This window comes from Corvus kubaryi, unplaced genomic scaffold (assembly GCF_017639235.1).
Source record: "Corvus kubaryi isolate FWS band 111438036 unplaced genomic scaffold, C.kubaryi_AGA036_p1.0 split1-65, whole genome shotgun sequence".
Taxonomy (NCBI): Eukaryota; Metazoa; Chordata; class Aves; order Passeriformes; family Corvidae; genus Corvus; species Corvus kubaryi.
Genome location: NW_024582080.1, coordinates 3,942,772 through 4,014,860, shown reverse-complemented (window position 1 = coordinate 4,014,860; position 72,089 = coordinate 3,942,772). Strand labels below are relative to the sequence as shown.

Sequence of the window (72,089 nt, the reverse complement as noted above, 5' to 3'; positions counted from 1 at the left end):
AGGACATATATTCCTAATTAGGAGTAGCCTAATGCTATTGCCTAGGCTGCAGGAGAAGCCTTTATCCAGTTAATCCTTGTCATGAATGGGAGGCTGCCTATGATATTATGCAATTTTCTCCAACAAACTTTCTGCAAACAAAATCATAAAAGGGTTTCCATGCCATGAGTGCAGAACTAGGCAAAAATTTACCATGCAGATTACTGTAAAAAAAAAGTAGCAATGACTGAGGGCTGTACTAGAGGATGGGAAGGAAGCATTGTTTCACAGTTGCAGCTAAGAAAAAGTGAGCCTCCGAAGCGTTTGAAGCTGCAGTAAATTTTAAACTAGAAGTTAATTTAAAAAGCCCTGCCATTATCATAGATAATCTTCTGTTTTCTCAGTGTTTACATTATCTAAATTATCCTCTCTTGGAAGCAATCAGGATTTGCTGAAAGTGCTTCACACCAAAACTGGGATTTTGGGACAGCAATTTTTATTATTTTATATAAAATTTTCACTGAAATAATTGTTCTGTGCAAATTTATGTTGTTGCATTGTTCATGAGCCAAACATTTTTCATTTTACTATGTGTTTTCCTGCTTCCTCATCTGTCTCCCAAAATGTTACAGCATCTCTATTATTCCCTTCAAGAAAGAGAAAAGGCAATATAGGTAACAAGCCCAAAAACAGCAAAAAGGAGGTCATAAACCTTCAAATATTTTAAAATTAAGCTAAATAGGATCACGCTAATATGTGAACATCTGCTACTTCTTCCAGAAGTACATTCATATACAGTGGTGTATGACAAGGTGAATATTTGGAGAAATTTTTACCCTATAAATCATAATAATTCCAGAAAATGATGCAGTTTAGTGGCTATGACTCCAAAGAAAATACAAATACAATGTCAGTTATCATTATGGAAAGTGACATCGTAAAGGAGCATGAAATGGAAAGTAGGTACAGAGCAAGTGTCCCAGGCTTTTAATTCTCTTCTCCTCCTGCATCCTTTACCTGAGAGCAGGGAGGCAACTCCCCAGGGGTGTGTGTTGAAGTGAAGAAGCTGCTTAACCATTTTCTGAAGGGCAAGCAAGCCAACCCTTCTGAATACACTCCAAAGACTCCAAAGATTGCTAGGATTTTTAGACACTCGAACTTGTAGCTATCATGTTGTGTCATTTTCCGGAGTGCTTTTCACCTGACCTCTGCCCACCAACAGCAGGGTATCTTGGCACACTCCAAATCCCTGTGCATGCTTGGCTGCATCTCTGGGTGCTTTGGACATACCTGCATGGTGTGCAAGGCTGTGTCTGGGCAAACATAACCTACCTCAGATCAGAGGGGTGCCTCAGCCTGAGAGGCCAGCTGGATTGCAGTGAGACACTGACACAGATCAGCTTAATCCACACCAAATCTGGCCTGTATCCAAATATCTAAAATTGTGGAACCAACAGGCCATTTTTTAATCCCACTAGACAGAGTTTGAAATACCTCTATAAATAGGATTTGGTAAGCAAACACACTGCTGTTACACGTAAGACTGATCAAATCATAACACTTGAACATGATTCAGTGTCCAAGGCCACGAGCTATTCCATGTTTCTGCTTAGTATAAGCTGTCTGTCCATGGGTTCCACACACTTTCTGTAGTCACAGACAAATCATTCTTCATTTGCTCTTAATAGTCTTGTTCAGAATATTCTGGAATGTAGTTCCTCAATCATGTACAGTGTAAGTCTTCAAAAATTCTATCTTTCATAAGTTGGTTTTTTTTTTAAATGTAAAAAATATTACTACTGTAAGACTACTAGGAACATATTTCAAGTGAAAATGAAGTTGAACTTTTCTTAGCCTTCCTTTATTAGGTATAAGTTTAAATTCCAGACTCCTTCTGATTTCCCACTGGTATGTTGTCCCCAAAGCAATGCAAGTCTTCCAACAAAAAATGAATAAATCACAACTTAACCCAAGTACAGCCTGCAATCTGGTTTTGCTTTGCACAGCAAATATTGTGTTTCATTTAATTTTTTGGTCTTTTATATATTCTGGTAGTTTATTTGCCTTTAACTGTAACCACATTTTAGACTTATGTTTCATATATATTTTTTTTTACAGAAAATAACTATCAACAAAGACACCATTAAATCTCCAGAGCTTCTTTGTTTCTTCCTGCAACTGTTTTTGAATTTGGAATCAACTTCTACAAGACCCATTAGAAATGTTCCATATTGTTTCTATACCCCACTTTTTCTTATATCTTACACAGTTACCAGGTCGCTGCTTGTTGTTGCTGTTGTTTTTACTAGATACTGTTTCAGATTCAGTCATCTTTCTGCTCTGTGAGGCCTATAATGTTGATCTTTCTGATTCTAAAACTATCTGTATCCAGAGATGGACCTTTTTTTGGATGCACATATACAAGTAATAATTTCAAACCTCTAAATGTCCAGGTACTGTCCAGAAGGGAATAGTCACTCTATAAATGTTCGACATAATTTGAATTTTGTATCAGGGTTCTGCTTATCTCCCATTCTGCTGTAGTGTTGCTGCAGTTAAGCAATGGTAGCTGTTTGTGATGTGTAATTATCTAATTTTATTATTTATTAAATACTGATAAAGTCAGAGATCACATTGTCCTGCAAATTGTGACATACATCTAAGGAAGTGGAATGTGTTTCCTGGAAATTTTATTTTCTGAAAATCATCAAAACTTCCATAAATTTATAAAACTAATAACATTCTTTGGTGTCATGAGGTCACCTGACACCTCCTAGAGGCTGGATAACGTAGTAAAAGAAGCAAGGTGACAAAATGTTGGCAGGGAAACAGAGGGTGCTTGGCCCTGGCATCTCTGCCTTACAGAATTCAATTACAACATTGGTCATAAAGCTCAGGAAACTTAGGTAAGTACAACAACTTATTTTGAGGGCATGGTATGGGGGGTGGAAGATACATCTGTGTTTTAATGTACACTGAAGAGGAACCGCTTGGCTTCTTGGTTATCTAAGCACTTCTGTTGCAGTGGAGTCAGGTAGGCTGCCAAAGAATGGGAAAGCAGCAAGGGCACATTCCTACCACTGAATTCAGCACCAGTAAAAGGGAAATCTCTGTGACTGGGTATGAGGAAACCATGTGGGATTAATGAAATAAGCATGATATCTGAATTTTGTATATGAAAGAAACTGGATCTAAGGCACTTAATTTTAGGAGTTTGTTATATGTGTAGCTTGTACATATGAATATTCTACTGCTAGCTTGGGATTTATGGAGCGGATTCCCAGATCCTTTTCAGTTTATAAATTAACAATCTGGGCTGAGTCCAAGTGCTCTGTCTGAGTTGAAGCCCAGTGCCTTAAGAGAATACTCATCAGCTTTCTGGCAGGCGCAACCCTGGCCTTGCACTGCACTGCTTCCAGGGGTCACCGCTGCAGGGCAGATCACACAAATACACAAACCCGTGCTTACTTTTCTGAACAGAGGTCTTAAGCACGAGGGTACAGAGTATTCTGTGTAATGACTCATGATTTATTCCCCTCTCCTCCTTTTTGTTGACAACTTAGTATTTTGCAACAAAGGCTTGAGGAGCTCCTGTGCTCGATGAGTATCAGGAGGAGCTGTGTAGATCAGCACCGCGTTCAACTGGGAAGGGAAGACTTTCTACAATCACTCCTTTATTTTGTCCAGGCTATGCTGAATATGTGTCATATATGTAGAAAGTGAATTTGACAGCACGGCCCTGTGTGCAGAGCCATGCACAGTGGGGTGTTACACCCATCGACTGGCTCAAAGTATTTTCTTTTGCCTGCTCTCTTTCCAGCATCCTGTGTACTTTAACATGGTAAAGCTTCAAAAGGACAGGTGCAGAGTACCTCACTCTAGTAGAGAAAGTCTCATAATAGTTGCTGATATAAACCTCTGCAGACTGAGGTGAAATCCATTGAGGTGAAATTGTTTTCCTCAATGAGGACAGTTGCTAGGTAAGAGATGGCTGCCACCATCATAGTCTTCCTTGACTCCTTCTACAGGTTTTAAAAAATAAATGTTACTATTCCGCCTTAACATGTTTTAGCCAAAACACATGCATAGTTATCAGACCTAACAGATCAGATCTATCAGTCATCTTAAGCATATGAACATGTGGATTTCAGATGAGTGATAGGATAGGTGTCAGTTACTGAGCTCTGAAGTGTTTCTGAGACTAGGAACCCAGATGTCTAGTGATCTTCAAAGCAAAAGAATAAATTACCCACAGAACCTGCATACTTCTAGCTTTAGGTGGTCTGAGCATTGAAATGGCATTTGCTCAATCACATCTTAGGTTTTATGAAGCTAAATTCCATTTAATTGTCATATTAAATTCGTAAGCGTCTTCCTGGATTTTAGCCAGCCTCCAGGCTAGGAAGCTATTTGGCCTAGTGGTTTAATGGGTATCTTACTGTGTGAAAGTTATCAGCATGCTGTAAAGCAGAATAAGTAAGCCAAGTTCTCTCAGTTTCACGGAAAAATTTCCTTAACCTCCTGAAGCCCTGTAACATTTACATTGGTGCAACTTGGAACTTTCCTCCGGGAGTTAATTTCCTTTTGCAGGCTAATTTACAGCATTGCTTTGATAAATGGTAAGATAAGAGCTAATTACTGTATGCTTAAGATGTATATTCATGCTTAACGAAAATGTTAATAGGTCATGGTTTGAGACTGTGAGAAAGTTATAATGGGGAGAGAAGAGGTAGCTTGTTAATATCCAAAGCCAGTCCTGCCATGCTCTGTTTGCATGGCTCTGGTGAACGTGTACGTCAGTGATGTGCTGGGTACAAACTGTTACCTCTCGGAGTTTGCTTTCAGTGATGCACTCCAAGGAGTAGCCCTGAGCACAGCTGTGTAAAAAAACGGCATGGAAGTTATTTGATTTCTGAGAAAGCACAGATCTCTCCTCTATGCAGTGGTCTGTGTAAAGGTTCTTCTGAGAGGAATGTCAGCAGTAAAAGCTTCTGACCTCATTCTTATATGGACTTACAATTTGAACATCTGAAGCTCACTATAATGTAGGTGAAAGAGACCAAAGCTGAAGAGGGAGATTCCCAATTGGTGAACTTGTTAAATATGACCGAGGGTGATAAAAGGAAGAAAAGTGTAAAAAAACTTGTTGTTTCACTAGTCTGCTACTTTGCTAGGCCTGCTGAAAATTAGCAGTGCCTTTGTCTGACAAAAATACTAAATGAATACTTTTAAAATCTATAAAGTTTTGCAGCAGTTTTCAGTGGACTGGCAATCCTGGTAAGCTCACACAGGTATGACACCTTGAGACACCTGAGCTCTCTCCAAATGTATGTTTTTATTTTCTGAAATTCCCAATGTAAGACACCCAGATTAAACAGGAGCAACTTTCCTTCACTGTGGGAAACTTTCTCTTCTCCAGGTTGAACAATCCCAGCTCTCTCAGCCTTTCTTCAGAGGAGAGATCTTTCAGTACCTTCATCATCTTCATAGCTCTTCACTGAACTGTCTCCAGTATATCCATGTCTCTTTTATACTGAAAAGCCCAGTTTTTCAGATTTGTCTCACTTGTTCCAGTGAGAAAAGGTTCACCTCCCTTGACCTGCTGGTGATGCCAATTGTTAAGTAAAAGCTGCAGTTGCCAGGGTATTTTGGAAGAAATTCAGTGTGATGTGTCACATTGACTCAGATGTATTGGGTCTTTTGGGTGTTTAGAACGAACATGTCATCCCTGTATCACAGCAGAGTCAGCTGTGGGACAATTATCTTGCCAGGACTGAGGCATCTTTTGATCAACTCAGAATTTCACATGCTGGGGGAATAGTCAATTTGTAAGGCAAAATATTACTGTGCAGTTTAGCAGCCTTCAATACTTAGCAGGAACTTAAGGTGGAGGTAGGAATGATAACTCTGGATAAAGGAGCCTAGTTTCTGTTCCAGCACCATTTTCCAAGAGTGAACACTTATGTAAAAGCTGGTTGTTGATCAGGAGTTCAGTGATACAGGTAAAGTGTGAGCCAGCATAGAGATTTCTGAGTTATATTGCTAATGTTTCAGAAAAGGCTGGCAGGCAATGCCAGAAATGCAAATGTTGTTAATTACCCTGTCATTAGTTCATTTTTTTTTTTTTTTTGCTGGTGTTTGGAAAAGGGTAAATGCTGTTTTTATCACTCTTTAAATGGGAAAGGAATGGATTTTCTTGCTACTAGTACATAGGAAATGTGATAATATTTGTAAAATTGTTTCCTTATGAAAGGTTAGAATATTTTTTAAGTTTTTACCTTTGATTTTTTCAATCTAGACGTAAATATCGTCTTTGCCAACTCTGTAAAGAATCTCTGAAACCTGTGATGCTGAGCTGAGGTCAATGCACTAAAAATGTATTTACACAGCTTTCTGTCCAGAAATTTGCTCGTTCTGTAGGTGAAGTGTCAATTAGACTATTGATGTCTCAGGTTTTAACTTTAATATTTTTCAAATGCTGTACTGCCTAGTGTGTAACTCTGAAGTTTCTTGTGGCCTGTTAGCTGCTGTTCTCTCATGAAGGTTAGACATAACAAAACCTCTCTAGGTTTCCACCTCAAGGACACCAGGCCCCAAAATGTGTAAACTAAAAGCCTCTGAGAGGGGGGTAAACTTGGGGAAATTACATCATTAAACTGAAGTTATAATTGGACAATTAACCCTGATATGCAAGTGGAGCAAACTTATAAAAGTGTGAAGAACTCGTGATCTGGGGTGTAGCCTTTGGCCTGCCCAGGGTGTACCTTTGAAGGCCCTTCAAATAAATCCCTACCTTTATTCCCTTATTCTTGTCTAGTCTCTGTTTTTAGGTGGCCATCTCAGGCATCACTATGGTGGGACCAGCAATGAATTCTTGAGTGAGTTACTGAGTGACTAAAGTACCTAAAACTGTACTTGCTGTCATAGGGTAACATAACTTGATTTTTTTCCCAATAACTATTGCATAAACAATCATTTTAATATAATTTCATAGCAGTCAGATCTTCTATCAGTTTGTGTAATTGGGTATCTTCTCACATGCTATTATGAAAATGCAGTTACAGCCCTCCTAATGACTAACTTCTGCCTAACAAGCTGTGTTGAAAATTTTTAAGGCATGAATCCATGTTAAACACATATCCTCTTGTTTTCTTTGTCAAATGAAAAATTAGAAAGAGAAAGTTAAGGTTTTTCAAAAAATATATGATAAGAAAACATTTCATTATTTTTGGATGTAATTTAATCACATTTCAGCCCATTTCATCAATTTTGTTCTGAAATTTCATTTTAAAATGCCAACTGAAACATCCAAAAATGCTGGGATAATTGTTTCTTCCATTTTTAGTCAAAATTATTCTGTGACCTTTATATGGATTAACATACATGATTAATCAAAATAAAATATCAAGTGTTGGTATAATATATTTGTTATTCTCCTGGATACATTTGTTATTCTCCTGGATTCCATTAAGCATAATTGTATCTTCATTAATTTTGGTTCTTTGAAGTCTTAAGATCAAATCATTAATGCACATATTAGCTGCTCTGACTACAAACACATGGAGATAAGAGATCACAAAGTTCATGAAGAATCCTAAACAACAGTAGGACAAATGACTCATGATGCTTTCTATATCTCAACACATCAACACATTCTTTTATGGAACTAATGAGATAGAACTGTTTGTCTGAGCATTACGATCCATCACCTGAGATTTCAGGTTCTTTTTTTAGTAGGCAACCAATTTTTGTCAAAATAGTTTTTGAATCCGTATTGCATTCTGTGTTTTATTTATAATCACTATAGTTTCCGTTAAGAAAATTAAGCTTGGTGAGGCTCACATGAACTAGAATCCAAATCAGTAGTGAAGAAATTCAGGTTACATATTGATCTCTTTTCCTTCTTTCATTTTCTTCTATAGGCTGAGCTTGGAGTGTATAGTTTAAATTTTATTTTATTAGGTAGACATTGGCTTTTAAAACATTTCCCTCCTCTTTAGCTGAAAAATTGTCAAGTGATTCGAAAAATACATAGGTACCCAAAACTGGAAAAATTTCTGTGGTACTCAATGCTGCAATGCCTAAAAGTCTGGCTCCTGGCTGTGGGATGAGACGTTATGACACTAGACCCTAGAGGGGGAGAAGGGACCTGTCTGGACCAGGAGCTCTCAGGCTGGTTTTTTGTTTACCCCATTGAGAGTCATAACATAGAACCTTTGTTTTAAACTGGACATGTGTGCTGGGTGAGCAAGCTCCCCACTCTGGAAGACATCGCTAATCCTGATGGTGGTACCTCCCCAGTGATATGGCCCCATGGGAGAAGGCAGCTGCCCACCAGAGGCAGGAGAGAGGGATCTGCTGAAGTTCACACCTGCTGTTTTACTCACCAGGTCCTCTGGCTCTGCAAGTGCTGCAGCTGAAACCTCTTCCTTGAATTTGAGAAACTCCAGGCTCTTTGTGTGATTTATGAGATTATGTGAAGCTATAAATCTGCTACAGCTAAATGCAGCAACGATACTGTTTGTGTAACAATTTGCGTCAGCTTTTCTTGACCACATCTGTGTTGATGCCGAATTGCTGAAGGACTGAGTAATGGCTGTACAGAGAGCATGACTGAAATAACAGCAGGCTCCCAAAGGGAAGTTCCAAAGGGAACTGCCCTAGCTTCGTCTGGTTCTCAGGGAATTATCAGAATCAGTATAAACAAATCCACGAGAGCTTCAGTTAACCTCAAATGAAGTGACATCCTTTGAAAAACTAAAATAAATCCCCTGAGGTTTAGCTGGCAGAAATATCCACCAGCAATGTCCAGCTGACCTTTCTCTATGGAAGAACAATGCTCTTCACAGGATGGAATATATCCGTCACCATTAGTGTCTGGACCAGAATGCCAGAGAAACATAAAGAGCTCATTCTCTTTCTCCAGTAGCAAAATTAAACTGAAAATTCTTCAGCACTTTTAAGAGTTGAGTTTTACTTCCTCACTTCTCAATTTTGGATTGGTGCCAAAAGAAGAAATATTTGGTGTAAGGTGCTCTATTTAGCTTTTTCACAGCTCAGAATAAAACTACCAGAAAATGTGTAAGAAATATTATACTTTGTGAAATTTACAACCTACTTCTGTAAACTAATAGACATATGGATAAATACAACATTTGGAAGAGCTTTAGTTTTAGGACAAAGTGTTTGGCCTGTACAATAGATGTGTAAGGTCTAATGGGTGCATGCTAAGACTAGCCTTTGACACAATCAGCCTATTTTCACATGGTTGACAAGCTGCCCATATAATACCTTGATTACAAAAGCCAAACACTAAGTCTGAGACTGATTCAGTGCAGATTATTTCAAATGTATGTCAATATAAATTTTCTTACATAACATACCATCCTAGGGTTTTTTGTACTCTATATATGTAACATAGGCCAATTGTTTTAGGAACATTTAGACAATTTAGAAGAGACTCGTGGCAATGGGGTTTTTTTAATGTTTCCCTTTCCTTGTATCTAGAAAGTCTATTACCTAGAAGAAAAACACATGTTTTTAACCTGAGTTCTAACTGACCATTCTCTCAGTTATGGTTTTCTTTGTTATTTACATGTGCTGAAAGATTGCTTCCTCCAGAACTTTTTCAGGATTGCAGTCCTTTTCTAGGATCATACTGAACTCTACCCAATCAATAGGACTGAAAATTCATGTTTTCTGTTTTCTCCCTTTTTTAGAAACACTTCTTTAAATGTTCCTGTACTTCCTTTCTCCAAAAACTTCTTCAAGGTAATATCTTTTTCTTCTGACATTAGGTCAGTTTCTGTTATCTCCTAGAACGGAATTCATCAGATCCAACCGATTAAAATCCATTGAATTCTCCAAGTATTTTTTTTTCATTCTACTCTAGAGAAAGACCTTTGTTCCTTGTCACTGGAGTTAATTTTGATAGCAACTCTTGTCTGACTGACCTGGGGAGCACTATTTCAAGGGGTTACAGAAAGCATCAAGTTGGTTGGCAGTTTTCCCTTTCAGTGTTCCTGCTAAACAACACTTCCAATGGTCTTTTTGCTACTTAAGAACTCATCAATTACACCCTGGTACTCTCATGGTGTTAGTCGTATTTAGGTTTTAGCCTTGACTTTTCTGATACCCACTCTGCATGGTTGGCTTGGTATTTATTTCTTGTTAGGACTTTTATCTCTGTGTCTTTGCTTTTTGTGCCGAAGGGGAATGAAGCGTTTATATGCAAGTCAAATTACTTTCTTACTGCATTTCCTATTTTTTCAAGATTAGGCATAATTTGTACTCTTGTTGATCTCTTTATTTCCCCCTATGGAAGTGCCAGCTCTTTTAGGTAATGTTTCACATTTTTATATTTCATTTAGCAATACTGCAACTTGTCGCTATTCAAATGATGGGAGCAAGGACATTGCTCTGCAGTTATTAAACTTAGACCTTCAGATCTTCAGACCTTCAGCTTCAGCCCATGTGTTCTATTGTGGTTTTTTGATCACAGTAAGTGGGTGTTGCCATTGCTTACTTTGAGGAAAGAATAGAAACCCAAGGGGTAAACAAAATTATTGATAAGCAACTTAAGAGTTAAAATGAAAATCCTTAACAGTGAAGGATTTATTGGCATGAAATAACACATGGCAACAAACAGGAAAAATGCTTTTAAATGCGAATATTGGACAAAACCCCAAAATAACATGGCTCAGTAAGCAATTTTTATGACTTAGGGAGCCATGAAACCCAAAACAGGCAGAACAAATCCAGCAAAGCATTAAATTGCACTGTTATTTTCTATCATAATATATGTGCGCTGTATCTTTAAGCCAGCAAATACACTCACACGAAGGAAACCAAAATCTGCTGAACACTGCCAGATTTGGCTTTTCAAGAAGCTGAAAGAGGATGATGAAAGTATGTGAAGTAATGAGGGCTTTTTAAAAGACCCAGATGGTGTTTCATGAACAGCTGAAGGTACCCATCACATTGCATAACAGAAGCAAGGACTTCTGACAAAGATGTGAGCAGAGGTTTTATGTCACTTATCCTAGGAATTAGAAATGGAGAGGCAAGGCAAATGTACTGTGAATGTATGACTATTGAGTCCTGGTTTCTGTGGCCTTCTCCCATATTTTTTTTCCTGAATAATCATAGAATCATAGGATCGCCTGGGTTTGAAGGGACCTTAAAAGTCATCTAGTTACAATCTCTCTGCCGTGGCCAGGGACAGAACTCAGAGTTTCATCCAGCTCCTGATACCTAATCTAAACCTACTCTCTTTGAGAAGGAAATGTTTGAATTCATAACAGAAGAATTACACTGGTTTAGGCCTGCCTAGAGAAGCAAACTGTGTGATTTTGTTCAAACACCTTTATTGTTAAAATAGTTAAGACATGTTCTCTCTCTTTGATCTCCAGTGATAGGAAGACTTAATGATTGATTTAAGCAAAAGTCCTAAATCAGAAATAATAAAGGAAAAGTTTGAAGCACTAAGAATCTTTAGGCCACTGACTTATTTTTGTCTATTTCCTGGAACTGCATAATTGAATTTCAGGCTCTGAAATGCACAGAAATTCATGCTAATAATTAAAAAAACAAAACAAAAAACCCCTCTGGAACAAATATACAGCTCATAATGGCTCCACAAATCCTAACTTTTAAGCAGATGTATACCTACCAGAAATCTTTTAGTCCTGTTATGTTCTCTGACAATGTATAAATAATTCCAGAGAACACTTCAACACAGTTCAAAGCAGTGTTTTATAAGGTATAAAAGGTGTCTAAAGATGGAAAAGGCTTCATTAAACAGAACAGTTCTATCAAAGTGTAAAATTGTGCCACATGTGGTGACAACTTAGTTGTCTAAAATGTAGGGCAAAAATAAAGCTGGACAAATGGATTTTCTCATAGAAAGTTTCAATTTCTTTGAGGGGGAAAAAAATTATTAATTCTGCACAAGCTCAAAATACGTTGACTGAAAAACTCCCATGGCAATCTCTCCTGGAAAGTGAGCACAGGTACCTCACATGACTGTCCTCCTGAGCCAAGGTCAGGAAAATAGACTCATACAACCCACAAAGCATTGGAACAAAATCCATTTCTGTAATCAGCTTTTGACTCCTTCTTGGTGGTTCCTTTATTGTACAGTTCACTGCTATGGAGACAATGTGTGTAGTCATTTATAATGAATGATTCTGCCTGCTGTAGAGTTTTCTGTCTTCTGCACCGACAAAGAAAAAGAACCCTGAAGGACACTATTTTCTGCACGTCTTAGGGACAAGGTAATGGACAGTTGTGGGAAAGTATGGAAATGAGACGCTTCAAGTTACTCAATGGCCACATGAAGCTCCAGGGATCCCAGCTACCAGTCCATGTTTTCTAACACTTTGGGGTTTTTTAATTAGTAGTAACAGTAGTATTAGTGATACTATTAATCTTGTGGTTTTTTTAAGAAATATTAATTTTGTTGATAAATATTTACAGTTTATGAAAGGGAAAAAACGTAATACAAAAGAATAGATTATCATCATAAAAAAACCCCACTTACTTAAAAGACATGGTCTGACAAAACAGAAAAAACAGCTTGGTTTTTTTATAAACATGATTAAAACTTTCTTGGGTGAGGGTAAACACAGGTCTTTTCCCCTTATATGTGGCATATGCTCTCTTAGAATGAAGACTTCACGTATTTTGAATGGTTCATAACTTCCTTTAAATAAGAAGGCAAGCAGTGTCTTTTACACTTTTTCTCTTTAATGAGATAGGAGAATGCATGAACCAGACAATGTCATAGTTTTTCCACATATAATATGTATTTAAAGTTGCACTTGTATCAGTGACCTCAAAGCATTTTTATAGGCTTAAAAAATTTATTGTTATTATTATTATTATTATTACATTCAAGATTATACTCATTACCAGAAACAACAGAAAAAATGCTTCTTTATTATTATTTAATTATGTGTGTAGGGTTTATATGTATTGGCTATATTTCTTCATATAATTTGAAATTATAAGGACTCCCACAATTTTTTTTATGCTTTTACAGCTAGTTAAAAGCTGCAACTGCCTAAATGTTTTGACAATGAAGTCTAAATACCGAAGATTAATTCTAACACTGAATACCTTAAAAGACTTTAGTGAAGATAGCCAAAGACTGTGCACGCTATGCATCAGGCTTACGTTCATTGCAATGACTCTTCCTTTTTTGGGTGAAGAACACTCACTAAGGCCGAGTGAAACAAAGCAAATTCCCAATTTAGAAACATGAAATATCCCCTGGATAACTCAAGTGTTTTTGTACGTACTGAAAAGGAGATTGAATCCACTATAGAGATCTTCACTCTTGCGTAGATTTACACGTGGCAAAAAGCCTTATTGCCAGAAGTCAAAGTGCCAGAGACTTTCCTGTGGTCCAGGGTGCGTGCCTCTGCAGGCAGGAGCACCTGGGCTGATTGTACTAGCAGCTGCACTTCCACCAGCTTTGGAAATTGAACATTTTGGGGAATCGTTATGTGAACCGGTCTGCAAACCACTCAGAACTGGTATTTCGGCCAGCACCACATCAGTGCATTTTCAGCTGAGACAACTTGTGCACTGAGTCTCAGCTAACTACTAACAAAAACCATAATGATAAGAGCATTTTAAAATATTGAGATTGGGCTGGGTAGAGGGAACAGAAATCTTTCCCAAGTGAAGCCTGGGGAAGGAGGTGCAGCTTTAGCAATGGGATTTATATCTCACAATATAACCTGCACTGAAGTATGGGGTCAAAGCCATAGTTTCTACTTCCTTTGCTTTTGTTGCAGCATTAAAAATCTATCTGACAAAAAAAACAATCCAAACCAAACCACACCAAAAAACAAAAAAGTAAACTAGGGTAAAGTATTATGCCAGAGTTTTCTGTTACTATGTTGGAACATTCCGTGGATGTGAAGACTGTAGTGGATGATCTGTTTGGTCTGTTTACTAAGAGTCTGGCTGACTACATTATGGTGTGCCTGAAAGTATCCCTGTAATCATGTGAACATCATGTCTTCATGTCTTCTGCTGAGGACTCATAGGATTCACCTAACTTTAGATCAGGCTCTGGTTACCTAACTTCTTCAGCTGTGTTTTACCCCTGAGACCCTTCCTTTCCTGATTTTGTGGGTAGAGATGAATTTTAAGTGTGTGGGTGGAATCTTTGCTCTTAAAGACTTGTTTCCTTGCTTGTCCACACTGGCTTACTGAATTCAGCACATACTGCTCATGTGCACATGTACTTGGGTGTTCTATTGGAAAACCCGAGCTGGTGAGATGGTGGTTACCATAATTGTGACAAATCTGCCCCCAGTGCTGGAAAGAGAATGCTCTCCAAGGTTCTCCGGTTCAGGCATATGTGTGGTGTTCTCCAAAGCAAAGCATTTCTTAATTTTATCAGCAGAAATAAGGTCTAGTATAAGTGAAAAGTGCTAAAAAATAGCCGGACAAACATCTATTGTGTTGAAAGCTGTAATAGAGAAGAATGTTTAAACAGGCAAGTCTCCACAGGGTGGTCTTTTTTGCCTTGTGTGATTGCTTGATCAGCCTTCTGGCTGCTCTTTTATCAGGGGTGAGCACCTGTGTTTTCTCAGTCTGCAGCTTTCTGACTCTGCTGATAGCTGGTATCTATGTGTAAGTGAGTGAATCTGCTTCAGGCACATCATGCCATATGAGGACAGTGGCTGTATCCATGCTGTTCCTGTACAAGTGGATTGGCTCATCCATATGGTGCATGAATCCAAACCTTCTCTCAACCCTGCAGTTCTTTGGTCTGTGCCTGTCCAGAGTGTCAGAAATAACATGAAACCTGTGTTGCAACCTTGCAGAACAATATGTCATGAAATTCCCATAGAGAGGTTGCATCCAGTATTTACAAATTGGTAAATTTTCCATGTGTGTCTTCTGATCTAAATATTGTGTGTTCACTTTAACATCTTAAAAATATTTTTTAAAATTTGGAAGTGATGTACTGCCAAACTGCTATGGATATCTGATGTGACAAAGAGGATGATAGGGTTAGGTGGAAAAATAATTCTATGACTGAATTAGCTGAGCCTGTTTCAGAGAGCTCTGGAATGCCATTATCCAAAACCAACTCCTTTTTTAGAGCAACACCAGTAAACCAGATTCCCTAATTACACTTCTGTTTCAGTCAGTCATTCCCTTGGAAAAAAACCCTGGCCATGAGTAATTTACACCAAGTTGTGTTTTAACTAACAGCATCTCAGACCATAGCCCAGGTGTTCCAATTTGCACACTGGTATTTTGAGGCCAGTAACTTCCACAGCTTCATCTAGGTGATAGTCATAACTGCAGACTTTCCTTTCCCTGGATACTGAGACAACAAGAGCCATAATCTGTCTATTTGCTGTAGAGCAGATGACAGACTTAGGTACCTACCTTAGTTTCAAAGTCCAAGAGGCGAGTGATGTAGGTCCAAATCACCCACACTTCAGCACTTTCCACTCGCAGCTCCCTTTGTTGCTAGGAAATGCTGGAAGGAAGACCATCTCATGTACCAAGCCACTGACATCACGTATTTAAAAGTTTTATTCAGATTCAGAGTCACAACTCCTCTTTGTAAGGTAATTTAATAAATTATGGGTGGAGAGACAGTGCCAAAAGAAAGGAAAATATTATGATGTACTCCTGCCTCCAGTAAAATTGACAGAACTCCCACTGGTGTCTGCAGGGGAAGGGCATCTCCTCCCAGATTATATCCACCTAATGTCTGTGATGAAACAGCTGTTAAAATATGAGTCCCAGTGATATATTTTGCATATTTAAAATTAATCTGATAAAGTGACCATTACATCTGGTACTGGATCAGTTAATGAATATTCAATTTCAGCCCCGATGATTGTGTAGCTGAAAGATTGTTGCAGGTATAGCCATAGCCACCAAAAAATCTCTTATTTTCCTGTAGATTGTTGAAAAGATTAGGAGAATAAAAAGAAATATTGGTATCAGTGAAGGAAAATTAAATAATTAAATTGCAGAAGTAAAAGTTTACCACATTAAATAATGCAGAGAAATGAACATAGGGATATATCTAAATAGGGAAGAGGTTGGTTAATTTTATCATTATGTTCTTGTGTGACCTGAGAGTACTTCTGAAGTGCAGGGCTTGTGCATGACCTGCCATCACCCTCATGTTTGGGTGAGCCTGGGTCATGCAAGGATTTCCTCTCCACACTGTAGTTTCCCTGAGGGGAAGACATGGTGACCAGAGCGGAGAGTGAAGCCAGACTGGCTTCTAATAGTGCCTCATCATCCATGAATGAGTAAAAGAGAATACAGGAATGGACATACAAAAAGTCTGGTTTGTATCTTCAATATTCATTATGACTTATGTGGTAATTTTTCACTGTAAAAATATTTTTAATAGCATTCACACAAAAACCACACAGAGTTAGATCACAACCTCACAATTTGATTATATGGCAGTATGGAATTTTGGACAAGGAGAAAACAACTTATCCAAAAGAGCTGTTTAGCACTTGTTTTAGAATCTTAGTGGTGAAGGTATCAGTGTAGGGAATTTTAATGATTGAAATGATTTTATGATTAAAACAGAATTTACCATTGAACTACCCTTTGAGCAGAAGGAGGACAGTCCATGATTAATGGCATGGTTGGGTACTTTAGCATTTCTAAGCCACAGGCTCATAGGTAACATGTGACTCTGGTTGCTTATATAAAATTTAGAGGAGCTTTTTTTTTCACATAGCAGTTCAGAGTGACTGGCTGCTGTACTAAGATAATTCGAATTGTACTATAAAACCAGGCTTCAAATTTTGACATTTCCAGTTGAGTACCCAGTTAAAAATGTGCAGAACTCTACACGTGGGGAAATCACAGTGACTGTGTACATGGCTTATATGGACAGATGAGGCAGGCACATTCTGAAGATTCCCACTGAGTAAAGTGAAGATGCACATGTAGCTTATTTTCTGTCTATGATCAGCTAATACAGCCTGATTTTGTCTTGTTATTTCAGTTATCAGTGCTCCTACTCACAGGTAGTTCTGACTGTCAAACCATAAGCCTAGGGGCTTTCTGAACTTTGAAACTCAGGGTCTAGATGCCAAGAGCTAAATGAGTTGAAATGGTTTCCTGATTCATGGGCACAGTCCTGGCATTATGGCTGCCAATGGATGAAGACTTTCAGACCAGTAAGATTTTCAATGATGAAACTGAAAAGCAAGCTGAATTTTATAAGCATCTGCTGCCACACTCCTACTGACATAACCTTACTTGATTCATAAGAAGTGTCAACAATTACACAAAATAGTTTTTCACTGAATGGTGTTGAAAAAATAATTTGATTTTGGGACAAGGAGGAAAATACCTAGAGCTATTTCCAGTTCATAAGAAATTATTCACAAATGCAATAGAGTCTCTAAATAATTTTTAGAGCTCTAGTTGGCCTTACTGGAGTAGTGGGTTTGGACCAGATGATGTCCAGAGCTCCCTTCCAACATTAAACATTCTGTGGTTCTGTGATTTCATGAACCACACATCCTGAACTTATATGGCATCATATGATGGAAAAAAAAGAAAAAAGTGGCAGACCTATGAGACCATCCACAAACTAAATCAAAGTCAGTAGTTTGTTCAAAACCAAAATAGTTATTCAATGGTACAGATGTTTCAGGAAAATATGAGTTGTTTATTGTCACATTAACAGGAATGATCACCCTTGGTATAGCTAAAGCAGTTGTCACTTCTGCTGAAGGACTACTTGGTGGAATACATCTGCTTTATTTGATGGCAGGTAAGACAGGAAAGGGAACAAAATATAGGAAAGTGGCTCTGAGGAGAGTATGAGAGAATGACTGTGGGAAGGTACCACTCATCTGGGTAAAGCATTATGGAATGTAATAGTGGGGAGCAATCCAGTCTTGGCAAGTAGACTGATAACATAATCTAGTAAGACTTTTCCATCTGTAATGTCTCTGATCCCTAGGTGGAGAAACAATAAATACACATTTGATATGCAGCTGCTTTGTTCCAGACTCGCTTCTATTTGGATTGTGGCATGACATATCCATGGCTCATGCTTTTAGAGTCCTTTCTGAGGACTGGAGGTGGAGGAGTGTACACATTGAGGTATTGTCCCAAAAGAGTTGGGGTTTTTTTACACACATGAAGATCCATTATCTTGGATTTTACATATATATATATATATATATATACACACATATATATATAGTCCAATACTCCTGGGGCTTCTTCAGGCTTGTACAGGAGGTGTGGGTCTTGCAGTGGTTACATGCAGTATTACTGAGGTCTTGGCACTGTGGGATAAGTCTTTCCAAAGACAGCCTCATCCATATCCAATTTCATATGAAAATTCAAAACAAAAACCCCAAAACAACAGCAATATACTTCTTATTTTAAAAAAGGTCTCTGCCAGGACTCCTCTTTAAAAATTGTACTTAGTGCATTTCCTGTCTCTGTCCAGCTGGGATCCAGAAATGAGTTTTCCTTCTGCCCTCCCTGGAAGGAACAGACTTCCCCAGTTATGTCTCAACTGCTTTTTTTCTAGAGATGGGACAAGAGGGCACAGCAGTCTCCTCACCACTACATCTATACCTTCAAACGCCATCCGGGCACCTTGTAATCGTGGTCTTCACAGAAGACAGAAACCAGTCCTACTAGGTCCTCCAGACAAATGGACCTAGGTAGAAAGATGGATGTGAGATCTGGATTTACTATGGACCGTGGTGACAGTGACAGGCAGGCACATGAGCTTTGGGGGATTGCAGGGATATTGATGGCCTTAAGAGGTTTTTTTCTCTAGTCAACGAGCTGAAGGTAAATTTCTGCAAATCATACCCCGTATTACTCCTGTCTATGCCTGAAATCATCCCTGTCTCTTTCCAGTGCTTTTTGCACTGATGCATTTTTCTCAATTAACAAACATGCTGTTTTTATTCTGTTTAGCATTACAATCACATCACATGGCTTCAATGTGCTCCTGACTCAGGGCACATGTTGAGTTGGTGAGAAATACAGCTGTTCCATGTGAGAAATACAGCTGTTGGAAAAGCTGTTAAGTATTTCACTAAGAAAAAGATTAAAATACAACTGGACTAGCAATTAGAGGCATAAATGCCTGTTATCCAACCCAGACATGATTAAAACAGCCCTAAAATGTACCAGGAGGAGTTATTCTGAAATGAATTAATATAAAGCAGGCATGCAGAAAGCAGTGCTCCTCCTGTCTTAAACACCCAACACACCATGACAAGCAGCATCTTCCATTTCTTAGTGGTATATCCCTCAGCAAGTTTGCAGATGACACAAAGCTGAGCAGTGCAGTTGACACAATAGAAGGATGGAATGCCATCCAGGGCAACTTGAGAAGTGGCCCCATAAGAACGTCATGAGGTTTAACAAGTCTAAGTGCAAGGGCTGCACCTGCATCGGGCACTAGGTGGTAAAAGAAGCTGAGGAAAAAGTGCTGGTAGTGTGGATGAAGGCTGCCTGTGCCACTGGATCTAAATACACAAGTAAAGTGTCTAGTTATGTTTTTACTTAGTAGCATAAGAAATAAAATCAAAAGTCAAGAAATCAGAGCAGACAGGAGATGCATCAGATCAGAATGCAACCTAACACATGAGGATTGACGAACATTGTGATCCAAAGTGTAAGTGCTGATGCCATTCCTCTGACTTACACATTCTATCATAGAGGTTACTTTTGTTTAGCAAGAAAGAAATCCATAAAAGAAGGCTTGATCTCTGTGGTATTTAAAAGATGCTAGTTAAAACAGCAAGAAAAGAAGCATGTTAATCTAGTATGATGTAAGGAATAAATTAGTATGGCTGTAAAGGACACTGAAAAGTCTGAATAGAAACTGCTCCTACTTTCAGTCAATAACATGCTTGGCTCCTAATGATGTATTGTCATCCTGATCCTAATTACTTGTACCACATGGAATTTTTCTCCTCCCCATGTAGAACAATTAGCTAATTATCCTCTTTTGTGCCAGCTGTTAAATAAAAATCCCATATATCACTGAATGTTTTAATTAGTCTTGGTTAAAGAAAAAATAATGTACTGAATCAAATTTTTCCCATCTGTTATAAAAAGATTAATTCTATACTGAAAAACAACCCTTGGGATAGGCTTGCATTTTCTTGAGATGGTATAAAAACCATAGCTGTGGAGGAAGGGGACACAAAGGAGAAAGTGAACCTTTGAAACCTTCACACTTGGGGTTTATGCAGAAGAGAAGTGGAGGCAAATCTTGTTTTAATAATTGAAGATGAAGCTCTGTGCCACTATAAATCTTAGAAAATCCCACATGATCCAATTACACATCTTATGCTATCACTGGGAATTTTGCAGCTCAGTACTCAAGGGAATCAGTTCTTCTTTCATTTTGAGTTGCGCTTAGGCTTTGGTATCCCTCCTCAGAGCCTCCATCTGGGATTGGTGTTTATCAGTTCCGAGCTTTAGACAGTAAAAGAATTAATCACAATACAACTGATCTGGCAGGACTACTGCCTCCACCCGCTATATTATTAAAATACTTTGGGGACAAAAAGTGGAATTCTTTAGTTTAGTATTGCTATTCTGGTCTTACGAGAGATGAATGGCATGAAAGGCCATTGAGAGGGTCACTTGCTTAGCACATTTTCAGTTGTCAAAATGGAAATGGTAAAAAAAAAATCCTTCCTGACATATTTTTTTCAGATTTCACACAATTTTCTTTATAAAGGAATCAAAAGACTCATTTTATTTTACTTAGATCTTATAGTCCAATCCCCATATTTAGTGATGGTGTAGATTATTTATGTGCACTTACTGCTGGCAAAACTGACAGATTTGGGAACACTGACAGTTAAAAATTCTTCTGCATTAGTTTTTATACAGGATATCAAAGGAAGCAGTAGAAATGCTTTGAAAATTCCACCACCAACTCAACTGGACATTCCTGCTTATAAATATCTGAGTGACTACAAGGAAACACAAAATAAATAAGTGGGTGCTTATTCTGACTTGGTAGTGTGCTAACCCCCTGTTTAATCACATTACATTAATTTAAATTGTTCTGAGGTGAGGGGAAATAAATAGCAGGGCAGGAGAAGTTGTCAGTTCTCCAAATTTGCTCTTTGGTAAAAGACTATCTGTGTTGAAACAGAAATGGCTAAGCATATAAAAAGCAAATAAAAGAAGATCTTGATTTTCTTTCTGCATTGGGTCCTGGAAAGATTCTTGTTCAGATAGCTAGAAAAAGCCACTCCACTAAAAGAAATGTCACTGTTCATTGTAGCTGGGCAGACATCTACTGTGGTCTAAGAAGGACTGAGAGGGACGATATGCCAGGGAAACAAGTTTTCATGGAGAAGTACCCTTTATATACTGTTGTATTTAACTTGTATTGTATTATATATTACTATTATATTATACATTACATATTATTAATAGATTCTATTTAAGACTGAAGTACAGAAATGTATTTTAGTGAATACCAGATGCTTTAAAATGTTATCAAAGCAGAAAACATACCAAAGTTATGGTATGTCACCAATTTATTCCTAATTGAAAAGGTAAAATTGTCCTACCACAGGATAGGTTTTAATCATTTTTTTGCTACCTTCTACTTTCTTCCTATTTTCTGTCCATTCTTTATCTGTCATTACCATTCCATTTTTTTTTGTTATCTCCTAAACTTTTTTGAGGCAAGAACACAGACACACTCTTCAACTAAAATAATTCCTGTCATTTAAAATCTTGCTTGACTGAGAGCTTATGGTAGCACAGCAATGAAGGAACAAGTTTAAAGCCAATGGTTTAATGACAATAAAGTGTCCCAAACTGACAGCTTCAGTTCACCTTCTAGATAGTCCTAAGACCTCTGATGCTGACCTAAAAGTCATCTAGGTCTTGCCAGGGTTAAAAGCTGTCCTTCCACTAAAGCACTATCATAGTAGATACTGAGGTTACCTTAGTGACATCTGATGGCCCAGTAAGGCTGCACAACTTATCAATCCCATTCTCAGATAGTTGTATTGTTTTAGGAGCAGTGTTTAGGATATGTCATTATGGAATTAGGGAAAGTTTTTAATTGTTTAAGGAGAGTGATGCAGTTTAAGTCCATTAGCACATGCTAAGTAAGAAGGGAAGCATCAGTTTTCTTCTGTGAAAGCATATTTTGCAATTACCAGATAGACTAAAAATCTTAAGAATATTTAGAATTTGCTTTACTGCTAAAAAATATTTACAAATGAAAGAAAGCCCAGTTCAGCCAAATTCTTTATTGAGTATTGGTTTCAAAACAGAAGTAGAAAAGCATGTTAGACGATGCCTCTGAAACTTTGGTCTGCAAAATTAAGGAACTTTGAATATGTTTTTTCTACTCCATTAATAATTGCCTTTCACCTTTTGTTGATAAAAGCAGAAAACTTCTATGAATACAAAACTAGAGTTATAAAATTGACATAATTTACAGAAAACTCCACATTATACCAGATATTAGCAAAGCATGCTTTGTTACAAAAGCTTTCGGACCTGGCCTCATTTTTGTAAGACCTTTTTCCATGCTGAGTTAACTGTTTGCATGCATTTTATTTATCCCTTTTGCAATCCACTTTAATAATCAAAAGACACATTTAGGGTAAAGTGGGAAAACACTTAAGAATCTCAGTATATGTATTGTTATAAGATTCCTTTAATGGGAATGATTTTTCTTAAAGGTAAAGAAGTCAACATGATCTTGAATACATTGCAAGAAGCTCATAATGTTTGCTTTTTCCCTTTTTTCAAGAGCTTCCATTAGCCAAGTTACTAGGAGGTATTTGGATATGCAATGTAGGACAAAAAGAGGATACATTTAATATAAGGCGTATTTGTTTTCTTAGAAAAGGTAACATTACTGGTATCATTACAAATTTAAACACATGATGAATTTTGACTTATAAAAAAGCATACAATACTACTGAACCAAAAGTGCTATGTTAACATCTCTTATTTCCTTAGATTACTATAAAAGTCACCTGAGGTGATTTTTTTTTTTCCTAGAAATTACCTAATTCATTTATATTTCTTATTTAGTGGAAATAATAATAATAAAAAAATACACTCTCTGTTGTTCCCTGCTCATTTTTAATCCAATCCATCAAACACTTACTAGCCAGCATAAGAAGGGATCCTGGTTCTACAGAAGTTTTTGGGCTTCCAGGACCCCACTTTGCATAGCCCTTACTATCAAGAGCAGTAAAAGCACCTCCAATGGACTACTCCTAGTGAGCACTGTGCTGGCAGTGAGTATCTGCAGCTTCACATCTTTTTGTGGATTCATGGTTCAGTTTACGTTACTTCATCAAAACAACGTCATTTTCTAATGTTCTCATTTCAAAAAAACCCCAAACAACAGTTTCTCTCAAAGACCATGTTGTTAATTTGCAATTCTGTGAATTCTGTCTTGTCAAGCTTTTAGGAATGAGCTAGTCTTGTCCTCCGTCTTGCTGCTCCCCCTGCAAAACACGGAAAAAGAACTTTAATTATTACCTATAATTATGTATAACATAGTAACACTATATACTGTATTTACTTGTGAAACAGACATGTGAAAAGGAAAGATGAAGCCTGGTGGCGAACATTTCTCTCCTGTGCTGGCAGCTGTGAAATTAAATGGATCTTCCATCTTCTTCGTTAATCATAATAACATAGATTCTGAGAGTTATAAGTCCTGTGGTGGAAAATCCCAGATTGCCATTTTCCCATTGTTAAGACTCCAATGTCAGATTTCACTTTGATGGCTTTATTTTCATCTGAAACACTTTTTGACTGAAGCACATAATCTTGGTTGTTTTCAAATATCAGAAAAAAATAATTAGCAATTCCAGATTTTTGTTGTTGTTTTTTTTTTTCAAGCAGAAATACAACCTTTTTTCTTTTGAAGTCTGTATTTTTAAGAGCTTTTTTCCCCTCATGACTCTTAAGATAACTGAGAATAATATTTGATATGTGCTATATGTTTAAATGTATGCTTTGCTTTTACCTTGTGTCCTCCTTGTTGGTTGTGCTCTCCGTACAGGTGCTTCTAGAAAACAGAAATTTTGCAGTCAGAAGTTATTTGCTGAAGCCTTTGAATTAAAACTCATTAGGAATATTGGAAACTCATTGCTGACTTTTGAAGTTTGTTCTTTAAATTTTTCAGTAAATTAAGAATTTTGTTCCAGTAGCATGTTGGCTTGATCACCTGAAACATGAATGCTTATAATACAATTCCCACATTTCACTCATGTGCAGTCATCCATTAAAGCTTAGTAACATTTCAAAAGTGTTCTTGCATTTTAAACATATGAATGAATCCATTATCTGCACTGATCCTCTACAGATGGTTACAGGATGTAGGCAGGTGCCAGGGCATTTTGTCTATGCTCTTCATTCATCAAAAGCCATGTGACACTGTCAGTGAAGTAAAAGCTCAGGTTAAGGCACAGGACTCAGTTTCAGCTTTCAGCAGAGGATATCCAGGTCTGTTGCATTGCCATTACTTCAGGAATTATTCATGAGCTAAATGCCTGAAAGCGTTACAAGATGTTGGCCACATTTCCAGCTGTGTTTGGGGCTTGATCTGTAAACGCATTGTGAGCCCACGATGTGATTCCACATCTAGAGTTCAGTTAATTTTCTCAGGCTTCCACTTTAAAAGGTGGAGCAGAGCAAGGGCTGTTGAATACATACCACCCCGATTAGATATATCCTTTTTTTTTTTTTCACTTACTCAGTGAAACTATGGACATGTTTTTCTTTTTCTCATCAAACCTTGAGACTTTTTTTAACCAGATGTCTCCTCATTGGGAGGAAAAACACATCACAAGCATAAGAAGTAATTCTTCTGTTACTGTCACAGAAATGTTACTGCAGTGATTTTTCCTTCTTTACAACCACGAAGTACTTATTTATTCACTTAACAAGCTGCAGCCAGTTTTCTTTTCATCCTGAGGTACAGGATATACCAATACATAGCCCTGAGATACAGGCTGGACCTCATTCCAGCTGAGGCTAAACACTGGGTATCTGCCTCACCATGGCAGAAAATTTCAAGCTCTGCACTGCCCTGACAAGGACAGAATATGGTTCATCCAAACCATGCTTTCCATACTTAGGTGCTGTCTGTACAATTATTCTTTCAGATAAGCCTCATGTTTGAAGATCACACCCGTCTGTCATTTTCAGGCAATAGGAGACTCCCCAGCCTGACTTGTACTATTCAGCACCAAAGCTGTACAAACACTATGTACCAACCTTCACTGTTTGGCACAGACTTCAAAATTAAAAAGGTAGAAACACATTTATTTAATTTCATTCTCCAAAAGCCATAATATTTTCTCCTATGTATTTGGTTCAAAGGCTGACAGAATAACCTATTCTGCATTATCAGAATTAGAATTAGAAAAAGACATAAATACAAAAGAAACCGTAAGCAAATTACTTCTTAACTTTGAATGAAGATCCTTAAACAATGATTGTTAAACTTGAAGAACAAATTGCTGCTATAAAAGCAGATTGAATTCTAAATGGGTCCTTTTGGACCTTTATTCCATTCTGGGTTTTCAAATCCAAGAGCTTCCCTCATTTAACAACAGGACAAAGGTAGAGAAATACCAAGACACTGTGAGATATTTACTCAACCCCAGAGGTTATATTCCCTGCACCCCACCCACTCCTTCACAACACTGAGAAACCCTCACAGCAACAGATCACATTTACTCTGACAAGAAATAACTCAAGTTAAAAGCAACTCACGTGGTCTTCTTCTTTATGTGCTGCTTAAAGAAAAGTCAATTCTTTATGGTGCATTTTTCTTCAAAGGTTTTACCTAAGCTTTGTGGTTGGGCATTTCCTCCTGTCTACTATGCTTGCCAAACGGTTTAGTTACTTTTAGCCACAAGGTAAGCCTCAGCATTTTTCTCTGCAACGTCAGTGAAAGGATTCCTTTCCAAAACAATTACAAAATTCTTGCTAAAATGCTGGCTTCAGACCTAGTAATTTTTGTGAACAGATACTATAAAATCACCTGGAATGATCACTTTAGACAAAGCAGGTCTTAGTGATACTGAATTTTTAACAAACTAACCTTCCAGATGAACTTTCTTGATTTCTCTCTCGATAATCTGTGGCTCCCCCTCAATTACTTTAGTAACCTTGGTGTACTCAGTTCCGGCTACGATAAGCATCAAAAACAAATGAGTTAAATCTGGCACAGCATTTTTCCATATACAAGGAGCCTTCAGTGGAAACAATGTCATTTTTGGGCATAGATGTTGCAGGATGCCATGCTATTCATGCCATCAAGCATGTTATTTCTAAGGATGAGTTGTTCATTGCAGTCTTGGCTTAAAGTTTTGTTTCAGCACGCTGCTAATTGTTTTAAGCAGTGTTGGGTATTTTATGAGCAGAATTAAAGCCCATATGAAATAATTCCTTTATTTAGACAGTGATAATACATTTGTTTGTGACCGTACTCAAATTTAAATGATTAGGAAATTCTCAGTAAAAAATAATTTTGTGTAGACAAGGGGGCCATAAAGCATTATCACCATTATCACCCACAACCCTAAAGCAGCATGTGTATCTGCTTTTATTGGCTAAATGTCTAGGAAGGTATTATCATGGCAGCCAAGGGTAGCTGACTGGATAAATCATGGAAAAAATAGAGAAAAATCAAATTAAAGCAAAAGACAAATCTGCCTGTTCGGTCCATTCTGTGAAGCAGGATGCTTAGGCAAACTAACATATAATAGCAAGGAAAATAGCAAGAATTCAAGAGATGATGTTGTCTTTTTCAAATTTCCTGCAGAGAAACTATTTATCTCTTTTCCATACACCTATGCTCTAAGAGGTATCTCTACAGATTATCCCTATTTAATTGTATACCTCTGTATCTGAAGGTGATTACAGGTACAGTTATAATTATTAGATTCTGGCATCAGATCTGTCAGTTTTGAACTGTTCTACAGATAAAGTTTGATCCTGCTCATTGTTGTCTGGTTTAAACCAGTAGAACATAGTGCAGTATATGGAGGAATTTTCTTGCTGCAGTTTTTAAATTTCCAGCTTTTCTTTTAAATATTCAATCCAGAAATAGGCATCTCCAGAGAACAAATCTTTTCACATAGATGGATATTTAGGATAAAATTAAAAATCCTCTGGAAGTTTAGGTTTCTGTCCAATATTATAGGCAAATTCTGGCTTAGGTCTGTAAAACTAAGATTCAGATGTTTAAAACAGAACAAAGAATTACAGTCAACAGGAGTCATAGCCATACCTTGGCTTTTCTCTAAGACTAGCTGGGTTATCAACCAGCATGTTTAAGTTTGGCAGACAGCTGTTCACCTGTTCAGCCATCAGGAAATTTTTCACTTGACTGAAGTTTTTCACATCCACAGAATAGTTTTTTTAAAAAACTACGAGATTTAGTTCATTGAACTAAATGTGGCTGCAAGTTACTTTACTGGTATACAACTTGGTAACTTACTAAAAAGTGAACATAAAATGAAATGGATTCATTTAATTTATGTCAATAGAAGCATCCATCCATATTTTTGAGCTTCTGACTCAGGTTTAAACTAACTTTTACGAAAACCTTGTCACTTAAATTCCTTTTTTATTCCCCATTGCTATTATAGATAGTTTTTCTAATCTACATTAAGCAGAGAACATTCCAAATTCATAGATAAAGATTAATTTCATAAGCAGAAGTTCTTTTACTAAGTTTCTACAGCTACTGGTTATATACTGCCAAAACTGTTAGAATTAAGAGAGCAAGAAGGAAAGAAAACCATTCCTTGGAATGCTGTATTTGAAGAGAATTAAAGTTAATTTCTTGATATCCATCACCTGTAAGCATTTAAAGAAGGATATTAAACATGCCTTTAATTATTAACTTGAGGGCAATGAACATTCATTTCTGAAGAACTGATAAGTAAGATGAATTTGGCCTGTTACAATATGTTCCATTTCATAAGTGTTTTTCACAGATTTAAATTTACTGAAAAAAAAATAAAAGGAATAAATCTTCATTGCTCCCCTGAGTTTTAATTAGGTAACTTTTTAAAGACTGAAAAAACCCAAATATTTTATTTTCTGTGATCAATGTAATTAAAAATATTGATAACTCAGACTTTGGTATTTATTTCCATTTCACAGATATGTGGCATTAGAATAGAGTATTCTATTTTTTTCCATTAAAGTTCCACTTCTACTATGTCAGTCTTTAAAATGTTGAGTTCAACATATCTGAGAGGAGTTTCAGTTATCATAACCTGTTGCAAAAATGTTAGTTATAATACACTGAATTACCTCCCTGTAGAAGTCTTTTGATTTCTTCATCTTCCAGTAAATGACCATCACCTTCAATAAATTTGGTCACCTTGGTAACCTCTGATAGGATACAGGTTATGGCAAAAAAATTGATTTACAGAAAACATTTGGTAATCCCACAAGAGCATATGAATGAATTAATCTTGTCATATCATTGTTCTGAATTGAAAAATTCATCTGTTATGATATCAAATTCCACATAAACACTGGAAACACCATATTCTTCTGATAAACATAGCATACTATATAATAGACCCAGGCAGCCTCAACTCTAGAGCTGACTGAAATGTGAAGGTCAAGGACTCAAACCAGAACATTACGTTTGGGTGGTTCCGAGGTTTAATCTCTGGGTAAGATTTAGCAGTATGAGCATCATTTTTTAAAACATGCAATATCTATTCATTATTTAAGTTATATAGAGAACGATATATATGCTTGAAAGAAATTAAACAAAACAAGCAAACTAACCTTCTTCGAAGATTTTCTTTAACTTCTCTTCATTGTCTGGATCCCCTGCAGTAATTCTGGTGTATTTTATTTCAGGACCTGGAAAAAAATTTATAAGATAGTGGCTTTTATCAGATATACCAGGTTTGTCCTTTAAATTATTTTTTCCTATTTAATACATGTGGTGATTCCATGGTTAACATGTTGTAATCTCCTTATATGATAACTTTATTTTTTACAATTTCCCAAATTAAACAGAAAGAGCATTAAAAACAGTAGTTAAAACTATTCTTGAAAGTAATTAGGCAAATTTATCATAATTAGAGTAATTACCTGCTTACATTCTTAGACTAAGACAATTTTAAACACTTCTGTATTAGGTCATAGATCAGATATTTCTGAAGTCCCATGATTAGTCTTAATTGACTGTTGCAAATAGACATTTTTGCTTTTATAACTGTTATGATTCATTTGAAAGCTTAACATTTGAGATTCCTTATCAGTTTCTACAGGTTAAAAATAAGGAGATATCAGCTCAGAAACTCTGGCATTTTATGTTATATTTACCACTTCCTGTGGGATATTAGTGAAACTTGAATCCAATAATTGAGAAAATTATATTTTATTCATCTCCCCCAAATTTTTTTCCAGAAAATAGTCCCAGCTTTATTCAGAAACCACTAATGCCTTTCATTCAGTTATCTTCACCGTAGCAAAAAGTTGGATGATAATAACTTAAGTATGGTTCTTTATTTCTGTCTTGCTCAAATGACTTCAGTTAAATTTCAATATTTTCTAAATAAACTGAATATTAAGACTTACAGCTAATTCAATATGTTGTTATAACAGTGTCTTTTCCTTGCAAGCTCCCTGGCAGACAGAATTTTAATGGCAGCATTCAAACTGATTTTTAAACAAGGTGATCAAAAAGTGTCAATAAAGAACTCCATATAGCACCTACTATGCTTAAATACACCTCACTCCACTTGTAAATTTCTAGGATGCTTAAAGAAATATCTCTGTAATAGGTCAAATACAACTGAAATTGGCCAAGGAATTTGGGAGCTTTTGTGTCAGTAAATCAAGGGATGCAGATGCACATTAATTTTCGCTCACATTAGCTGTATCCAAGGGTCTAACTTGTGGATGTCAGATAAAGTCCCCACCTTACAGAGAAATAGAGATCTTTTTCTGACATGGCTGTCAAGAGAGCCTGGGATGACATGCAAAAGTAGGCATCTACACATTAAATATCTGTGTTTGGTAAAATGAAACCTTCCTGGAGGTATATAATCCAGAAGTTCTGGAAAAAAAGTTTTCCTTCTAAAGGAAGACAGAGAACACAATAAAAGCAGTCTCACTGTGAAATGATAGCAAGAACTTTGCAAAAGAAGACACTTAGCTAGTATATGAAAATAAAAACCAAAAAAAGAAGACAAATTTTTGTAGTTTTCATGCTGTTAAAATATTGTTGCCATTTCTGTATATGTGTGTAGGACACATGGTCAGTTTTTCAGCCTTACAGAGACAGCGGGAAGCATTAAGGAAAATTCATCTGTCAAGGAAATGCAGTTCAGGCACTAGGACAGAACTTAAGATGTGTTATGTTTGTGTGTAAATGTGGACTTTACTAAGAATGAATATCTCAGCTTAATTTACCTTGAATAATTCTTTCTTCTGTTACTTTTTTCTCTGTCACTTCCACAGGCCGTCCATCAATGATTTTGGTATATGTTTTAATAATTGGTTCTACAAGGATTTTTAAATTGAAGACGTTAATCAAGTAATGAACTTTCAAGGGTTCTTTTTGAGATGTGGAAACTGAATGAAGCATACAAGGAGATACCATAGAATATCTTATGAAAAATAAAAGTGTTCAGAGACCAGGAACTAATTCTACTCAAAATTTTGGATGATCACATGTGATTTTTCCTTTAAAAACATCCTAGATGTGAACATCTCAATGCCCTTAGCTAAGAGAAGGCAAGGTTTACCTCACTTTCTGACAAATTAGCCTTTTATTCACAGAATCATATACTACATATTTGATAGCAGGACAACAATGACCAAATAATTCTTAACTGAGACATATGTTATGTCAGCATGCAGAGTATTTCTAAAACTGTCTTGTCTATAGCTATGGAACACAACTAAGGAAAAAAAAACATTTTGAAATGCATGAGAATTAAAAAATAAATGATGCAATAAAATTACAGCACTTCACAAAAGTTTTGTTAAAAGCAGAACAGCTGTCTAACATGAATCACCCAGATAAAGTAGAAATTGATGGGGAATAGTGAATGCTTCCAATTTAAGCTAATACAAATTGAGTTGCTGAAAGCATACCAACCTCCATGAATCACTTTAGTTATTGTCTCCCCTTCCCTGACTATTTTGAACTCAGGTTCCCCTTCAATAAATTTAGTGAGCTGTGTGATAGATGGGTCTGTGACATAGGAAAAAAACAACACGTTACAAATAGTCATAAAATAGTTATAGTATTGCATGGGGGTGAGATGAAGCTTGCATTTCTCCCCCTACTCTAGATAAACCAGATGATCGTAATAAATGTTTAAATCTGAGAGGTTATTTGTGGCAGCATTGTACAATCCTTTGTTTCCTCACACATGATCTCAAATATAGATCCTATTGTACAGTAACTCTTTATATTTTTTTAATATAATAAAATTTAATTTTTCAGTTTTGTGTATATGATATTTTTAATGTTTTTTTGACTAGTTTCAGGCAATAAACCAGATCCTCAGCCACAGAAAGGAAGTCTTTTTCTATATGTATTGGTAAGAAGGCTGCTCTGCATCTTTGCAGGTATCTTATAGCTATTGCTCCACTGGTGATCAGCATGCAATCTACGTAGTGAGACCTTCTATTTTTTAAATTTTTTTATTTTTTTGTTTTGGAGGTTATTTTAATTGTTGTTTTGGAGTTTCTTTTATTTTTTGCTTTGAGGTTTTTTATGTGGCTTTTTTTTTCCCCCATTGTATTTAAGACTTGGCCAGTGATTACGCAGCTTAAAAAAAAAACCAAAAAGCAGATTTCTGAGGTCAGCTGGAATGCTTGTAAGGGTATTTATCAGCATTACTGGCTATCGTTATCATGAGTGAAGTCATGTTGATTAAATTAATCCAGATGTATCTAAATGTATCTAAAGCAGGAGATACTGGATAAATTAGGAACATACATCAATTAGCAGTAATAACATGATTCTTGTCTAAGGAGTGCCATGGCACTCCTTCTACTTACGAAGCTGCTGTAAAACAAACTTCCTTTAATCATTATTCAGAGACAGAGACTTAGCATAATCCATCTTTTTTACTTTCCTTAAAAATCCCTTAAATATCTTTATATGAATTTTTGTAGAACTTGATTATGCATTGGGGTTTTTTTTCCATAATTACTGATCAGGATTTAACAACAGCTTTTAAATATGTGTGCCTCATGTGAATTGTTGAAAACAGCCAGTTTAGGCTAAGTTTAATAGAAAAAAAATAAAAATGCACTTTTTTTTTTCATTTGCAATAGCAAATGATTGCATAAATTAGAATTTAGAGGTAAATAATTTATTTATTTGCTGCAGAGGAGATGATATGATGGGATCATAAAGATTCTCTGTTATTATAGACCTCTATTTATCTACTCTGAGTTCTAAACAGCTGAACAAGCCATCTCTTCTTTTATTTCCTAACAGGTCTGGATGAAAACCATTTATAAATATTTTAAAGAAACCGTCTTAGAAGACTCATTCCCTTGCTTCTGTTTTAAACTTATGTTGAGAATCCATTAAATATCAATTTACATTGATACAAGTGAAGAATACAAATGAATTAATGTAAAAGGCGTATTTATGAATGTTTATAAATACGTTATTTTCACATTTCTCAAAAACTGTACCTTTCCATGTGACTGGTACAGCAGATGTATGCAAACCAAAAAGTGAAGGTGCAGCCAGCTATATTGCTTAGTCTAGGATCAATCCTTTGAATATTCAACCTGTTAAGATTTGGGTTTCAGACAGACTTAACTCTTCAAATCTGTTTAATCTTTTAGATCCCATACATGCCTATGTATGAACAACGGAAACTCAACACAAGTAGAAAACAATGAGAAAGGAAAAGGCACACATTTGTCTCTAAACTTGGTGAGGAGAGGTGTAATTTTTTTAATGGAAATCTCCTTCCCATCATGCTCTGGTAGAACTTCCTGGCAAAAAAAATTAACATGTAACTTTGCCAGCATTTATTTACAGACAGTTGTGGATTTATGTGGTTCTGATGGGATCTGCCACTTGCTACTATTACTGAGAAAGCTCAGAAGGGCCAGAATTGGCTTTATTGCGTCTATATCTGAATCAATCATCAACAGAAAGGCTTCACTGGCCAGAGATCACTCCCTGGAATGTGTCCCAAAGCAGAAATACTGTACTGGAAATGGAAAGGACTAACCCTTCTATACTCACTAATGTCTAAAGTTATTTTTACTCTATTTGGTGAATAAAATATAGTTCTACATTTGACTATACAAGTGCTCAGACATTTCACTTTTTCTTTAAAAGACAATTTTGTTTCAGTTAATTTTCAACTACTAAACATCCTGTACATCACCTAGCCTGTATACTCTCTCTCTTTGGGTTTAACAGGGGAGGGGTACTTTCAGAGAGTGATTCATCCTCACCATAGGAAGATTTCTAAAATAGCTTGGATGAATCACCATATGAAATAATCTATCCATTTATATTGCACTGTGGATCTGATTTAATGATGGAGACTAGGCAACAAAGATCAGCATATATGTTAAATGGTGTCTAATCCTAAATGGGATGAAGCGCAGTCAAGCTCCTGACAAAATAAGCATTTGTTACTTCTTCTGGAAGAAAGCCCTCTCAGAAATACTGATTAAGCAGTCTGGATAAAATTCTTTGCATGAAATTTTTAATTGCCTTTCTCAGTTGAGCTCAAACAAGTTCCCTTTGAGCATTTTTATTTCAATGGGAAGCTGGATCTCATCGGCTTTAGTTAAGTTATAAATCACAAGTGATTTTAGCAGTCCCATCCACATTTTGTTCTCTTCAGCCCCAGCACTAATCTTTAAGTCATGCTTCTGTCTCAAGAAATTAAAAAACAAAGTTTGGCTAGATATCCTTTTCAGGCATCCAACAGATATTGGTAGTTAGAACTGATTGAAAATGATAGAAAAATGAACCAATTCTTCTTCAAAGTATGAGAAATATATCTACTTCAGTTTTTCAAATATATGTTTTAATTAAAAAAAATGCAAATGTCTTAATTGAAAAAAAGGGTAATAAATGTTTTGGAAAAAAATTATTTAAAAAAATTTTAAAGGCCTGTAGAAAAAGGAGAAAACTCATTTGGGGAGAACAACTGTGGGTAATCTTTTAATACAAAATGTTTCAGTCAGTTCTAATTGCAATATTTGTATCTTTGCTTTTCCAGCAAAGTACTTAGCATCCTGGAGTTGCTATGTACAAAGTGCATCCCATTAAAGAAATATATTCAATATATATTCTGAATATGCATATGAACATATGCAGAAATATATATAGACCACAGGCCTCTTTTACCTTCCTTTGTGACGATAGGCTGGACGTTGCTTTCAATTATGTTAATTTCTGAAAATATAGAAAATGGAATATGCAGTACATTCCATTCTTACAATTTCTTTGTGGCAACGATCAGTTAGATTTGGTCTGCTCATAAGGATGTGGATAATATCATAGATATTAATGGGTGGAAAAGCAGCTCGAAAAGATCTAGAGGATGAATGTTGGTTCTGGTTATGGAATGGTGAAACACTCAGGTCACGGGCAGACAGAATCTGCTGATATGCTATTTCCCTTTGAGCCTCACGAAACCCATGGGTCACGGGACCCACCATGGTGTATAGTACATAACAGTGAGGGCTTGTGCAATTACCCACACCAAGGTTTGCACAACTCCCTGACATACCTTATATCTGAGCATTGGCCTTTTCATTAGGGAGCTGATCTGGCAAACACAGGATACCTTCTGGCATTCAGAACTATAGATAGAACATCACAGAACGTATGACCTTGGGAGATCAAGTTGTCCCTCTACACCTAGGACAGACTCAAGTATTCATGGAACAACTCAGATAGTTATTTGACTCATGTCCATTCACTGGTGGAGAAGCCCTCACTGATAAAAATTCCAGCCTTCCTAGTCCTGTACTTAAATCTATGGCTACAGCTTTCTTGATGTCCACATTGACCTCTCTTGCTTCATTTTTACAGACACTGCTTCTTGTGCTACTCTCACTGGCCATGGGAGGTAGAATCATAGAATATCTCAAGTTGGGAGAGATGCATAGGGATCATCAAGTCCACCTTCCTTCTTCTCAAAGGACTACCTAAGACTAAGGCATATGACCAAGAGTGTTGTCCAGAAGCTCCTTAAACTCTGTCAGGCTTGATGCTGTGACCACTTTCCTGAGGAGCTTGTTCCAGTCGCTGACCACCCTCTAGGTGAAGAATCTTTTTCTAATGTCCAGCCTGAATTTTCCCAAAGCAGCTTCACTCCATTTCCTCGTGTCCTGTCATTGGTCACCATAAAGGAAACCAGCACATCCCCCTCCACTGCCCTTCTTGGGGAAGGCATAGGCAGCAATGGGGTCACTGCTCAGCAATGAGGTCACCCCTCAGCCTTCTCTTATCCAAATGAACAAGCCAAGTGACCTCATAAGCGCCTCATAAGTCTTGACCTCAGCACTTCTCACCATGTTGGTCACCCTCATTTGGGCACTGGGCCCAAAAGTGACTCCCAAATCTGCCCCCAGCACTTGAGGTGAGGCTGCCCCGCAGCAGAGCAGAACAGGACAACCCCCTGCCTTGCCCGGCCGGCAATGTTGTGCCTGATGCACCCCAGGACAGGGTTGGCTCTTTTGGCTGCTGGGGCACTGTTGACTCATGTTCAACTTGTCATCAAGGTGAATTATTCAGTTTTTTGTTCCAAGGGTTTTTTAACCTCAGTGTGTCCATTCCCAATTTTCAAAAGTCTGATGCGATGGTTTCCATTTCTACTGTGAAATACGGGTAGAACTTCATAGGAATTTAAAAAATTGTCTAAATTCATACTGCCTCACAAAGTTACAGCAGGACCTTTGTCTTCTAACAGATTGTTTCAACACGTATTCTATATTCAGAAACTAAATGCATACCCTGAGAGAGGCTGCAAGGGAGCTAAAGGGGTCTTTTTTTACATTTACTCCATAAAGAGAAAATATTCTGATCAACTGTCTCTCATAAAAGCCTCATATTTGCACATAAGGGAAACAGGCAGAAGAGGTACATTCTGTCCCTCTGGAAATATTTACGAAAAAGAAAGTATCTCAGTGCACAGTCAATGCTGCATCTTGGAGAGTGAGTACAGTACAATGCTACATCTTAGAGAGAGAGAGAATACAACTCTGCTATGCACTGAGCCCTGAACCTTGGCTAAGAACTGAAAAACAATCTTTTCCATATGTATCTTGCCTAACCCAAGAGTTTGAACAGCTTACTTCAGGGTTACTTTCCAGTCACACATCTGGAAAGGGAAAAATACAGTAGCACAGCAGCCAGCAACATTCTACTTTGAGTCTTTCTCTTCCTTTTCTTCATGGTTACATCTTACTTTCCCAGAAATTGCTTTCTTCCTTATTGAAAAAGAGATGTACAATTCCAAATTGGAATTGGCAAAACTAAAAAGCAATATCAAACCCATCTGGAAGTATTTACAATGAACTTACTGTAAAATGTCAGTGGAATCTCTTTGAAGGTACTGTCACGAACAAACTATAAAAACAGAAGAGCAATTTACTTAAACTTTAAAAGAAATACCATTTGCCTTATAGTTTCCTAGTGAGTGTGGGTAGGATTTACTGCTTCATTGACCTAAAAGTTAGGTGATGCTACTTGTGTAGGTTCTCTCATTTGTTGTTGAGGGAAAATGTAATCTCAAGAGGATAACTGAGACAGATAAGAATGCCTACTTTTCTTCACTGGCTATTGGTGCTTCTGGCTTTAATGACATAAGAATTTAGTCACTCAGTGTTTTTTTCAAATAAGTGATTTGTTTTCCAAGAGTGATAAATTGAACCAAAGAGCAGATTTGGGCCAGTCCACACTGAAGTTATCCAAATGCAAATATTCTACAATTATTTGGCACTGAAAAACCTAAATTCTAACTGTTGAGTGCAGGGTATCATTCACAATTATATTTGGGTAACTGGGAGCTATTGAATGTGTTGTCTGCTGAGGAAAGCAAGCACCAGAGAATCACTTATAACTTATGAAGTGTTTGTTCAGTTTCACACACCCTGCCAGAAAGACAGAGGGATAATTACTGAAAGAGTACCTTAATTTGAATGTACTTAATCAACTTCTTCAGTATTGTGAGCAGCTGATCATTTCCAACAGGCAGTTCTGACAAAAGAAGCAGGCATGTAAGAGGACATATACAACTGTATGCATTTTACTTTCATTTACAGTGATCAGGAGATACAATCATTCTCAAACACTCACACAAGTGTGTACTCAATATATATTATTCCATAGCAGCAGAAAAGGTAGGCTATGGCTACTCTTGTCTTTCTTATACTTTACTTTCATAACATTTCAAAATCTTGGCAAGGTTTCAAGCAAGGTTCTTCCACAAAATGAGCAGTGAGGTAAATTTCTGTTTCAAATTCCACCTAAGAATTGTATCTTTAAATTAATTAACTTCTTAAGGTAATTGCGGTTACACAGCATGTAAACAGATTTAAGACAGTGGGTATAAATTTCATGGAATAATACTCACCTGCTGGATATAGGAGTTTGTCAATGACATGAATGACACCATTTGTTGCCATGAGATCAGATTCTCTTGATTTCAGTTCATTAACCAGAAGAGTATCATTCACCTGGTAAAGGATCAAAAGAGAACCCGAGTTATCAGGGACATTAGAAAATAACCCCAAACCCTATTATAACATCTGGAGAAATGCATGCCATTCTATGATGTGGATAGACACAGAATATCAAATCTCTGTTACAAGGCTGTAGCAGGGAGACATTTTCTATACTTAACTGTTTTCAAGTACAGTTTGCCTCCTTGGATGGTTTTAAGAATATTTGTTACACCAGGCTCAAAGCCACTTCCAATGAAAACTCCTTGTGTCAAGTGGTAAAGAAGAATATTCCTGAGAGCATTTTTGTCTCCTATGTAAAAATAAAAAAAGTAGGAATAAAAATTAAGTGGTAGGGGATAGTTCTTTGTGGAAATTGTAAGGGTTCACATAGACTTGAGCTAGAATGAAACATAATATGTATGAAAATACCACGAACACATAAAAATTGTATTTGTTAAAATTATGACAAAGGGAAAAAGCCCAACTATATGACAAAAAGGTCAGAACATAATCACAAAGATCCTCTGAGAAATCTTATGGAAAAGAACATAAAAGGGATCAATGGAGCAATTAGAAATGCTGGCTTTGTCTGTTCTTACAGAGGAGAGAAGCAGCTTGAAGAAGTTGGCAAAGGGGGAAACCACCTTATTTTAGGGATGATTTCCATATTTCAAAGTTTGAAATTCCTATTTGGGATGAAAAGAAAAAAAATCCAATGTTTTCAAGACTGTCTTAAAAAAGAAATGTATCCTCTAGCCCAAACTAATATCCTGATATGTCTCTCTGGGTCTATGGAGGCTGAGAATCATAGGGTGGGCTGCAGAAAAACCCATAATATCTGAGGAGAAAGGATACCAAGGAGAGCAGCTTTAAAACATGTCTGTTTGCCATTACATGGAATATTGACCATTCTAAGTTTAATACTAGAATTACACACTGATATTGGTTGTTATTAGGAGTTCCAGCCTTGATGAAACTGCAAGGGAGATTCTGTCTGGTCATATTCTTTTCCTGATGTCTCTTTCAGTGAACATTTTCCTTTTTTTTCCCTGTGTTTTGCTCTGATCACTGATAGTACTGCAATTTATTTCACTACTGAAGTGCAATTAAATGATCTTTTTCTTCCTAGTAAAATTAGCACTGATATTTTGTGACTGGGTCACTCATAGATAGCATTAAATTACATACAAAGCCTAAACATGGCCACTCCAAAGGTTTTTTCAAAAGCTATCAATTACTTTCATAAACATGCCACTATAGCTACTGGTTAAAATAATCTTTGGTTTGTATCTTTCTTACAGATAAACAAAGTATTTCTTTATATTTTTTAAAAACGTTATATACTTTAAGGTTTAATCTTTATGGAGAAAGCAACATCATAACTTAGAAAACCAAGGCAGAATTCTAGAACATAATCTGGCACAAAAAAATTAGACATTCTGCTGCAAAAAAAAATTGTGAGGGCCAAGAAAATATTAAGTAACTGAGCCACAATGATAGAAAAGGGGCATAAAGCCCCTTGAAAAGCAGAAGGTCAAATAAAATTGTCTTCTTAAAGACAGAATTAATTAAATTTGTCATTGGCCCTTGGCAACTTCAAGTTCTGAATTGAAGACAAAAATAATCAAAGGAAGTAACACCATTGAATAAGATATTGAGCAGTGACATTTAAATTTAAAAATCAGGTTAGATTCTTCTTTCCAAAAAGATATTTTCTCTATGCCCAAGAAGGGCATATAGACAATTTAGGGAATTCCTATGACCTGCTCTATGCAAAAGGTGAACTGCTTCAGCAGACAGCTTTTGTGTGAAAGGCGCATTAGTCTCCATTCCAATCAATTTTACTTTGCTTATAATTCCAGTGTTCTTATGTTACTTACTTATCAGTATGTCCTTGTCATCATCAGTCAAACCTTTAAAAGCATCATTGGTTGGCACAAACAGAGTCCACTGTCCAGGCCATGACAGAACATCATCCAAATCTGCAGCTTTCACCAGACTGAGGAAAATGCTGTTTACAGCAAAGAGACAAACCGCAAATACATTTTGTTGAAATGTGGTAACTATAATTGGGTCCAGGTACTTAGTTCCTCAATTTTCAAACACTTTTACTCTTTCCCAGAAAAAAAGATTGTGGAAAAGGAAAATGAGAAAAAAAAAAAAGGCAAAAAAAAGGAAAATACAGTCTTAAAATTAGCAGACAGAGGAAAAACTATGCAAAAAAAATATTGGGAGCCTGGATCAGAGCAGGATTCATCAAATAAAAACCCCTGCAGATCAAACAGATGAAAAGAGGATGCCAGGGATAGTTCTTGCTGTAGGAGTGTTGAGATACTTGCAGGAAAGAGGCAGAAATAAGTTCTGGAAAGGCATGCAATCCTGCGTCCACTGCATTTATAGCTCTGGATATATCATTCAATTCCTTCTGTCCTCTTACTCCTCTCATTCTTGTGTCTTACAACCCTTTGTGCCATAAAAACCCATCCTAGTATAGAATGTGGAGGCCTTTTCTGCATATAGCTGGAGGACACTTTTTCTTCCCCCACATTTTTTTCCTTTTATGTTATTTGTGTAGGTAATAAACCCTTCTCTGCCCTCCCTGCTCTCCAAACCCCAACAACTCACATACTCACAGTCCAAAACTTTTTCTCAGACCAGCTGTGATGTATATACAGTTACCCTCTGCAGGAAAATCTCAGTTCTGTGAAAACTGCTACTCACCTAAAACGCTTATCATTTCTCAGCATTTCATGCAATGTCTTTTCTGCTGGATTGATGATCTGTCTTAAGATGTGAATAAAACCATTTCTTCCTTCTTTGCTTCCTCTGACCATGCATGAATTTTCAATACATACAGCCTTATTGAAAGAGAAACAAGTGTAGCTGTTTACACAATGTTAAAAATAACAACCATATGTATTTCCTACAGTCAAATCATGTGTTCTTGCCAGGAAATTTGCCATTGCTTGAGAAAGCAAAAGTAACAAAATCTAGAATAAAATAGCATGGTGCAAATATTTCCAAACTTGATTTTTTTTGTGTTTCCCCTGAGAATGTTCTCAAAAACATTTCTAATGTTTTAAAAATGTTCTAAAAATGAGCTTTAAAAATTTGTAATTGACTGAGTGCCCAATTTGAAATTGTGTTGCATTTTCCCAAAGAGCTTTCCTTGCAAAGAATGCTCAGATTGATAATGATCAGATTTTCATTTTTTGTTATCTTAAAAGTTTAAGGATTTTTTGCTAGATTCTCATAATGGTAAATATTGTGGGTTTCATTCAGCTTTGCCTTTTATTGATTGTCCATTTTCATAGTTGGATGCATATTTTTAGAAAGACTCATTCACTTACTGTGCGATACACAAAGACTCTAAGTAGTTTTCCTCCAATTGTTTCCAGCTCTTGTCCATTGTACAGTTCATTGAGCCCAACTTTCACTTTTATAATGTGATTCTGCAGGATTGTTTTGAGAAGACGTTGATCCAGCCTTAGGGTGTCATCTGCAAAGCCATTTAGATATTAATATATAGTAATCTATATAGTAAATTTTTATTCAAATAAAGTTAAAAGACTCTGGAAATACTGAATCTCTCTTTGAAATGCTTCAGTTAAAGCATGGACAGGTCTGGTTATACCGAAGATGAATTGTTTTGTAGCTCTTGCCTGTGACCATTCCTCAAATTCAGTCAAGAACTTTTGACATAGCCATGATTAATTACTATAACTAATATGTCTGATGATTGATATGTGGGCCTGTGCCATCTTCTGAGTTACTGCCGTAGTTTGTATTAGAACTAGTACTTTCTGCATGCACACCTTAAAATCTATCCAAATTTTCTCCTATGGTGATGAGACAACATTCTAATTCTTTGGGGAAAGGCAAGATACCCATGAGCTCACCTCTGCAACTATACAAGCACCTGTTTTATGGTATATTTGTATCAGTTTCTCTCTGCTTTAATGTACTGGGAAATACTGACTTTCTTGTATTTCCTGTTTTTGGCTGGGATAGAGTCAATTTTCTTCCTAAGAGGTCCTACAGTGATATGTTTTGGGTTTAGTATGAGGATAATGCTGATAACACGCTGATGTTTTGGTTGTTGCTGAGCAGTGCTCACCCTAAGCCAAGGACATCTCATTGTTTCATGCTCTGCCATGGGCAGGTGCACGAGAGGCTGGGAGGGAGAATGTCCAGGACAGGTGACCCAAACTCACCAAAGAGATGCTCCATACCATAAAGTGTCATGCCCAGTATATAAATTGGGGGAAGCCGGCCAGGAGGTGCCAGTCACTGGCTGAGCATTGGTCAGTTGGTGGTGCACAATTTTATCATGCATCACTTGTTTCTCTTAGGTTTTAATTATCTGTTATTATTATTATTGTTTAGTAACATCAGTATTATTAATATTATTATTCTACTTTGTTACACTTATCAAATTGTTCTTATCTAAACCTATGAGGTTTTCTTATTTTTCTTTTCCCCTGATTTTCCTCCCCATCCCAGAGTGGGGAAAAGAGGGGAGTGATCAAGTGGATGTTTGGTACTTAGGTGTTGGCTGGAATTAAACCACTGCGTACATTTTCTGAGAATAAATAAGTTTTGAATCTAATGGAAGTAATGTAAAGATTAAGTCAGTTAATCTTAACTGGCAGTTCATTAATATATTTACATTCCCACAATTTGTCTGTTCATATTTTGTATCTTATTTAAGTGCTACTATTTCCATTAGCAAATGATATTACTGAAAAAAAGCTGTGCAATCTGGTGGTTAGGCTTGTTTTGTCTTTCTATGAGGTATGTAATTTGAAAGGATGAAGTAATTCCATTTGTCTATGATGCTCTTGCAGTGAGACTTAGAACAGGTACTGGAAGTTATTTGGAAAACTGTCAGGGTATCACACATTCTCGTTTATTTTGACAATCTTTTAGGGCTACTAACCTGAGAAAGCACCATTCAGAGGTGCCAGGAGAGTGTATTGGCCTTCTGGCCTTAGAGAAGAGGTCAGACCTAGCTGTGCCACCAGGTCCGTAAAAGTAGTCTGCTGGGCACCTCCAAGCTCAATGACTTGTTTGGCTGCAAATAAAGAAATAAGAAAAGGTGTTTTAACACGCAATATCTTCCTATTCCTGATTTGGATTCTTTGTGCTTATCCAGAACTATATATCTGAGGGAATCTGGGTAAGGAATATATCTTCAGATATTTCAGGATAAGAAATATCTTCAGTGTAACAAGTTTTTAATACATATCACTGACCAGAATCAGGAATTAACACTTGATCAATGAGGTGGATAACGCCATTGCTTGTCACAATATCTTTGCGTTTCACCATTTTCACTCCATTCACAGTCAGACTTTCACCATCACAACCAACTTCAACAGTGTTTCCTTCCAAGGTTTCATAGACAGCTCCACCTGTGATGGCTTCGGAGCACTGGAGAGTATTTAATATATGGAACTTCACGAGAGCTGCAGAAAAAAGAACAGGAATTTAATAGACGCAGGTGTTAGGACACGTATTTGTATACGTATACCTCACACATAGGTGTGGAATAAATTATTACAGCTACTCTATTTTTAATATTATTCTAGCTTAGCTAGCATATTTTTACTCCCAGATACTTTATTGAAATTTAATGATACTGTAGGCCCCTAACTAACATTTACTGTCAAAACTATTTGGCATCCCTTATATTATGAAAACTATATAGGTTATGCTACAATCTGCTGGTGATTGCATACAATACACTCCAAAAGGCCCTCTGAGTACAAAACTCCATAGGCTATGCAAAGGGGTGAGATAATCTCATATTCAGATAACCCTGAACTTCTAGAGACAGGAATGTCTATCAGACCTGTGCAGCTGAACTATTAGAAAGTCACTGTGCCTGTATTTCATAGTTCCCTGTAAGCTGTTTTGGAGACTAAGTTTTCAATGACTTTCTATCCTTAGGCAAGTGGAAAAATTAAACACAGAAGAAATAACTCCTCCTATACACATGAAAGTAGAGGTGTTTAATTCCAGAGCAATAAGGATAATGTAGTTTCTACCTCCTGATCCACTCATACATATTTCTCATTTGCAAAAAAGTTCAAATACCTTCAGAAGCCACCTTGTCACCCATGATTCTTTCTAAAACTCCTCTTGGAAGTCTCTCAAAAGCTTCATTAGTAGGAGCAAAGAGTGTGTAATGACCAGGTCTTCCAAGAATATCCATGACACCTGATGTAATGGCAGGAGCCTAAAAAACAATTGTTTATTTTAATGCTGATTATTTGAAATATTACTAAAACACATTATCTGTCTAGTTTCACCTCATGCCCACAGATACTTGAATGCTAGACTGAGATCACAGTGTTATAAAAAGAAAGATCATGAATTTTATAGAAAGATGAAAAATTTAATCGACAGAGGAATTTTCTTTTTCAACTGAAGACTAGAAAGGATTGGTTTTTATATTATGGTTTTTCTTAAAAAGGTTAAGTGTTGTGGTTGCCTATAACTGTCATTAGCTGGATTTGAGGGATTCAGAGGATCTTTTCCACCTTTATGCCTCTGGATTTAAAATACCTTTTTGCATTTATTGAGGAGATGGAAGATGGAAAAGGACAACAGTTATTTGCAAACCAACGGCGTATTTTTTAAATTTACAGCATGAAATCCCATTACACTGGGCAGACACGTTTTTCAGAAGATGGAAAAATTAGAAATTTGGCGAGTTTCTAATTATACTTCCTCTGTGCGAGAAAAACCCTTCTTATGTGAGTCTACTGGTGCTCTAAAACTTGCTATGAGTCAGGTTCTGAAATTTGGTGTCTTTACCATTTTCTATCATCCATTTTGAAATTGTTGTTATTTATCTAGCACCAGACACTGTACCTTCCTGCTCATGTTTCATTGGCTCAGTGCTGGAAGAGAAGACACTTTTTATGCACAGGGACACATTCTGTTCTATTGATGTTGCCTTTTTATATAACTAGATTTGCAATATTAGCTGGCTCTCTTAATTTAATTTATTTCTCTCTCTTACTGAGCTAACCTTTCTTACTTCCAGGTGTCACAAACAAATAGAAAAGGAATGAAAAAATCCTCCTTAAATAAACAGAGAAGAGTTTTTATTTTTGTCCACTTACTCTAAATGACGAAAGATCATCCTCAGCTTCAATGAAATCTTGAATGGTATTTCCAACAGCAGTCAGGACACGATCGACGACATGGACAACACCATTGGTAGCAATCTGGTTGCCATAGATGATCCTGGCACAGTTAACAGTAACAACCTATATTTGAAGAATCAATTAGTAGAAGATTAAATATTACTTTGATCATAAGCTTGGAACCTCACTTTCACAGGCTGGCAACGTAGGTACTGTACATCGTGTATTCACTGTTGTTATTTCAGTTGTTTTTTTTAAAATTTGCAGTAAAGCCTTGTAAGATTTGAAAGTTTGACTAAGCTTCTGGAAAGATAGCAGCAGATTTATTCAGGTTACATTGATTTCGTATTCATGTTTAATTTCATACTGCAATTATTCTGATTTGGTTTTGCTTATCTGGCTAATACGGTGATTGTATTGTTTTTGGTGATGCAACCTGTAGACAAACATAAACATTTTTATGCATTTAAGAAAACAAAGATGAGTGACTTAACTCAGAGGTGTCTAGCATTTATAAAAATAATTTTTTTCTAGCCAAATAATGGATGTGTGTTTCCTACAATCTTCAGTGCTCCTACCATGCACTCAAATTTAAATAAAAAACCTGCTTTAATATTATTTAGAAAAACGATGAAAATGTTTTGATTTTTTTGTCAAATGTTTTATGATCATGTATTTTGACCACAAAAGTCTTTGTCTTTTATGAAGAAAGTTAATTTTCATTTGAACTTTGATTTCTAAACAGCAAACAGCACAATGTTTACTTATTCTTTCTTAGTGATTAGTCTACACAGCAGGCAGAAGTTCTTCAAGAAAATATTTATTTTTGTCAGTGGCAACTGACTTGGTAGACGTTAAATTTTCAAGAATATGTTTTCTTAGTTATAAAAGGAAATAAAGGAAGTAAAGGCTACAACTAAATAAATATATTAGGGGGGAAAAAAGAGAAGAGACTTACCCCATTAGGATAATGGTTAATAAGCAATTTCTGGCCATTGTACATAGACACCAGGGTCATACCATTCTTAAGGTCTTTTGTCAACATGCGCTTGTTTAACATGTGGTGGTGGAGAGCATTATACAGTTCAATATTTACATTGTCAACCAAATTCCTGTGAATTTCCTGAAGAAGAGAGGAATTTAATTAATTAGAAGCTTCAACACATTCTTCCCCTCAGAAAGATGTAGTTATTGTTTTACCTTAGTATATGCTTCCAACATATTCAACATCTGTTAGGGAAGACGACTTTGATGCCTATAAATCTGGATCTACTTAAATGATCTTTAAGTCTGATTTGCTCACAAATGGAAGATGAGGCTTCATCACAGGCATCATTGGAGGAACTTTAATTCAGTGTTTATTTAACTAAAATCATTACTAAAAGAAGGACACCTGAATTACTGACAGTGTACAGCCATACATCATGCAGCTGCTGGAAATCCTAGAAGTTTCCCCAAAACTGTGTTAATAAAATTAACAATGCTAATATGTGTCATGCAAGTGCTTAAATAAGAAGCAATTACAGTTGCTTAGTACTCCTGAAAGTAAACCCAGCCTCTCCCGCTTCAGAAATATTCGTTAAACATGCAGATTCTTTCATTATAACTTGTGTTATGTCCTTTTATGTCTAAAATCTCCACATTGTTTCCAATCTATCCCACACTAGCTGCTTCAGCTAAAATGTTTAACTCATGCAGGTGCACACACACACACACACACACACACATACACTTACTGAATCTAACTGGTCCCAGGCTTCATTGCTTGGTGCAAAGAAAGTGAATGATCCTCGTCCCTCAATCTCTTCTCTCAGCTTTGATATGTCAGAGTACTGCTGTGTGGAGGTAGCTCCCACAATACCAAGTGTACCATATACATGATCAATAGGAGCAACTAAAAGAAACATGAGGTAAGAATACTGTAAATTCCTCAGCCCCCCAGTTTATCACAATCAAATTTACTTTGTGTCTTTTGGATGCAGAATAGTTCTGAAACTGTTTAAGTCAGTATTAAACAATGTTTAGATTAAAAATGCCATTGTCAACATACTCAAAAATCATCTAAACATATCTGCTTGCTATCAATTTTTGTGTCTTTCTTAATGAAAAATTAGATCAAACAATACTGAATATTGTAAAGTTTCTTTTAGAAGACCTGTTGTATTTTGTACCAACCCAACATGAAATGGGAGGCTATCCATGTTTAATCACAAAAATTTCAGTGGAGTGAGTCTCATTCAGTCATGATGGACCAGAGTTCTTTTCGTGAGGCCTCTTGCTCTTCTTCCAGTGTCTGGTTTATACATATACTGATTCCTCCCAAGAGTAAGAGTGGCCAGAGTCTCACAGTTAAAACATGGCTACATGAGAACAGCATTCACCTCTCCTAACTTTAGGCATCTAGAAGTGGGACATTTGCATGCAATCTAATGGTTCTTGGCTCTTTTTATGGTTATGGAGAAGGACAGGCCATTCAAGAGTATGACTGATCTCATCCTAATGTAAACATCTGAAGGGAGATTAATTCATCTAAACAAACTGAACTCTGCATTATTGAACATGAAAGGATTATTTCAGATATTTCGGATCAAAAAATTTGAAACGTATTCTTCCTCATAGTACTTTTTCCTGCAGCAGTTAGTTTTATTTATACAAAGCAGAATAGCATAAATAAGAGAGATGAAGAATTTCTGTCTTCATTTTCACTCCTTCTTTGATAAACTCTATAAGATTCTTTAAGTAAATTAGATTCAAGTTTTTTCAGAAGAAAGAAAATACAAAATTTAGATATGGTCCACCTTGTGTCCTGGCTTTCTGACCACAGTGGCATGCCTTAGACTAGTCTTGGATATGATGGGAATAGGAATTAAAGTTCTTCTTTGGCAGCTTTGGGAACTGAAGACACTATCAATTCTCACCAATCCAGAATCTGGAAAGAGCTGGGAAATTCAACCTAAACTCTATGATCAAATTCAGTGCTGGCTGATTTTTTGACTGTGTTTGCTGTATGCAAATGAAGCTGTGCACTCTTAGGCAGTACTTCTTAAAAAGAGGCAATTGTTTCTCATCATGACCACCTTTGAAACTCTGCTGTATTTATACTTCTTTCCATATGCCGACTTATCCATAAGAAAATAAGCTCATACCTGCAGGACACCCTCTCATACCCTCCATCTTCATATAGCCAGGACAGCACTCATATAAGACAGTCCTGTGGGATATAGCAAAAGAACAATTAAATAATATATCAGAGAAGTATACTAATTTTAGCTAAGTCTAATTTAATTTTCATTATCTTTTTTTCATTGCTAAGTGCATATTCTCCAGATTCATCCTTTTTTTGTCATTCAGCCTTTTTTGTGTTGGTTACAAATTGGTCATATTTTACTAAATGTAAAGCTTTTGAATTTAAAGAATGACTGCGATCATTAAGTGTTGGGAGGGAACATGGATGAGCATATTGTACTCATATAGAGTTACTAAAAGATGATGAGACTAGAACAGCAGTTGAAAACCATTAATTTTTCTATTCTGTGTTGAACAGATTATATGACATTGAAGAAAGAGGAAAAAACCTATGAGGACATTAAAATAAAATCCTGGCAGAAGAACTGTAAATGAAAACGACAAATTTAAATGAATGGAATCGAAGTTAAAGTGACAGAACTACATGAGGTCACCTACTTACTGGTTATAGGAATTAACAAGTATTTAGGAGAAGGTCTTGTGCATTGTATGGTGAAAAAAAGTTGGATAAGAGAGCCTCTGTTCTTCAAGGAAGAATGTGAAGAAGCTCAGGAATGAGGGAGAGAACTAATTAAGAGCAGACATAAAACTGGTTACGGAGAAGGAAGTCACTGAAGACTGGATGGATGGACACAAGGGTAAGTTCACTGGCAAATGTAGCATGGATGAAAACCAGAATACAAGAAATCAAAACCAGAGTTAAAAAAGCATGTCATTACAGCATACAGAGACTTTAGCATTGCCAGGGGCCAGAAAATGTTATATAATTATGCCAGTAAAATACTCGCATTCTCAAATACACGTAAGCTACACATAACAGCAAACCGGGGCTGAATGATAATTCTATAATGTAATGATCATTTTAACATTGTCTTTCTTATAAGATATAATGTCTTCTTAATTGACAGAAATGAAGTTCTACCATAGACCTGTTTGAATTCTCCTCTCTTACATGGAAATGGAAATTCACTAAAGTTATCACAGAGGTATTCTGGCTCCTTGGGAGAAATTTAATACATTAAACTTCAGATATTATTTTTTAAATTATGGTACACTGTACTGTATATGGTACACTATAATGACATCACTGTTTTACATAATAGATTTATTTTTATAGGTGCTGCTGATATTGGCAGTTCAAAAGTTCTGAACACTAATTCCTTGAAGGTTTTTACTGGGTTTTTAACCACTACAGTCCAGCTTTTAATTTGCAGAATCTTTGGTGGCAGCTGAGTACACGTCTCTCATTTTTCATAATCTAAAGATGACAAAAAGTTAACCACAACCACATTAAAATGAACAGCTTATTCAAATGAAAAATTGGACTTCATATCTTCAACATCCAAACTACTTCAAGAGATTTTAAAATAAAGTAGACTGGAGGAAAAATAATAATAAACAGTATGATTTAAAAAGTGAGGATTATCATTCCGTAAAAGAGAGCAATCTCTTTTTGAGGTGGGGAAGATTAAAGATTTATTTTTAAAACACACTCTTTTATTTCTCCGTGCTATGAAAATATTTTTTCTCCATTTCCTCATATGCATATACATACATGACATATTCACCCTTCTGCTATGTGCATATTTTCAACTGAGAAGCCATATATTGAAAGTATTTGTATAGTTCTTTTTAGTACATCTCTTTCTTTAAAGCAATTCACTGAATGGCTATTTCTCTGGAATACATGAATAGCACAAAATTTAGGCTACAGATTCTTAAGCTAATAATAAACCTTTTACCTAATAATAAACCAAGTTCTTCTTGCATCCTTGCCAGAAGCTAATAATAAAAATATAACAATCTGATTATCTGATTGAAAAAAAAAAAAAGTAGCCGAATAGGAATCAAAGTGTTCTCCCAACTGTGTGAACTGCTGTGTCATGAGAAAATATTTTTTCCTTCCCTGGAACAGAAAATCTTTCTCCCTCATCCCATGGGAAGCTATGAAATATTGCAGTTTAATTAGATTTTGGAAAAAGGAAAGAGGCAGCTGAGTTATAAGCATAGAGTAAGACATGGCAAGTTTAATCCTCATACCGTATCCAAACACGATACAATTAATGAAAGACAGAAAATTGGCTGAAGAACATAGTTAAGAAGAAAATGCTTTTTCAGCCAAGCATTACAAGATCAGTGCCTTTTTTTACCACGTATCTTGTTATGCACAGCCCAGGCTTCTTTTCAAGTATCAAGTTCCTACTTAAAGTACTCATATTCCCTTACAGTTTTCTGCAGTTAAGTTAGTTTGCTGTGCTCATAATGTAAGAAAGATGGGATGGGAGTAAAAAGGTTTGTATAGAACAACATCCCACAAGAAGGTTAGAACCAGATAAAACTCGGGGCAAGGTGCAGTTCCTCAGTGCCACCCATGTGCAGGCACAGCACACCGGGGCAGTATGACCTCAGCCCAGACCAGAAATTATCCCCATACGTATCCCTACTAGTTCGATATAAGCCTGTGGCCAAAGAAGAAAGCAAGCAATTATTCAAATGAGAAACAATGTTGCATTCTTGACATTTTGGTGGGGTTTATATCTTTATTTGTCTTGGGATTTTTTTTTGTTGTTATTGTCTTTTTTTTTTAGTACAAAGTTGTCCTAATCTCATCCAAAGGAGTATATTCCAAAGGAAAAAGACTGAACAACACTACCTTAATCCTTGTTATTCTTGGCTAAGAGAGACAGTTTTCAGTTTATTCAAATCAGCTCTGTGACTCATCTGTTTCTACTTCTTGATGGCACGGAAATAAAATACTGCTGAGAAACAGTGCAAAGACTTTCGGTCCAACAAATGCTGATTTTAGGAAATTTGTAAGTTACATTCCCATTGTAAACTTATAGCAGTGGACAGGAATTGTCCATAATTAAAACATTCAACATTTTATAGATATAAGTTAGGGATGACTTGTTAATATTGAGATACTGACATGAGAAGAGCTGTTGTCCTTCGGATTAGCATTCTTTTTGGAGTAACCTCTTTAGTCTTGTGTGCATTTCTGGTTTTAGTATGCAGAGTATAAAACTCATTAACAGCTAAGACTAAGTTATAACAGATGCTCTATTATAACTACAAAAACCCCTTAAACAACCCTCGGAGTTCTATGGCTCAACTTATTCTCATCCACATTCTTTTCCTCCTCTAGCCTTGCCCTGAGAATGCTTGTACAATGGTAGGGGGGTTAAAATGGAAGGGAAAGGGCAGGTTATAATTTTATGTATACTCCCACGACCAAATCCACACAGCCCCACTGCTCAATGTCTTCCACTGGTTGTCTGTATTAGACTTCTTGGGACCTTGCACAGGATTTGTAAAATGTTTTGCAACTTACATTCCTCTAAATTCTAGTCATGAAAAGAATAAAATCTTCACATGACTTCAGTTTGATGAATCTAAACTGCCTATTGCTTCAAATTATTTTTCCTAACACATGAAGGTATCTATCATTACTCAATGCATTTTGCTTCTGGAGCTTGGCAATGCAACAAATTCCCTCAGATTCATTCTGAGAGCAGACTTTCTCTCATAGGAAGGCATGACATCTATCTAGGAATAAAACCACAGGAGTAGGTTGTTTTCCAAAACTGCCTGTGAGAATATCCAAGTTCCAGTCTAAGCATTTTCAGGAAACACCCTTCTTCCCAATGTGTTTGCGGTAGAATAAAATTTAGTGCCAAAGTTGTCAGTGGTATGGCAGACTTTACTGAAAGGTGAAATATTTTGGATGACTTGCAGCATGCCCAGAGAAGGAAAGGGGAAGTCAGTATAGCAATGCCACCTGGAGGAGAAGTAAAGTTTCTAGTATAAACCATAACAAGTTAGCTTGTCTGTGAGAAAAGGAGTTTTCTAATTGTACATTTTATTATCTCAATCAATGGAGAATAGTTTGGAAGCAGAGCATACTTACGCTTTCTTTCCACAGATGGCTTGCTGGTACCAATTTCTGCAAGTGCTGAAGTATTTCTTTTTTGTTCCCATAACTTGCTGAAGAGCACAGACATTTGGGCTATGGGTGCAGTGAGAAACATTTTAAAAAGAAGTTTTTGTACATCTTTCGAAAAATTCTACATGAATTAGCAGCAAATACTCTTCTTGTTGAGTAAGAAATTAACATCTGGCTTCAGTTCCTGGGACAGGTGTGCTTTGAAGTAGTCACAGTGCAAGCTCTTGGGACTGCCCAGCTGGATTCCTCGGCAAGCCCACCCTCCCCGCAGAGACAGAATCTTCCCCTTCATTCTGGTTTGACCCTGTGTCTCTGATGGGCAGTGATCACTAGCTGTGCCCAGTCAAGTCTCGGTATCCATTTCTCCCTTCCCCCTGCAAAGTGAATTACCAGCCACCAGGGACCAGTGAATACCATCAGGCCCTTTTCTTTAAAGGTTTTGTCTTTTACACATCTGTGCAGCTGAAGGTCATGGGGAGATGGGGGAAAAAAGTGCCTTGTTCTTCATGTAGAAGGAAGCCCTGTCTTCTGTAAATCAATCAGCTATTTTGATTGCCAACCATTTGGAGTACCGCAGGCACCTAAATAAACATTCTGGGAATTACTGGGGACCAAAGGGTAAATTGGCATGTAAATAAAAGGAGTCACAGACTTCAGATGAGGAATACGTGTTCCTTAGCATGGTGGTGCACAGAAGAGGAATTTCTTATGGTTAAATTCCACGGGGCAAGGGCATTTCATCATTAATTTTTATACTTCTGCAATTAAAAAATTCATCCCTTCAGGACTTAGAATATATACTTTACATCACTGGGAAGCCGGTGAGCTTTTTTATTTGAAAAGCTAAAAAAATATTGAAAAGTGTGTGTGTGTAGCAGGCAGTGGGAAGACAGGATAGTAAACAATTCTTATTCACAGAATGTTTTTTGCTTAAGACTAGAGGAAAATATCTTTAGGCACATGTGTTTCCCTGGCACCAGCTGTTCAAATTATTTCCATGTCTCCAAGCAGCCTGGCTTGTGAGCATTGTCTTTTGGAAGCCCTGCTGAGCAGCTTGCTGCATTGCTCTAGTGGGAACAGAAGTTTTACAAAGGGTTCCTAGTATATATTCCCATGTTAGAAAACATGTAAATAGAGTTCATGATTTTCCTCAGGATGGAATAAAGAGAGCAAATACTGTGGGATAGCTCTCAACTCTCTAAAAGTTTGAAAACGCACATTAAACTTTTCTGACATCCCATTACAATACTTATGAACTGAAATTAATTTTGGTGATTCTGAATCATATTTTATCCATTGAGAAGTGGTTATTTTAGATTCCTTTCCATTTTATGAAGTTGAACAGTATTCTGTCTCTTTTTAAAACTCCCAGAAAAGCTTTTTATTCAGGAACAATTATTGTAAAATGAATTTAAAAAGGAAGCTCCACTTGAATGACAGTAAAAATTCATAGTGAAAAATTACATGTAATATAATGCTAGAAGAAAGAGGAGAATAAAGTTTAACAAGCTTCCTTTTAAATTAGAAATAAAAGCCAGTTACTTACCCCTGGTCGCGTGCCCTTATTCGACTATGAGTTAAAATCTTGTCATAGTGAGCATAAGCAGCTGCTTGTTCAAAAGCAGACAACAGAAAAGTCAAAAATGTGAATAGGAAAAAGATCTTCATCTTTAGTCCTCTGTTGCTTCTGGCAAGTCTAGAAGAGAGAACTGGCAGAATGTCTGGAGAGCTGACAGTTTATATACATGTTAGAAGGTGGTGGGAGGGAACCACAGGATCAACCTGAAACCTTGTACCACCCCCCTTGGAACAGCAGCTTTTGCTGCCAGCTTCAGTAACCTAAATCAGTACCATACATTAGCCATATAAATAATTTCTTTTAATCCCCAACTGATTAATTCTTCTTATTACAGAGGCTTAACATTTTATTCTGCTGACACGACAACAGAGAGAGTTTGAGAAGTTTAGACTTTGACTTATGGTTTAGTATTTATAGCACTGAGGCATCCAGAGGTCATGATCATTGCACGTGGTTTTATTCAAAACCAAAGGAAGATGTCTGTTCCCATAAGAACTGCATTGCTTTCCTTTGTTTTCCATGTCCTCACAGTTATCAGCTATGAGCTGTTTAACCAGTGAAGTTGATGAAAGTTTCAAGTACAGCTGCCAATAACCTGGAATAGCATTTTTGTCTTGAGAAAAAAAAGCTGTATTAACACACATTCTGATTATGAAGTAGTTGCTCAATCAAACACAGTACTAGTTTAAATATTCATTTTAATTCTAATTAAAGAAGTACTTTATTATGTAAAAGTACTAACAAGCATTATTACATAATGCTTTTATTCAGAGCTTTATGTAATATATGATTACATGTCATATCCAAATCACAGAGTATCTGAAAATTTGAACGTTCACCTCTCTGTACTTCTTAGTCAGTCCTTCAAAGCCTCTTCAAAAGGGAAGTGTAATTCTGAGCTGTAACTGAGGAAACTGAGGCAGAAGTGGCAGGCTCAAGCCTCCTATGAAGTGATAGCCTTAAGGGGCAGTTGATGTTTGGACTGCAACACAGGAGTTTGAAATTTTCACGTCAAGGAAAATATTCTGCCATTTATATAGATGTGTTTGCGCATGAATGCAATTTCAAGGGAAAATCCATAGACTATTTCAGATCTTTATTAACATAAGGTGAGTTCTCATGGCTGTACTTCTCTGAGTTTCTCTCTCAAACCGGAGCAAGTATTGAGGTGAATAGCTAGGAACAGATGCAGGATTGGACTGACACACCAGTGGGACCAACCTATTGCTACAGAACAGGCACAAATGGGGCAAAGAGCAGCAGACACAGACAGTGACTGTTCTGCATATATTATTGTAGGTAAAGGTGGTTATAACTACGCATAGATGACTTGATATTTTAAAGGTAAGGTCTTGCCTTATGTATCCATAACCCTTCATGGTTTCTAAGATTAAGAGCATTTTGTTAAATGGTATGTGGGCTTCTCTTCTATCATGACCTCTACATATCAAACTTGCAAAAAACTCAAGATAGCTCACGGAAGTGTCAGCCCCTCTTGATGTGTAAACTCCATGCCTGAAGCCTCACTGACAGATCCACTGATGGAGGTGATAGGTGAGCTCTGTGATTTCATATTACCAGCTTCAGGAGAATATCAGTGTGGTGCTCTAATTCCTCTCAGAGCTTTTTATCTCTTTCTGGTCTTTGCAGCAAGAAATACTCTGAGAAATATCACCTCTTAAGTGCCTAGCTGTGATAATTCAAGCTGCTAGATGGCCTTAGTTGAGTAGTCTTTGCAGTTCTCAATTTAAAGGTGAAAAAATCAGAAGATACACTGTAAAATTAATCTGAAAAACTTCAGAGAGTCCCAGAACTGTCCCAGCAACCTGTTCTTCTCAGGAGCCCCTCCCTCATCTCTGGCCTCTCAGCATAGCTCAGGTTCTTCTCTTCCACACTTACCATATAGCATCAAAAAATATGTAGAAATTAATGCTGCTGCATCCATTGAGCTCTTGTTTACAGAGCTATCCACCACAGCTAAAGATGGAGCAATCTCAGCAGGGCAACCGTTTTTCTTTCCATATTTTTCCAGCTTTCTGATTAGTTACCCTACCTCAAGTCGCAGAGAATTTTGTTTGTTCTCTGCATTGAGTACAGCACGCTATAATTCAACACCTAATAACAAGCCTAGTGACATCATTATATTATATTTAATGAGGCAAGCTTTAGCAAAAAATAGTAAATGCAGATATGAAGTTCATGGAAATAAAGTAGCATAAGGAAATAAAATAATGAATATAAGCTTCATTTTCTGAAAAAATATCTAAATTCCTGAATGAGTTGTTCTGGTGAGTGGTATATAAGTGCATAGATCTTGAAATGTACAAAGCTTACCTTTTAGTGGAAATTAGTTTTTTGAAAATATCAAGCCAAGGAAAATGTTACATTTTTAATTGAAAAACTAATAATAACAAAACAAAATTAAAAGCATACAGAAGACAAAACAATCCAACTACATGAATCTTATTCTTCATTTATGTTTATGTTAAACTAGATATATAAAACAATATTGGAGTCAAGATCTATTTTGCTTGTGATATAATGGCACACTGAGCTGCACACCAGAATAACCATTTTATAATTTGCCTACTAAAGTACTGTTCTGGTTAACGAACATTTTGTTCACTTGTGCCCATTGCTACTTTATTTATTTTAATTTGTTGTTAATTTAAGAGATTGGCTACCCCACCAAGCTGCCACCTTAGTTTTTTCCTTCCTCCAACTAAATGCTTTGTGCTATTTTATTTCCTAAGTGATGTGATGCTGAAGTTCTAATTATAAATGTTAAATATCTAATTATAAAATAGATTAACACACCTCATGGATTTGAATTATTATTGTAGTTATAGGAATCTTTATTATCCACAACAGAAGGAGCATATCCAAAGAAATACCTGGTATAAGAATAGAACAATTGTTGATTTTCATCTTCCAGGAAATGTAAATAATGTCAAGAAGCTAAGTCTAAGGTATCTGCTATTCTGAACAGTTTATTGCATTTCTCTAGAGACCTCTAGTGGAGAGAAATCTGTAAAGTCATTTTCTGAAACCTGTGTTAAGTGATTACACTAAGAATTTATTGTATGATAGGCAATTCATTTTATTATTCTTAAACAGGATTAGTTTACCTATATGATACAAATTCCTTGTATTCAGATATTTAGGATTGTGAATAACTGCTTTTGCATTAAATTGAAGCAACAGAAGCATCTGTCTATTAGGAATTTGTAGCCAATCCATAAAAATGAAATCTCCACAGAATAGCAATATCGTTCAAAAGAAGCCAGTACTAATTCTGGATTTAATTCTCTCTGGTCATTTACTGCAGGACTTAAGAAAAAGGATTCTGCTCCTGAATAGGAATTAATTTTGTTTTACATTTTAAATTTCATTTGGCATACATTGTCAAGTATTTTTTCTCCTCATATTTCCACCTTTTTTTAATAACTAAACTTATTCTGTACATTACTCTGTCTTTCCAAGTTTTAACAGCACTAAGGGGTTTGTCAAAATAATTGCATATGATTTTCCCTATGACATCACCCAGTGAGTGCGTGACATAGCATGTATATATATACATAAATGGGAATTAAATCACAGAAAGCATTGCCAGATGGAGAAACACGAAGATAGCTCGTAGCCATCTGAATTTAGAAGAGAAGAAATAGAGAAAGGAAGAAAGGAAGACTCAAAGTTGTCATTCTGGTGATTCAGAGCTGTAGATACTAATCAATACTTTGGTTCCTTCTATATTGTAAGGAAACATCCATCTTTGGATATCCTCGGAAGCTGTAGGTATCTGGTTTTAAGCAAGTCAAAAGGAGCTGTAAAATCAACCTGATCTCTTAGAAAGTGCTATTTTATAGTCAAATTCTGATGGAAGAAGAAATATTACTAAATTTTAAAATATCATGTACCTACTCCAGTTTTTGTATATTATGAAATTATTCTATCATTTCTATGCATAATGGTTAAATTTAAAGTGTAATGTTCCTAGATGTTATTCTAAACTAGGACTTAGAATATCTTGTATGCCAATTTGTGGCTTTGTTTTTATTTACCAAACCATATTTAAAGGTGATTTACAAACCCAGGGAGGGATTGCTTCTAATAAATCTCTCAAAAGTTTTTCATTCTATGGACTGATCCTTCTTATGTGTTTTGGGAAAAATCTACAGCCCCAAACATAAAAATATTCTGCTTTCTCTGTGTCAAAGTGACACTAGAAATCCAAACATACGAATTGCAATGTGAACATGGCAAAATTTTATAAAATATTGCAGTAAAGCATGAATCATATGTTCTGATTTCTCAATCCTGATCTGCATATTCAGCTCAGTTACCCTGAAAAATTAAATAAGGATTAGCCTAACCCCTCAGGAAAAGGGAATGTTGATTTCTCATCCAGCAGCAGGTGATGCTGTTGCCATAGGCAGTTGTTTTCTTCCTTAGAGAATGAGCACATCTGACAAGGCAGCCTGCGATAAAATCCGACTCATTCTCGACTTCTTGTGCTTGTAAAGCACGTGGCAAGTGCCAGTCCAACACGGAGATAAGAGCTGAGAGGAACAATCAATAGGAGTCAAGAAGCGATTCAGGCAGCAGGAGAATGTAGTACAGAGTCCCAAAGACACGGTAGAAGCTACAAGGGTGTTTGTGTTGGGCCCCACTGATTTTTCAGGGTTGCCCTGGAATGAGACGGTACGGTAATGAGCTACACTGTGTGTCTACACTCTCTATTCTCTACTGCTTAAAGGAAAAAGCACAGACAAGCAAACAAACAAAAATCCTGTGAGTCTGCCAGTGCCATCCAGTTTATTTAGTAAGTGAACCTGCCTCGCAGAACGGTATTTTTTTGGTTAAGATTGAAATGACAGCAAATTGTCAATAATATACTTCCTAAATGGCCCTATTTAACACTTATTTACTCTGCTGGAAAGCTTTTAGAGATTTCAAAGGTCATTTAAACTACTCTAGTGCAGGTAAAATTTACCATACTTTTAGTTAATCAGAAGGTGATTTAGTGCAGTGTCTGTATTGTCATGAACGTTAAGGAGTGGTGCCCAGGATATATATACTACACAAATGGTAGCTGTTTCATCTGATTTGAATCTTGTGATGGCTACTGTCAACTTAAGGCAAAATTCTAAGCTTCTTGCTATTTACAGACTGTATAATCCCTAATGTCATGAGTCTTTCTTGTAACAGGCAGACTTCAAAACCTAGAACATACAAGGGCATCAATCAAAACCTAGAAAGATGCTGGAATTTATGGTTGAGGTGGTGTGGTGGGTGTGTTGTGTGAAAAACATGGGAATAATCACTATTTATGATGAAAGAGATCTTTTAAGTTAGGGCTTTGATCAATAAGACTATAATAATAAAAGACCTGCTTTTGCTTTTCACTAAGTATAATATAAAAACACTTTGGAGTGGCTCCAAGAGAAACAAATACCTTCAGGTTTTATAAAGTTAAACACAAGAAAGATGGCATTCTGGAAGATGTGAAAATAAGAATTACCAAAATTGAGGTGTAGTGAAACTTCAAAGATTAACTTGCTCAGGTTGAGCTTGTGTATGTATGTATGGAAGGGAAATTGATTTGACATTAAAATTATTGTTCATGATGATTGATTATTTTTCTCAAGTTTCAAGTGCACATGCTATACCAAAATAGAGCTTTTGTTAAGTAAAGAATGTAGTAGTGTCAGCTGAATGTGGGAAAAGAGAAGTAGTCTAGGCAACTACGTGAAGTTTTTTGAGAATTATCTGTCAGATTCTCAGAGATTTCAGGAAACAGAATCATCAATATTGTTAGCAAAATCTAAAATTACTTCTTGTTCAGATAATTTTTTTAAGTGAAAGCAATGTGAACTGAATGCAAAATTGATCACTGATAAAATAGTGATAAATATTAAAATAGATAAAAATAATAATTGAAAAATAAATTTCAAAAATTACTGTAATTCTATTTCCAGGGGTGACTATAGAACACAGATTAAAATCTTGAGTTTGCAGAGCTACTGGACAGCGACAGCTTCCCCTCAAACTGAGCATGGAGGGATTTGACCCTGGATTCTCACATGGTGTAAAATATGAGGCTCTCTATTTGTCTGAAACTCAAGTTTGTGTATACTTCCCAGAGCTGAAATGAAAGTCAGGGAACCAATTCCAAACATGACAAGACACATTGCCTTCCTTCTTGCCATTTGCATTCCTATGTATCCTGTCTGGAGACAGGGCAATTGTCTGGTGTCTCTTTCCTACAAACAGCTATAGTACATGGCACAAATTTTAGAACCTTCTTAGTACATGATTAGGCTACAGTATTGTAAATATGGGGAAAAAAATCAGTATGGGTTCTAAATCAGGGATTCTCCATATAAATATTCGCTATGAAAAGTAGTTACTTTGAGTTGGAGAAGCTTAAGACATGTTAACTTTTCTAGGAAACAAAGTACCTCCTCCAGGAATTGAAGTATTTTGGGTTTTTAAAAAATTATGCGTTCACTTAATAAGTCCAATAAATAGCTCTGCTATTTATTGAACTTGGTGCTGAGGCATTGTCTTATGCCAGTGAGACCCTGCACTGTGCATGAAACAAAGGACAGTGAATAAGACCTCAAATGTGGCCAGACTTTAGTTTTCATATACAGTGTGATAAGGGCAAAAGGTAAATGTTTCTATGACAAAAAACATGACTCTCTTCACCATGAATACTTAAAAATACACAGGTTGACTTCTGAAGAGCTAATATGGCATGAAAACATGGGTAAGGTCACCTTTCTAAAGCAGATCATACAAACCAGCTTGAAGAAAATCAAACCTGTTTTTAACTGGATTTCATATAAATTCACACTTAAAGAAAATGAGTGTTGCACTAGTGGATGGATATGACTTTCAGATTTCAATTCATCAAATCATGTGAGTACATTTATTGCATTTTAGAATTTTCAAAGCATGGACAGTCAGATTCGATCTGTACTATGTGTATTTGGATGCAGTTTTTGAACATTTGCACATCAGTTTTATTTTCAGTCCTTTCTAGAATATGTGACTTTTCATAAGAAGTGACATCTACTGTAGCTTTTATTATTAAACTGAAACTTTGTTCAGTTTAAAGATCATGATTTACAAGGCAAAATTACAAAAACATAATCAAAAGAAAATTGATTTTCTCTTTGACATGGGTAGAGGTTTGAGAAAAAGATTAAGGATATCAGTATTGTATTTTGGAGGGAAAATTAAACCTTTATGTGTAATGTCAGGCACACAATTATAATTTCACTGATCTGGTGAGTTACTGCAGCAATAAAATCCAATGGCTTTCGAAACACCTTATTTATCTTAGTCACTGGAGGGGAGGGATTATTTTATTCAGAATCAAGCTGAATCAATATGAGAGAATATTTTTTTTTCCACAATTACAGAGAACAGCCCATAGCTTCACAAAATAAGCTTATTGCTTACAGATCCATCTTTTGAAATCAGCCTCACTTCTATACTTAATGAATGCATGAATGCATTGTGAAGAACCAAGAGTAAATCACTTGAGTGGTCACTTTTCATGTCGTTAGGACCACAACTTGCAGTGAGTCTTATCTATTTTGTGGTGTTTATAGAACAGTAGAAATTGTGACTAGATAACACAGCTCATTGGTGTGGGCTGGCATCGACACTGGTGTCAAACCAGTGAGATAAAGTGCAATAGGTAAATTCAGAGCTCGCCTGATAAATCTTTCAATAACACCGCTTACTCGTTTAGCAGGCAGCATTTATTACAAGCAAGGATTTCACTATCAGATAAGCTCTTACTTCATTAAAGATGAATTAATAGGAACTGGACTGTAATACTGGTTTTTAGAAGTAAAAACCATGGAATAAAACAAGCATCCATGTCCACAGAAGATCAGAGATTCAGCAAAATAAAAATCAGGTTAATTGAAAGCTCATGGAAAGATCTGTGTGTAAAATGACTGGATTTGTTATGCTGATGAACAGAATTACTGTTTGATTATTCTGTATCTGAAAAAGGTAAGTTTTATGATTTCTTGTATCACAAAATAGTAAAGTATAAGCCCAAATACTGTACCATAAATCTTGGATGCTATATCTTCCCTGAAGATAATTATTGCAAAAGGAGACACATTTTTTTGAGGAATTGATTTTCCTTTTCAATTGTACTTAGAAATTTATACCAGATTGTTTGAGTGATTGGTTAAATCTATATATTTTGCAGTACAGACGATACCAATAAATTACATGCTACAGATGGTACCAATCTGTCAGATCATTAAGTAAATTTTAACTTCACTGAATATACTGATTTTTAATGAAATTGTATCTAATAAACTATTAGACACATGGCAGCCACCTCCTTAAATACCTATACTGAGATTTTTCTCACTTCAATGCTACTGAGTGCTGTAGAGTGTCAATATCAAGAAATTTAAATATTATGTATCTGACTGATCCTAAGGTTATCCAAGCGAACAACCAGTGTCTACAGTTCTTATAAAACTCAGACTGTTAACACTGCTTAGTGTTTATGATGTGGAAAAGATTAAGTTCTTAGACTCTATTAATACAAAGAGAAGTAAGTTTATGAATCTAGTTATAACTGATAAGGGACAAAATAAAAATGAACATATTCTACTAACTTTCAACGGACACCACATTTGTACATCACTGAGTGACAAATTTGATAAAGTTCTTTAACAAATTAGAGAGCATTCTCACCCATGGGGAGAATTCTACCTGCAATTCTGCACATCTTTAAATTATTTTGAAAGCCTGTCTGCAGAACTCCTCTGAAAAGGTGATCTATTTCAAAGTAAAGACTAGGACACCTGACAGCATGCATGGCCACAGTTTCACTTTGAGATACTGGAAGAGAGCTTATGGTATACAGGATGCCCCAATATGGGGTCAAACCTTTGTCCCAGTGATATAAGAGTAGCCAAGCATACAGTGCAGAAAAAATATCTAATTTAGGGAGAGGTTATCTTAGACTGAATTTCTGGGGTTTTTTGTTTTCTTTTTTTCCATTTTAGGTGACAGTTCTCTTCTGAGCTATACAATCTTGATTAAACCTGAGAAATGTGAGGATTACTTTGGTCCAAGAGAAGATGGGATAGGTATCATGTGCCCCCCTGCCCCTGGGAATTAAGCTTCTTGCTTTTTTTCAGACTTCTATATTTGACAGAATCATTCCTTGATGCGAACATGTCACCAAAGATGTATGGAGCAACACTTGGTCAATATTATGTCTTAAGTTACTTCAAAGTGAATAATAATTCAGAGTTCTAGCTTGAGCAGTACTAGATAATTCAAGCATGAGTAATCATCAGTTCCAGGGTTTCTGTTTTAAATAAAATGTTGTGTCTAAACTAATTCAGAGTTTCCTCCTATGCTCTGCTCACACAGGCTTTAATTTGGATATGATAATTGTCCCATCTGTAATTAAACCCTGGAGTTAAAGAGCATAACGCGCAAAAAATGGGAGAGCAGCAGCCCTGGGGATACTAAGATTGATCTTTGTTTCTAACAGATGGTATAGGCATAGAGTTTAGTACTGAAAAACATAATGCTTTACTCTGTCATTTTTAGCAATACTTCCAAATCCTTTGCCCTTTGTCACACCATTGCTTAAAGACACTTAAGTCCTCCTTCTGCTTCACATAGCTCCCTCTGGCAGAGTAAGGATGGCTGAAGTGGCAAGGAAATAAATCTACATGCACTTTAAGGAAGCCCATAGGAATGCCAGAGTAAAGTAAAAAGGAAGATAAACAATTGAGAATGAGGCTGTCAAAATAAATTACAATCAGTCCCAGCTGTATTTAAAGTTGATAGCAGACTTTTAAACATACTGCTAACATTTAGTGAGAGCTGCAACTACATGTGGGGTTTTTTGCCATTGCAGAGCAACTTTGCATTCATGTTGATGCCTTACCCAGACTTGCCTTAAAGTTCTGGCTGGTAACATCAAATCTGGAGAAAAAACCCCCTAGAAGTCATTAAGTGGGCATAGACATAAGATATGTGACAGTGGGCACTACCCATTTTCTGAAGCCCTGTGTACTGGGGAGCCACACGCACACTGAGTTTAAGAAACTCCTCACTGCTGAAGGTGCCATCAGCAATAGTTCCTGATTTTGGTCTGGTTCTCGTAAATTCACACAGAATGGCCCTTCCTATGTCTAATTTCTGTCTGCAGAACTCCCCATCCACAGCTAACAGTTCAAACCGAGGTTTGACAGAGCTGTGTGTATACAGCACATTGCTGCCCTTCGTCTCTGGAAGGAACATACTTGAGCAGAAGTCATTAAACAACAGTGGTCATCTGACTGTGGGCCTGCAGTGCCAGAGCAGCCGAGGTCTGCCCTCTGCCAATCACAGCCATTTACAGCTGGCTCCAAACAGCTTGGCAGCAGACAAACCCTAGGTCTTAAATACGTGTTCAGCAAGGTGAAGGTTGGGATATGTTGTGCATCCTTTTGTCTTCTTGAACGTTCGTGGTGAACTGCCAAATTTTGCATAGTATTACTTGTCTAAAAAATTATGTTTAACACCATAAGAAAAATCTGATTCTCCTGATAAAATTTTTAGTCTTTCTTTTAATTAGTTGTGTTTGAAGGCAAGAGTGGTTTTTTTTGGATAAATAGCAAAATTTGTTAAGGGTTTTTCTTCTCCATAAGGCTTTGATTAATTTGACTTTCTCAGCACAGAGGTTCTCATGAGGTAACTTTTCAGCAGCTGCCCTGGAGCTGTATGGTTTATGAGATGAAAAATTAAACATGTTCATGTATTTCAGTAAATAAATCAATCAAGTTTTGATGCGTATTTAGTTTCCAAACATTGTTTTATTTATTTTCATATTAAACTGTGGGCAAACAGTTGCCAATCTTTGTGTCTTGAATAGCTGAAGGTATCATATTTGTGTTGCACCAGGGATTATTTCTTCAGGCAAGGTTCCTTTGCAGATATAGCTTTTGGAAAGAGCAAATATTTATTTGTGCATTTCAGAGAATGATTACAAAAATTAAATTTGGTGATATTCATTCCATAAACACACCTGAGCCAAGGAACTTTGCACTCCTCAGTTGTCATCATGCTGTTGGCACTGGTTGCAGAGGCAGGATACATGAAATAGCGCCTGTTGTATGTGCTTGTGTTGGTTTGCAGGCTGCAGAAAAGCTTGCTCAGGAATCTGCATTCTAATGCTGAAAAATATATCATGCTTGAAAATCCTTAGGAGGCTGCATAAATCCTATTGGAAAAGGATTAGCCCATTAGAAAGCCTATTGGCTAAGGAAGTAACCCCTATTCTAAGAGAATGACCCCTAAAATACAAAGATGTTTGATAGCAAAATAAAGTAAATAAAAGAGGTAAGATTATTTGTGGTATTCTTATTATTCAAGAGTAATCACAATAAAGACAAAATTAAAAGAAAACATGAAATAAAGCTAATGAGTTCCATTTGATAAGAAGTGTTAATATGATTGCAACAACATGTTCATCATCTTGTGCGACTAAAACATTTTTGTCTTACACTAGACACATAATGAGAGGTGCTGAAAGGAGCTCAGTGTCTGAGTTTCAAGTTAGCTCTTCCAGGGGAGGAATATCATTCCCAGCCCAGGAAGCATCAAGTTACTGTAAAGAACAGCAACCAGACAGATCTGCTGCCATAATTCTTAATCCTCTCAGACTAAAAGCTGTGTTTGAGGAGCTGTGTCTGTGGAAGGGTGTATTCAGATTGTGTTGCTTAGTCCTTTGGGACTACTGAGAACTGATACATCTCTCCTTCCTTGAGTCTGAGCCAGTGCAATGGCTTGGGATCAAGAAATCATAAATGGAAACTGAACACAACAGTTCATTTCAATCACATGTCTTGAGTTTACCCTTCATCTAACTGCTGTGGTCGGTAAGTGTTCATAAGTGTCATGGAAAGGACACAAATCTGAAGATGAATCTAATGCATAAACCAAACAGAAGTGAGAAGATTTCCCTTTGTCATCACCAAAAAATTAAGTCCAGCAGCACTTCAATATGACTTGAATGTGAAAAAAAATAAAGGAAGCCTTATGGTTAAATATTTTTTACTTGAGTATTTTAGACTTATTTTCAGATAAAATCCCCTAAATTTAGCTGAGGTTTTTTTGTTTTTAATAAACTAACTTATTTTTCTCTTCAGCTTTATGACAGAGTTGTGGTTGGCTTAGATTAAAAAAAAGTGACCGCACATAAACATTAAAAAAGAATTTGAAAGGCACCCACTCTACTCAAGAATGTTATGTTCCAGAACACCATTTTCATTCATTTGTTTTATACATTATAGCTTTATCAAGTGACTGATTGGTGAAGTAAAAATTCCTCTTAGGACTGCAGATGCTGCAATGAGAGTAATGACTCAAAAAAAAGATGCACTTAATTGTGGCAGGGGTCCTCTAGGAAGTAAGTATAGTCTGACATAATAAATAGCAAGAGTTTTAAATGAGTCATTGCAGATTATAAAGTAAATAACAGTTGCTTGAAAAAAGGAAGTAGAATTGTCCATGATGATGATTACAAATCATCTGGAAAATATTGCCTGCTGCAGAAGAAATGCCATGGACTTTTAAGCATTTGTATGCATCTTAACCTCCTCAAATGCACAAAACTCTTTCTGTGCCCATCCTCCTTAAAAGAAAAAGCACATGCCAACATAAAAGAGGACCAGAAGAATCAAAGGAATCAAGTGTTTTTCTACCACCCCTCCCACCTCCTGTTTTGAGGGCTTGTTCTCAGAGATGGAGAGTTGAGCATGTTGAATACTGGCTTCTCAGGGATGAATGGGTTTCTGCATGTGGAAAAGCTTAGGACTGGTCATGTGGCTTCCCTGAGATCAGAGGTACCATCTGTGTACTCTGTCTAGTACCTAAAGCATTACAGATACACTGCAGGCATTATCCCCTGGTATGGTTTACCACAAAGGAGACTGCATCACCAGGCTCCACACAGTTTTCATTGTAGGTGGACAAATGAACTAGGAGAACTTAACTCCTGAGCTGCCTACAAGCAAACTCTTCAATTTTTAAAGTTTTCCTTTTTGGAGGCTTTCAGAAACACACTGCATTGCAAACCTAAAAAAATGGTACATAATTTCAGTGGAGAGGATATGTACACATGGCAGTTCTTCCACCTGAATTTTGAAATTTAAAGCTCTTCAGTTTAAAAGAATAGAGCTAGAAAAGAATGAGGAAAGAAGTCAGCTCTAGGGACTCCCTTGTCCAGGCCCCTTCAAGGGGAGAATCAGAGGAGGTTGCTCAGCACTGTGTCCACTCAGGTTTGGCATATCTGCAAGGATGCAGAAGATCCCACAGCCTCTCTGTTCAAGTGTTTGATCACCCTCAAAATAAAATATTTTTTTCTTATGTTTAAGTGGAATTTCCTGTATTTCATTTTTTGTTTATTTCTTTTTTTCCATTCACCAGACACCTATCTATCACTAGATATATGGCTTTTTAAAAAAAAGTTATCTAAGTTCTTTCCAAAAACATCTAGAGACTGTTTACTCTTGTGTAGAACAGAATGTGACTTTTTATGTTTCTGTAAACTGATGAACCAAGAATATAAAATCTGAGTGATCATTTTATTATTAAACAAACAACAACAGAAATAAGATTTGAACATTAAACCTTATCTGCATGAAAGTTTTTATCCATTATTCTTGATGCTTGGCATCTTTAAACCCATTGCCATATTTCTGTAAGGTCTGTAATGGACCATTTATTCCCCCTAGCAGATATAGCACAGGGTACTTCACATTACACTCCCTGTGAACTCTGAACATAAACCCATAACCCTTCAGCTAGGATAATTGCTCCTATAATGGTTCCATTTCAGTTGTTTTAAATTGGTCTTTCATTATTGCAGATTTCAGCATCTTGGTTACAGAGTCGATAAAAATAAAAGTGAGTTTTAAGCAAGTTTAATTTGCTGTGGCTTATTTCCCTGCTACTTCCAACATAATTGTTTTCTAAACCCAAGGAGTGGGCACGGATCCTAAGCTAAACCAAAATATGTTCCAATAAATAAGTGCTAGAATTATCTGAACATTTGTGCTGCTTTTGCTGGGGTGGAGTTAATTTCCTCCACAGTGGCAAGCATGGGACTATGTTTGGGGTTTGTGTTGAAAACAGAATTGACAGTATAGAGATGTTTCTGCTATTGCTGAACAGTGTTTGCACAGTGTCAAGGTCTTTTCTGCTTCTCCCCCCACCCATCCACTGAGAGGGTTGGGGGTGCACAAGGAGTTGAGAGGGGACACAGTTGGGATAGCTGAACCCGGCTGAACAAAGGGATATTCTACATTTATATGGCATCGTGCCAGCACATAAAGCTGAGGGAAGAAAGAGGAAGGGGTCATGTTTGGTGTGATGGTGTTTGTCTTCACTAGTGACCATTACACATAATGGAGCCCTGCTTTCCTGGAGATGGCAGAACAGCTGTCTTCAGGTGGGAAATGGAGATTTAATTCCTTGTTTTGCTCATTCTGTTTCACAGAATGTTATACATCAATCTCCTGAATTTCTTCAAGGCAGAAACATGGATAAGGGAAAAATAATTTTAAGTCATGTTTTAGCCTTTTTGCTATGAAATTCAAATGAATGCTCAGCAACTGATACATTTGTGTTCCCAGGGATTTAATGGGTGGGGCTGGGTTGCTTCCAGAAATTCTTAGGAGCTCAAGTTCATTGTGGAGGTGCTGCTGATGAAGTTACAGCAGTACTCAGGGGCTGCCTTTTTTTGCAAATGAAGGACCCCCTGTAGCCTGAGCTAAGGAGCAGCTTAAGGTGCAGCAGCTCATTGTGCAAGAGGAACACAAGCTGTTGCCAAGCCAAGCATTTTTCCAGCTAGGTCTAGATTATGCTTAGCCTTTCATGCCAAAGTAGGATAATGCTGACAAAACACAGTAATCTAGGGGAGACTTAGCTACTTGCTGATACAATGATCAAATTCCATCTGACACAGTGTGCTGTAGCTGGGACAAATGCCAAAATTGCCAGAGTATTTTATATTAATAAGCATCTTTCCCAGGTTCTCCCCATTTTTCCACTCTATAAATAGTGGTTTTTGATGAGAAGAAATGGAGAAACTCTTCAGGGTGCTTACCTGGGGTTTGGGATATCTGGGTTTCTTTTACTGTATATATTTCACCTAAGGGGGGGAAACTTCCTCCAGGCTACCTAAAATCCTTGAGATACAGACAGTTTTTTTTTTTTTAGATGTGCACCTCAGGGAGAGTGAGAATTGCAACCTGGTCTTCTAAGCTGAGTGTCCTTTAAAATAGGTCTAGCAATATTTTGGAAAGAGGGCCAGTCCTCACATAGGAGTCTAAGTCACAGGAAAACACTTTCTTGCCCTTTGCCTCTTCAGTTTTCCTCAGAGTAGCTGAAATTATTTGACACTTGGAGGTTTTCATTCTAATCCTCAAAAATCGTGAAGGAAGGTTGGGTGCTAAACAAAGAGTATCCATTTTCTTTTTTTTTTTTAACAGAAATGCCTAAGTCTGCTTCCAGGTATAGAGCTGAAGTATTTAATTTTCAATATTTTGTTAACAAGGACATTATGCAATAAAGCAAATGTTAACTTCTCCTCTGTTGTGATTGTTTCAAGCACCTCTGTGAAAAGACATGGTCTAAGCATCAGGAAGCATGCTTGGATATTAAAAATATATGCTTGCTGACTTCTTTGATGTCAAATCAAAAGAACAACCTAAATGTGTCCAAGTCATTTAGTGGAAAAATACAAAGACTACGAGGTCATGATTAGCAAACAAAACATGATTAAGAAAGGAAAATATGCTACTAAAACACAAGTTATTCTCAGGGAGTGGAAGGCTAGAATATTTCTGGGAAAGAGCTGAGAAGTTAAGTGTTGTTTCATACCCAATGAACAAATTAAGAAACTAAAAGAAAAAAAAGTATTTCAAATATTTTTTGAAAATTAATTTGTATCTAAAAAGGTTTAAAAAGAAGCAAAGATCAATTAGTAGATTGTCCTTCAAATTGCCAGAATTCTTCAGTCTTCTTCCTGTGCACTCCCTCTTTCCACTTACTGTAATGGTTATGTCTGAAAAAATCAGTATGAACCTCAGATGCAGAGGCATAAAGCACAAAATAGGCTTCGAGCTGGAAATTAGAATGATGAAACAGAGTCCTAAATCCTCACTGCTTACCATCATTAAAAATTAGATATTCACTATTTTGTGAGTAGGTGTATTAGACTAAATGTCTTAACTAAACTGTACTGGAGGACTGAATTTTGAAGGTTGTAGAGTCAATAGTAAATACCTATAGAAACAGAAGCAGGAAGAGAACTTGGAATAACAGAAGTAGAAGCTTGAAAGAAGAAAAACCAAAGTGAACATAGAAGTCTGTTTATTGTTTATCAATGTAATTTACTGATGGAGTAGATTTCGAAGAGCCATCGACTGCAGGATTGTGCGTGATTCCTGAAGCAGGTCCTGTGTACATGACTTAGCACGCTGTTCTTTTCCTCATAAATTCAATTCACTATCGTATTCCACAGTGATGGAATCTCAGATGGCATGGGAACTGAAGCATAACCCTCCTGTTCATACCACACAGCTCAGTCTTACGTAAAACTGCAGCAGCGGCAGGTATAAATATTTCCAAGAGTCACTGGTCTTGGCCTGCAGATGCAGAAATAATGCATATTGTTGTAATTTGCTTCTAAACTACCCATCAGAAAAATTATTTAGAAAAGATGTAGCAATAGAAGATTTCAAATTTCTTCTGCAATGTACGTATATCTGGGATGAGTCATTATCTCTGTTTAATGGGATAGGAGAAAGGTGTTAAGGGAGCAATGCTGGGGCAGTGCCATGCTCCTGTTGCATGCCTTTTTGAAGTTGCAATGTCCAAGGATCTCTGGGCTTTGTGGTTTTCTCAATCCTAACCCTAAAAGTAACCCTAACCCTAAGCGGAGCAGTAAAACCAGCCTTTTACTGAGGTGTCCAGCACATGGGTGGTTCCAAGAAGAAAGTTATGAAGAGAACAGTCTTTGAGCAGTGGGATTTTGTTTTTTTGAAGTGAACTGGAAAACAGCCAAAATCATACTTATAGAAATCCCAAAATCAAAGAATGAAGTCAAAAGAAAAGACAGGACAAGAAACTGATGAAATGAAATGCTTAAAGATAAAAAAAAGATGAACCGAATAGAAAACAATAAAAGGGAATGGGATGATGTGAAGTGCACAGAAATGGACGAAACCTTGCCAAATTGATCCTCAATGAAATCTTGAAACCAGAGAAGAATATGTAACAAACATTCTAGAAAAGAGATAAGATAAGTAAAATGCAATTAAAAAAAAAAGAAAATTTGGGAATGGAGTGACTACAACCAAATGTATTGCGATGAAATGAGGAACATTGAAAATTACAGAAACTTACTAAAACTAAATTTACCAAAATCCCAAAATCAGGGAACTAAGTCAAATGAAAAGACAGGAGAAGAAATTGATGAAAGGAAACGCTTAAAGAGAAAAAAAAAAAAAAATGCTGCACCAAAGGGAAAACCATAAAATGGCGTAGGATGACATGAAGTGCCAGGAAATGGACCTAACCTTGCTGAATTGATCCTAGTTGAAATCACAAGATTTCAATTCCTTTCATGTTATGAAGAATTTCTCTTCATGAAATTAAATGAAATCCCGAAGTCAGAGAAGAAAGTGAAACAAACTGACTGGGGTGGACTTTTAATGAAAAGAAACTCAGTGGAAAGAAATAAAGAAAAATTCTGAAATTAAATGATTGTAATCAAATGTAATGAGATGACATGAAGTGCTCCCCTTTGCATGTCTTTTGTAGTTGCCATGTCCCTGGATGTCTAGGCTTTGTGGTTTTCTCAAGCCTACCCTTGAGCGTAAGCCTAACCCTATGCGAAGCAGTAAAAGCCGCCTTTTGCCGAGGTGCCAAGCACATGAGTGGTGCCAATCACGAAAGCTGGGGAGGGAGCAATGTTGGGGCAGTGCCATGCTCTCCTTGGCATACTTTTTGTAGTTGCAGTGTCTCTGTAACTACACTTTGTGGTTATTTCAAGCCTTACCCAAAGCGTATGCCTAATCCCACATGGAGCAGGAAAAGCAGCCTTTTACTGAGGTGCTCAGCACATGGGTGGTGCCAAGAAGAAAGGTATGAAGAGAGCAGTCTTTGGGTAGTGGGGCAGTGGGGTGTTCTTGAAATCAGAGAACAAATTGTAACAAACACTCAGGAAAGGAGATATGATAAAATAAAATGAAATTGAAAAAAACAGAAAATTTGGTAATGGACTGACCAACCAAATGGATTGCGATGAAATTACGTGCAGTGAAAAGGACTGAAACTCTCCAAAATTATACTCATTGAAATCATCAATTCAGGGAACAAAGTCAGGCAAAAAGAC

The 72,089-nt window shown here is 36.6% G+C and overlaps 1 protein-coding gene across 11 annotated transcripts; it reads right to left on the bottom strand.

Moving 5' to 3' along the window:
• Positions 1 to 22,253: 22,253 nt before the first annotated feature.
• On the bottom strand, positions 22,254 to 53,996 carry POSTN (periostin). Of its 11 annotated transcripts, XM_042014187.1 has the most exons (24): positions 53,606 to 53,996; positions 52,024 to 52,122; positions 48,017 to 48,081; positions 46,607 to 46,764; positions 45,829 to 45,993; positions 44,847 to 44,993; positions 43,813 to 43,954; positions 42,969 to 43,181; positions 42,653 to 42,787; positions 41,064 to 41,212; positions 40,435 to 40,571; positions 39,594 to 39,724; positions 37,893 to 38,023; positions 37,623 to 37,725; positions 37,179 to 37,246; positions 36,571 to 36,616; positions 34,388 to 34,435; positions 31,142 to 31,237; positions 30,451 to 30,540; positions 28,813 to 28,890; positions 28,324 to 28,404; positions 26,099 to 26,185; positions 24,014 to 24,055; positions 22,254 to 23,486 (listed from the first exon to the last, which is right to left on the bottom strand). In XM_042014187.1, exons 1-24 carry the CDS (start codon positions 53,725 to 53,727, stop codon positions 23,446 to 23,448), a joined length of 2,574 nt encoding a protein of 857 aa, XP_041870121.1. In that variant the 5' UTR covers positions 53,728 to 53,996; the 3' UTR covers positions 22,254 to 23,445. The 11 variants fall into 11 exon arrangements, with proteins under 11 accessions (XP_041870121.1, XP_041870125.1, XP_041870122.1 ...); XM_042014191.1 differs by lacking the exon at positions 31,142 to 31,237; XM_042014188.1 differs by lacking the exon at positions 34,388 to 34,435.
• Positions 53,997 to 72,089: the final 18,093 nt, after the last annotated feature.

Excerpts from the sequence above, each read along its gene's own strand:
- POSTN (XM_042014187.1), bottom strand. The coding sequence starts at position 53,727 with ATGAAGATCTTTTTCCTATTCACATTTTTGACTTTTCTGTTGTCTGCT. Across the intron at positions 31,238-34,387 it reads GCCTATCGTCACAAAGGAAG|ACCCATCTATCACACAGCTC; the intron begins GTAAAAGAGGCC and ends CCTATGTCACAG. Across the intron at positions 26,186-28,323 it reads CAAAAGACTTCTACAGGGAG|CCGGAACTGAGTACACCAAG; the intron begins GTAATTCAGTGT and ends TGCTTATCGTAG.